At 35.2% G+C, this 72,089-nt stretch overlaps 2 protein-coding genes across 2 annotated transcripts; one reads left to right on the plus strand and one right to left on the minus strand.

Annotated features, from left to right (window-relative positions):
- Window positions 1–40,997: 40,997 nt before the first annotated feature.
- Window positions 40,998–43,185, minus strand: LOC112916033 (zona pellucida sperm-binding protein 2). The gene has a single exon (XM_025993505.2). The coding sequence runs from the start codon at window positions 43,183–43,185 to the stop codon at window positions 41,038–41,040; it is 2,148 nt and encodes a 715-aa protein (XP_025849290.2). The 3' UTR covers window positions 40,998–41,037.
- An 87-nt stretch (window positions 43,186–43,272) lies between these two features.
- LOC112916032 (small EDRK-rich factor 2-like) lies at window positions 43,273–43,637 on the plus strand. Its single transcript, XM_072733649.1, has one exon. The coding sequence runs from the start codon at window positions 43,368–43,370 to the stop codon at window positions 43,503–43,505; it is 138 nt and encodes a 45-aa protein (XP_072589750.1). The 5' UTR covers window positions 43,273–43,367; the 3' UTR covers window positions 43,506–43,637.
- Window positions 43,638–72,089: the final 28,452 nt, after the last annotated feature.

The following is a 72,089-nucleotide window of genomic DNA, read 5'->3' on the forward strand; positions in this document are numbered from 1 at the left end:
ATGAGGACACCTGAGTGGCTCAGTGGTCGAGCATCTGCCTTTGGCTCAGGTTGTGATCCTGGGGTCCTGGGATCGAGTCCCACATCAGGCTCCCCAGAGGAAGCCTGCTTCTCCCTCTGCCTATGTCTCTGCCTCTCTGTCTCTCATGAATAAATATCTTAAAAAAAAAGAAATACTACAACACACCCATCAGAATGTCCAAAAACCAAATCACTGACAATGTCAAGTGCTGATAGAGATGTAAAGCATCAGGAACACCTATTCATTGCTGGTTGGAATACAAAATGGGACAGCCACTTTAAAAGACAGCTCAGTGGTTTCTTTTAAAACCAAACATATGCTTACCATGAGATCCAGCAATAGTGCTCCTTGATATTTACCAAAAATATTTGAAAACATGCCCAGGCAGGGACCCACAGATGAATGTTTATAACTGCTAAAACTTAGCCTAAAACCAACATTCCTTCAGTAGGTGAATGGATAAATAAACTGTGGCATATTCAGACAATGGAATATTATTCAACAGTGAGAAAGAAATGAGTTATCAAGCCATGAAAAAACATGGAGGAGCAATAAATGCATATTAGTAAGTGAAAGAAACTTTTTTTTTTTTTTTGAGAGAGAGAGAGAGAGAGAATGGGGCATGAACAAAGAGACGGAGAGAGAATTTTAAGCAGACTCCAAACCCAGCATGGAGCCTGATGGGGAACTTGATTTCATGACTCTGAGATCATGACCAGAGTAGAAATCAAGAGTAAATACTAATACTATATGATACCAAGTATATGATATTCTAGATAATGCAAAATTATAGAGACTGTTGAAGGATCAGCGATTTCCAGAAGATTTTTAGGGCAGTGGTAATACTCTCTGTGATACTATAATTGATCGACATATGTCATTAAACATTTGTCCAAATCTACAGAATATACAACACCAAGAGTGAGCCATAATGTAAGCCATGGACTTTGGGTGATTATGATGTGTCATTGTTGGTTCATCAATTGTGACAAATGTGCCACTCTGATGAGGGCTGTTGATAATAGAGGAAGCCATGAATGTGTGGGAGCAGAGGGTAAACGGGACATCTCTTAAGCTTCCCCTCTATTTTGCTGTAAACCTAAAACTGCTCAGGAAAGCAAAGTCTTAATAAGATATAAATAAAACAAAACAAGTTAATTTAAAAAAAATCTGACCAAGGACTTTATCCAAAGTATTCCAATTTAAAAATTAACAATACCAAACAAGAAAACAATGCTGTTTAAAAACTACAAAATACCTGAGCAGACATTTCATCAAAAAAGATATACAGATGGCAATTAGGCATATGAAAAGTTAGTCAACATAATTTCTTATTAAGGTATTTTAAATTTAAACAATGATGAAATGCTACTACAAACCTATTAGAATGGCTAAAATCAAAAGAGTAGACAATACCAATTGCTAGCAAGAATGTCTAGCAGCAAGAATCCTTATTCTTTGCTGGTGGGAATACAAAATAGTATACCACTTAGAAGACATTGTAGCAGTTTCTTACAAAGCTAAACATCGTGTTACCATATAATTCAGCAATTGTATTCCTAAATATAACCTCAACTAATTTGAAAATGTATGTCCACACAAAAACATACTCACAAATATTTATAGCAACTTTATACTAAATATATAGTTTATATTTATAAACATGTATATACTAAATATACATACATAAGTACATATATTTAAATGATTTTTGTATATAAAACATAGTTGTAATATTTAAATATATGTAATTTTAGATGATTTTATTTCTAGTAGAAATGAGTTATTGATCCAAATCTGGTTTCATTTACTAAAATAAGAGTACTTGAAATATATAGTTTTTATTTTATTCTGCTTATTTCAGTTTGTTGTTTGAGACCCAGTTTGGGAGGATGACGAGTTCAGTAGTTTCATTTTTGAATAGTGAACTTTAGACCATCATGTGAAGATACCTAGTAGGGTATTGGGTACTTATATCTGTAAGTCAAGAGAGATGTCTGAACTGGTGGTACATATTTGGGTTTGAAGTTACATGAACTTGTTTTTGTGGGGCGAATGGCTGTATGTACTGAAATTGTATGACTTGGGAATCTTTCAACCTATGATTGACTGAGAAATATATTCTGGACACACCAAGTTAAGGAATATTGACTTCAATAAATCAGAGCTTCCTATTCTGACAAAAATCAACACTTCTATAAAGAAATAGATTGTGTTTACAACTACAAAATTCAATTGTCTAAATGAGTAACTTACTCAATAAACTCAGGTCCCTCCTCCCAACTTTGTTTGTATTATGGATTCTTAAATACATCTACTTTGCATTTCAAATGTTTTTAAAAGTATTTTCTATGTTACTAGCATCATGTGTGGCACCTGTCTCAAATTATATTAAATGCTGGTTATCTATGTATTTCTAAACTAATTTTTGCAACAAGACAATAAATAACTTGAATGAAAATCATCTATGTAATATTTTTTTCTTCCTTACAGAAGCTGATACGTATTTTTATCCTTGTAAAATACAAGAACTGTTTATATTGGTTTTAAATAGATACTTGTATGTTGGGGGGAAGTTTTGTCATTTATTTCATAGAAATTTAAACCTATATTGCTATTCCAATGCTCTATTCTATATTCTAACACTCTTTACAAAGAGATTTAAAAAAACCAACTAGGTCATGAAACCGTTAATGATGTTTATTTTAATAATATAGAATTTCCTAGTGGAAAAGGTAGAAAAAATTGACCTTTGAACTCCTCATTACATTTTCTTTCCATAAAGCCCATTAATTCTCATTCCCTTTAAGGTGTACATGATTTTCTGTGTAACTTGAAGGATATATAATTTCTTATATATTGATAAAGCGTCTATTTTCCATTTTTAGCAGATGTTCAAAATTACAATTAATCTTCAAGTGAGTATCTACCATACACATCACTATCCCTGTGGGACTCCAAATAAGTAATATCTTCAAATATAAATAATATTGAGTATTGAGCTGTAAATATTTTATTTTATTTTAATATTTTAAATAAAATATTTTTTTCATAGAAATTTAAAATAAAAGCCAAGGCAACAGCATTCTTTGAAATTCTTTGAAATGTATTTGGAATGTAACCAACATCAATAAAATTATAATTAACTACAAAAAAATATAAATTGGTTTATTTTGGAGACAGGTGAGACCTGATTATTAATTTATCAACTTGTTTAACATACACATCAGAATGTGTCCCTCCTATGTGCACCAGGGGCAAATCAGATAGTCAGTATCCTCAAGGAATTTGAAGACTATGAAAGAAAGAAAAACAAGAAATTTTTATGAATTATGACAGATACCATCAAAATATAGGTGCTACTGGAGTACAAAGAAAGGTGCATATTTCTGACTTTAATTGTATGTCTATATGTGTATTCATCACTTGGAGCAGAACATGGTAGGAGTGTTCATTGAAGGCTTATAGGAGAAAAATAAGCTGAGCTGTAAAGATGGCACATGAGATAACCAAGGAAAGAACGATGGACAGTTATTCCAGATAAAAGAATGAAAACTGGAAAGATCAGAGCCAGAAAGTGTATAAAATCATCAGAAAACTGCAGGCAGTTGAATTTCTTATTTCTAAATAAACTAACTGCAGTCATGGCCAATATACCAATGCTTACAGGATAGCTCTGTATAATGAATGTGAAATAGAACTAATATAAAAAGGTATTCAAAAAAACAAAACAAGGTATTCAATCTGCCTTTACTTTAGGTCAACACTCCTGGATCAAATGTATCAAAAATGCTGGCCATATTTGCTATTACAACTGGTTTATATCACATTTAAAGTTTCAATTACAATGAATAATAAATTGCTTAAAAGCTTGAAATAAGACATCTATTAATTTGGTTCAAATACAGATGTCAGAGTTTTGAATATCGGCATTTTTATGCAGCATTTTATAGACTATATTGACACAGAGAAAAGTTTAGATTGTGATTGATAGTAGATAGATAGATTATACAAAGATGATAGATAATAAAAAGAAAGAATTTTCACATAATTTTTATGAAGTCCTAAAACTGAAACCTGTAAGAAAATTTATAAAATAAATATAGGAATATATATTTATTCATGATAATAAGGTTACTGCATTGAAATGACAGTAGCTTATCAGGATTGAGGAATGAGTTAAGTATCTTAATTTAGGAGTAGTTATTTTGGGTAGGAGGTATTTTAGAACCTCTTGGTTTTGAATGGAAAGTTTATATTTTTTGATCACCAGGCATATGCCAGGCACACTGTTTTGTATTGTGTACTTAAATATCTTTCAGAACCTAAGAAGGCATAGAGGAGGAGAAAAGAACCTGAGGAAATCTAAATAAGCTTAATCTGTTAGATCTTTAAAAGCAGTTGGGGGACCCCTAGGTGGCTCAGTCAGTTGAGTGTCCGACTAGAGTTTCTCAGCAGGAGTCATGATCTCAGGGTCATGAGGTCAGGCCCTGTGTCCTTGGGCTCCACACTCAAAACAGATTCTGCTGTTTATTATCTCTCTCCCTCTCCCTCGACCCCTCCCCCTGCCTTTAAAATAACTATAAACAAATCTTTAAAAAGAGAAAAATATAAAAGCAGTTGGGAAAAATGAAGCATGTAGTCCAAAGCATGCACGGTGGGTTTTAACAAATATCCCTATCAGGTACATTCTCATAAAATGGTAGAAATTTATAATGTAAATGTTCTTGTTGGTCTAGTTTACATATGAAAACTCAGAGCTAAGAACAGTACATATAATGTATATTAATGCAATAAAAATAGAGTCAATGTAAATGACAACATTTAAAGTCATGTGGCTATACATGATTTTGTTCAGGGCATTTTTTCCCTTCTCACACCTGAAATCTAAAGAATAGCCTGAGAAAATAGGGAGCAATGCCCTTTCCTTCACCACACAGCTGAAGGACAAGGCAAGGTGTTAAAACTTGTGCAATTAGGTACGGTAAAAATCAGTTTTCCTGTCCCAACAGAGAATGACACCTCAGGCAATGAATACCAAATCATAGCCCCCAAAAAGCTGTACACCAATATGATGGTAATAGATAAAATATACAGGGAAAGCACTTTAAACTAAGTCCAGAACTTATGTATATGTTAGATATTAGTATTATTAATATTAACATTAGTATCATTAGCATTGTCTTTATTATCAGTACTGTAAAGTATCAGTGATACTCATTCCTGGCCACCAATACTTCTGCTTATTGTAGCAGCTAGTTCAAAACTTCTACTTGGTGTTGGGACTGACAAAACTGTTTTGCACTTGATTGATGAAGGATTTGAGAAGAACTGGACCTAAAGAGTTGGATGGGGATGATCCCAGATTGGAATTGGTATTGGCTACAGTTGTTTGGGCCCCAAGTGGTGATTTATAGCCGTTAGACTAGAATGCTATTTTAGAAGCAGGTACTCTGCATTATCTTTGTATTTTTTGACCAGAGAGAATAATCATGATTTTTCTTCATTTTTCCCTTTCTTTATCTCTCTTAGTTTATACTATATCTATATCTATCTATATCTATACCATCTTTATCTATCTAGAACTCTTACTTTGTCAGATTTGTAAAGCTGTATAGTGTTCTGCAATTGGATAAATTGATCTTTTTGCTCACTATGAAATTAAATTTTCAAAAAGTAATTAATTCATACTGTATTAAGATCAATGTGTTTTTTTCTTTAAAAAGCGTAAACTTAAATGTAATGTATTTCTAATTAAGAATTAAACTGCTTATGCTAGATTAGTAAAACAGAAGCAATAAATGATCCCTTATTTATTTATTTTTAAGACAACAAAGTTGCACAAAATTAATATATGATTAGTCATTGATGAATGATTACACTTATTAGGGATGGAATTTAAATTTTCTTGACTTCATGTTACATTTGGGTAGACCTCAGCTTGACTACAACTAAATTACAAGATATTCAGAAATGCTGGTTTGTGTGTGTGTGTGTGCACGTGCATGGTGGTGGTGGTGGTGGTGGTGGTGGTGTCACAATAACAGATTGGACACCATTGTCATTTATGTGGCAGAGGCAAACTCTCCAGCAATGTTTAAACCAGTCTTGAGCAATATTTAAATTGTTCTTCCCATAATGCTAAATAGCACTACTGTTTTTTGAAATGCTGAGCTAGGGATGCCTGGGTGGCTCAGGGGTTGAGCACCTGCCTTCGGCCCAGGGCATGATCCTGGAGTCCCAGGATCCAGTCCCGTATCGGACCTCATGCATGGAGCCTGATTCTCTCTCTGCCTGTGTCTCTGCCTCTCTCTGTGTATGTCTGTCATGAATAAATAAATAGAATCTTTTTTAAAAAAATGCTGAGCTTGGGATCCCTGGGTGGTGCAGCGGTTTAGTGCCTGCCTTTGGCCCAGGGCGCGATCCTGGAGACCCAGGATCGAATCCCACATCGGGCTCCCGGTGCGTGGAGCCTGCTTCTCCCTCTGCCTGTCTCTGCCTCTCTCTCTCTCTCTCTCTCTGTGACTATCATAAATAAATAAAAATTTTTTAAAAATGCTGAGCTACTGATATTCCTGACCTCTCCCCCAAGTGCTAATTAGCAAATGCCGAAGGGAATAGCTTTCTTCAGCTTACATGTTGGACTGATTTTGGAGCTACCTCATATGCAGCATACAATTATTCTTTTATTCTTCAAGTAGTGAACCTTTTAGATGGCAAAGGCCCATGGTTATCCAGTTATAATATGGACTGGGTGTGTAAATCTAATTCAGGATTGTGGTTTTAGCAAGGCAAGGTGGCAGCATATCTAAGTCAAATCCTCAATCCAGCTTTTATCAAATGAAGCATGTATTTCAGTCTTTACATGGTTGACCCCACTACTTTTCAACTGGATACAGTTGTGAGGGAAAGGATGACAAATTTTAGCTGTTTAACTGCCAAAGGTCAATAAAGGTTCTGGTTTTTAGCAAGGCCTATGCAAAACCAAAAGCCTCGTGAGTTAATACAAAAAATCATGTAACTATACACTGCTTTCTTTAAAAATCATAAAGCATTACTGATTTATTTATCCAAAAGCATTGCTCTTAGGATTAAAGAGAGTCTTTGACCTCTGGATTTTTTCTAAAAAGGAACATTACCAAATCAAAATTAAATATTGCAGACATAAAAATAAACTAATTTATATATTCAGGTAAAATAATCTAGTTTGGGATCATCCTTTACTTCTTTCATATTTTTTTCACATCTGAATATGTTTTGAAGCTTCTCAAGTGCTTTCACCAGTTTGTCTATACTTGTGAAATTCATACATGTCAAAGAGAAAAAGGGAGAACAGAATTGACTTCATAAGTGATTAGAAAGAATGCCTCCATTTTCATGTGATATACTCTAACAAAACTCTCTGAATTATTTTTTAATATTTTATTTATTTATGTATTTATTTATGAAAAACACAGAGAGGCAGAGACATAGGCAAAGGGAGAAGCAGGCTCCTTGAGGGAAGCCCCATGCAGGACTTAATTCTATGACCCCTGGATCAGGGTCTGAGCTGAAGGCAGCTGCTCAACTGCTGAGCCACCCAGGTGCCCCAAAACTCCCTATATTTTTAACTGCTTTTTACATACAGTTTTTTTTTCTCATAGCCATTATATACATACAACAGAAGTAATTTATGAAAGGAAACATTTATGATTTACAACATTCATACTATATATGGACCTGATTAGTTGAAAGTTATAAAGTTAAGCAACTGTTTTTTAAAGGGGAAACTAGCATACTTCTATTTTTCATAAGTCCCTTTCCTTTGCTATTATTTTCCCTGTGACCTAAAGTTATTCTTATTTATAAATGAAAGCTTCAGTAAAATGCCTCCTGGGTCATAGATTCCTTCTTGGCTAGTGATTTTCTGCCACAAAAAGCACAGAGTGGTCACTACCAATTTAAGTCATTGAACTAACGTGTCTATTGAACCTGTAGCCAGAAAATTCAGTCTCTGCCTGAAGACCCACTCATCTGTTCAATGCAGCACTGAAAAGTGGAGAGCACAGTCCATAGTTTTAGCACAGCTCAAGACTAGATCTACAAATTTACCATACATTTTTTTCACCCTAATTTTAAAGAACTAAAATCAAATGTGCCTTATATTACAGTTCTTATGCTATATGCTTATCCTGAAAGAAAAAAAGTGTTAGCTGATGGGTACTTCTACCATGCTAGGAAAATAATAGAGACAGCAATGGCATGCTATTTTCTGATTATTTTATTTTAATTCAGCAGATGTTTGTTTGGCAACATAATAGGAAATAGTAGATCCAGAGATAAATTAAAAAAAAAACATTTATGCCCTCCATAAGTTGCGATCTATTGGTATAGACACAAATGCAAATAAATTAAATAAATAAATAAATAAATAAATATATAAATAGCTATATGATGTAATAATAACATTATTTGAGCAGACACTTTCAGTGCCTTACTGGTAGCCTTGGACCTGATCGCTTCAGAGAGGTCACTTTTTGCCCATGTCTTTCTCTGATGACAAATTATCAGTTTACCAGAAGTTCATGGAATTATAAGCCCTGGAAATGGTAGAAGTTGATGTAAAAATGCCCTACTCGACTTTCTTAAACTGGCCACTATGTGTGATTAAGCTCCTGTTATCCACAGGGTTAACTTGCTTGATAACACATTTTATTGGTTGTCTTCCTTACTATATCTCATTTTTCCGTTCTCCTAAGTGTTTACTGGCATCAGTCAAGAAAACTACTTGCATTTAGAATTGTCTCAGGCTCTGCTTGTGAAGGAAGCTGCACTAAAATAATTGTCTAAGTGTTAAGGAACCATTGCATTTTAAAGTAACCATAGACCTGGGGGACCAGGGTGGCTCATTTGGTTAAGGGTCTCACTCTTGATTTTGGCTCAGGTCATGTTCTCGGGAGTTGTGAGATCCAGTCCCTCATCAGGTTCCTCCCTGGGTGTGGAGCCTGCGTAAGATTCTCTCTCTTTCTGTCTCCCTTTTCCTTCTCCAGATCCCCATCCAGGGCACTCACATTCTCTCTCTCTCTCTCTCTTTCTCTCTCTCTCTCTCTCTAAAAAAAAAAAAAAAAAAGGATATTTCACGGGACTCTGAGATACAAGGAGAGAATAAGTGGCATTGGCTAAATCATGATGGGCAAAATAATTTACAATATGATGGGGCATTGATGAGGATTTAAATCACAGAAATTATTTTAATGCACAATTCATAAAAGAAACAGTAAGAGGAGAGATTGGGCACACACACATACAAAGAAATAAGAGATTATTGCAAGATAAGTCAAAGGATTTCTTTTTCTATAGGAGGAGTAAAAGTTTAGCCCTTAATAGCCTCCTGTGAAAGGACCTAGAGTGCTGTCCTCTTGAAAAAATAAAGTGTGCGGCTGTTGGAGATGTCGGAGGAGTAGGGTCCCCAAGTCACCTGTCCTCGCAAACTTACCTAGATAAGTTTCAACCCATCCCAAACACCAGGGAGGGCGCTCGCAGGGAGCTCGGGCAGGACCGCAGGAGGGCAGCGGAGCCCCCAGGTTCCCCGGATCACTAGCAGGAGGGCGCCCCACACGCCGCAAGCGAGCTCGGGGAAGGGCTGGAGCTGCGCCAGGGGGCCTCGGGGAGAAGCCGGGGGGTGGGGGGGGGGGCGGGCGGGGGCTCCGGGCGGAGGGGGCTGCACCTGCTGCCTTCGGGAGCTGCGGCCCCGGGAGCGGGAGTCCAGTGGCGCAGGCCCCGGAGCCCAGGGCGCGGGGGACACAGCCCGGGACCCTGCTCCCCCGGGACAGGCGGGGAGGGCCCAGGACAGACGGTCCTGCCCCGGGCCCCCGAGCTGTGCAGGTCAGCGCCCCCCCCCAGGAGCATCCAGGCCCCTGCGGACTGGGAGCTGTGGTGGTTACTGGGGAGCTGACTCCAGGGCTGGGGGGCGCCCCCACCAGTGGTGGTGTCCCTCCTGGTGTCACCCTGTGCCTGGGAGGGGCGGGCCGCCAGGGAACAGGGGCCTCGCCGGGTACACAGCTACCTGGAGTGGGGGGGGGCATCTCCCCAGGTGCACACACCTGAGAGTCAGCACAACAGGCCCCTCCCCCAGAAGACCCGCTGGAAAGACCAGGAGGAGCAAATTCTTGGCAGAGCAGCGCTAGAAAGCTCCAGGGAAAGTAGAGGGATTTACAGTATATAGAACCAGAGGATACCCCTCCTTGTGTTCGTTTTGTCTTTTGTTTTTTGTTCTTTATTTTGTTTTTTCCCCCTTTTCTCTCTTTTTTTTTCCTTCCTTTTTCCAGTACAACTTGTTTTTAGCCACTCTGCACTGAGCAAAATAACTAGAAAGAACTCACCAAAAAGAAAGAATTAGAAATAGTACTCACTCCCACAGAGTTACAGAATTTAGATTACAATTTGAAGTCAGAAAACCAATTCAGAAGCACAATTATAAAGCTACTTGTGGCTCTGGAAAAAAGCATAAAGGATTCAGGAGACTTCATGACTGCAGAATTTAGATCTAATCAGCTGAAATTAAAAATCAATTAAATGAGATGCAATCCAAACTGGAGGTCCTAACAATGAGGGTTAATGAAGTAGAAGAAAGAGTGAGTGACATAGAAGACAAGGTGATGGCAAGGAAGGAATCTGAGGAAAAAGAGAAAAACAATTAAAAGATCATGAGGAAAGGTTAAAGAAATAAATGATAGCCTCAAAGGAAAAATCTACATATAATTGGGGTTCCAGAGGGTGCTGAGAGGGACAGAGGACCAGAAAGCACATTTGAACAAATCATAGCTTAGAGCTACCCTAATTTGGGGAGGGAAACAGGCACTCAGATCCAGGAAATAAAGAGCCCCCACACACACACCAAATAAATAAAAACCGTTAATACCTCAACATTTAATAGTGAAACTTGCAAATTTCAAAGATAAAGAGAAAATCCTTAAAACAGCAAGAGACAAGAGATCTCTAATTAATATGGGGAAAACTATTAGATTAACAGCAGACGTCTCCACAGAGACCTGTCAGTCAGACTAGAAAGGGCTGGCAGGATATATTCAGGGTCCTAAGTGAGAAGAACATGCAGCCAAGAATACTCTATCCAGCAAGCCTTTCATTCAGAATAGAAAGAGAGATAAAGAGCTTCCAAGATAGGCAGAAACTGAAAGAATATGTGACCACCAAACCAGCTCTACAAGAAATATTAAGGGGGACCCTGTAAAAGAAAGAGGACGCCCAAAAAAATAATCCACAAAAACAGGTACTGAATAGGTATTATGATGACACCAAATTCATATCTTTCAATAGTAACTCTGAACCTGTATGGGCTAAATGATCCCATCAAAAGGCGCAGGGTTTCAGACTGGATAAAAAAGCAAGACCCATCTATTTGCTGTCTACAAGAGACTCATTTGAGACCTAAGGATACCTCAAGCCTGAAAATGAAAGGTTGGAAAACCATTTACCATTTAAATCATCCTTAAAAGAAAGCTCGGGTATCAGACTCTAAGAACAATAGATGTTGCTTTTTCCCATGGGGGGGGGGGGTGGAGAAAAAGAAAGCTGGGGTAGCAATCCTCATATCAGATAAATTAAAGTTTATCCCAAAGACTAGTAAGAGATGAAGAGGTACACTATATCATACTTAGAGGACCTACCAATCATGAATATTTATGTCCCTAATGTGGGAGCTGCCAAGTGTATCAATCAATTAATAACCAAAGTAAAGAAACTTAGATAATAATACACTAATAGTAGGAAACTTTAAAATGGCACTTTCTGCAAATGACAGATATTCTAAGCACAATATCTCAAAAAAAAAAAAAAAAAAGAGAGAGAGAGAGAGAGAGAGCTTTAAATGATACACTGGACCAGATCGATTTCACAGATACTTACAGAACTTTACATCCAAAAACAACTGAATACACATTCTTCTCAAGTGCACATGGAACTTTCTCCAGAATAGACCACATACTGGGTCACAAATCAGGTCTCAGCTGATACCAAAAGATTGAAATTGTCCTCTGCATAGTTTTAGACCATCATGCTTTGAAAGTAGAACTCAATCACAGAAGAAATTTGGAAGAGATTCAAACACGTGGAGGTTAAAGAGCATCATGCTAAAAGATGAATATATCAACCAGTAAATTAGAGAAGAATTAAAAAGATACATGGAAACTAATGGAAATGAAGATACAACTCTTCAAAATCTTTGGGATACAGCAAAAGCAGTCCTAAGAGGGAAATACATCATAATAAAAGCATCCCTCAAAAATTGGAAATACTCAAATACACAAGCTAGCCTTGCACCTAACAGAATTGGAGAAAACAACAAATAAAAACTATACCAAGCAGAAGAAAAGAGTTAAAGATTCGAACAGAACTCAATGAAATAGAGACCAGAAGAACTGTAGAACAGATCAAGAAAACGAGGAGTTGGTTCTTTGAAAGATTTAATAAGATAGATAAGCCATTAGCCTGCCTTATTCAAAAGAAAAAAAGACTCAAATTAATAAAATCATGAATGAAAAAGGAGAGATCATAACCAATACTAAGGAAACACAAATGATTTTAAAAACATATTATGAGCAGCTATATGCCAATAAATTAGGCAATCTAGAAGAAATGGATGCATTTCTGGAAAACCACAAACTACCAAAACTGGAACAGGAAGAAACAGAAAACCTGAACAGGCCAATAACCAGGGAGGAAATTGAAGCTGTCATCAAAAAGCTCCCAAGACAGAAAAGTCCAGGGCCAGATGGCTTCCCAGGGGAATTCTATCAAACCTTTAAAGAAGAAACAATACTTATTCTAATGTAGCAGCTCCAAAAGATAGAAAGGAGCTGAATACTTCCAAACTTGTTTTATGAGGCCAGCATCACCTTAATTCCAAAACCAGGCAAAGACCCCACCAAAAAGGAGAATTATAGACCAATATCCCTGATGAACACAGATGCAAAAATTCTCAACAAGATATTAGCCAATAGGATCCAACAGTACATTAAGAAGATTATTCACTGTGACCAAGTGGGATTTATCGCCAGGATGCAAGGCTCGTAAAGCAATCAACGTGATAGATCACATCAACAAGAGAAAAACAAGAACCATATGATCCTTTCAATAGATGCAGAGAAAGCATTTGACAAGATACAGCATCCATTCTTGATCAAAACTCTTCAGAGTGTAGAGGTAGAGGGAACATTCCTCAGCACTTTAAAAGCCATCTTACGAAAAGCCCACTGCAAATATTCTCAATGGGGAAACACTGGGAGCCATTTCTCTAAGATCAGGAAGAAGACAGGGATGTCCATTCTCACCACTGCTAAAATCCTAGCCTTAGCACTCAGATGACAAAAAGAAATAAAAGGCATTCAAATTGGTAAAGAAGAAGTCAAAATCTCCCTCTTTGCAGATGACTCGATACTGTACATAGAAACCCCAAAAGACTCTACCCCGAGATTGCTAGAACTCATACATCAATTTGGCAGTGTGGCAGGATACAAAAATCAATGCCCCAATCAGTTGCATTTCTATACACTAACAATGAGACTGAAGAAAGAGAAATTAAGGAGTCAATCCCAATTATAATTGCACCCAAAAGCATAAGATACCGGGGAATAAACCTAACCAAAGAGGTAAAGGATCTATACCCTAAAAACTGCAGAGCACTTCTGAAAGAAATTGAGGAAGACACAAAGAGATGGAAAAATATTCCACGCTCATGGATTGGAACAATTTATATTGTGAAAATGTCAATGCTACCAGGGACAATTTAAGCATTTAATGCAATCCCTATCAAAATACCATGGGATTTCTTCAGAGAGTTGGTATAAATCATCTTAAATTTTGTGTGGAATCAGAAAAGACCCCAAATAGCCAGAGGAATATTGAAAAAGAAAACCAGAGCCCGAGCCATCATAATGCCGTATTTCAAGTTGTACTACAAAGCTATGATCATCAAGACAGTGTGGTACTGGCACAATAACAGACACATAGATCAATGGGACAGAATACAGAACCCAGAAATTGGCCCTCAACTCTATGGTCAACTAATATTCAACAGTCGGGTAAGACTATCCACTGGAAAATGGACTCTCTTCAATAAATGATGCTGGGAAAATTGGACAGCCATGTGCAGAAGAATGAAACTAGACCATTATCTTACACCATACACAAAGATAAACTCAAAATGGATGAAAGATCTAAATGTGAGACAAGAATCCACCAAAATCCTAGTGGAGAACCCAGGCAAGACACTTTCTGAACTTGACCACAGCAACTTCTTGCGAGATACATCTATGAAGGCAAGGGAAACAAAAGCAAAAATGAATTATTGGGACTTCATCAATATAAAAATCTTCTGCACGTCAAAAGAAACAGTCAACAAAACTAAAAGACAACCTACAGAATGGGAGAAGGTATTTGTAAATGACCTATCAGATAAAGGGCTAGTTTCCAAGATATATAAAGAACTTATTAAACTCAACAGCAAAGAAACAAACAATCCAATCATGAAATGGACAAAAGACATGAACAGAAATCTCACAGAGGAAGACATACACATGGCCAAAAAGCACATGAGAAAAAGCTCCACATCACTTGCCATCAGGGAAATACAAATCAAAACCACAATGAGATACCACCTCATACCAGTGAGAATGGGGAAAATTAACAAGGAAGGACCCACAAAAGTTGGTGAGGATGTGGAGAAAGGGGAACCCTCCTGCACTGTTGGTGGGAATGGGAGCTGCTGCAGCCACTCTGGAAAACTGTGTGGAGGTTCCTCAAAGTGTTAAAAATAGAACTGCCCTAGGACCCAGCAATTGCAATGCTGGGGATTTACCCCAAATATACAGATGCAGTGAAAAACCGAGACACCTGCACCCCAATGTTTATAGCAGCAATGTCCACAATAGCCTAACTGTGGAAGGAGCCTGGGTGTCCATTAAAAGATGAATGGATAAAGAAGATGTGGTTTATGTATACAATGGATATTACTCAGCCATTAGAAATGACAAATACCTACGATTTGCTTCACCATGAATAGATGTGGAGGGTATTATCCTGAGTGAAGTAAGTCCATCAGAGAAGGATAAACATATGGTTTCATTCATTCAGGGAATATAAAAATTAATAAAATAAATAAATAAATAAAAAGAAAGGAATTAAAGGGAAAAGGAGCGAAAATGAGTGGGAAAAATCAGAGACAGTGACATAACATGAGAGACTCCTAACTCTGGGAATCGAACAAGGAGTAGTGGAAGGGGGGGTGGCGGGGGGTTGGGATGACTGGGTGACAGGCACTGAGGGGGTACTTGATGGGATGAGCATTGGGTGTTATACTATATGCTGGTAAATTAAACTCCAATAAAAATTATACAAAAAAAATAAAGTGTGTATTGCACCTATTACGTATCAGATATATGAAATATACTCTGGAAAACAGACTGATTCTTCAAGCCCAGCCCACCCAACCCTTAAGATACTTGCATTTTAAAGAAGAGAAAATATTTGCACAAATAAATGTTCTGAAATGTGAAAAGTTTTTTATACTATGAATAAAGCAAGATACCTGATAATATGTAGAGCCTATACTTTGATGAATTCTGTAAGGTGTTTTAGTTCTATGTAAGAATGATGTCCCTTTATCAGGTTAGTTGTAAATGTTAAGGAAGCAAATATATTTCAAATTCTTGGCATAGTGTTAAAGTACAAAGTAAGAACTCAGTAAATTGCAATTATTATTGTTTAATTTATTATAATGCTTGCTTTTATTTTTTAAATTAAATTTTATTTTTTGTAGGTTGGACTTTTAAATTTTTAAAATTTTAGTGTGTACTTAACATACAGTGTTATATTAGTTTCAGGTGTACAATATAGTGATTCAACAATTCTATAGATTCTTCACTGTTCATCACAAGTGAACTCTTAATCCCCTTGACCTGTTATATCCCTACTCCCCACCTCAGTTTATTCTCTATAATTAAGAGACTAATTTTTGTTTTGTTGGACTTTTTTCCTTTTGTTTTGTTTCTTAAATTGCATGTATGACTGAAATTGTATGGTATTTTTTATTCTCTTGATGACTTATTTCACTCAGCATAATGGTCTCTAGATTCATCCATGTTGTTGCAAATGGGAAGATATTATTCTTTTTTATGCCTAAGTAATATTACATTGTGTATATATACAGCACATCTTCTTTATCCACTCATCTATCTATGGATGCTTGGGCTGCTTCTATAATTTGGCTATGGTAAATAATGCTGCAATAAACACAGGGATGCATATATCTTTACAAATTAATGTTTTCATATTCCTTATATAAATATCTAATAGTGGATCATACGGTAATTCTATTTTTAGTCCACCCCCGCCCCTTGGAGAAACTCCTAGTGTCTTCTATAATGGCTGTACCAATTTGCATTCCCACTCATAGTGCACTAAGTTTCCTTTTTCTCCATACCCATTTCAATTCTTGTTCTTTATTATCTTCTCAATTATACCCATTCTGACTAAGGCATGAGGTGATATCTCATCTCATTATGGTGTTGATTCACATTTCCTTGATGATGAGTGATGTTGAGCTTCTTTTCATGTGTCTGTTGGCCATCAGTGTATCATCTTTGAGGAAATGTCTGTTTCTGTCTTCTGACCATTTTTAATTGGAGTAATTGTCATTTCGTTTTGGTTTTGTTTTTTCTTTTTTTTTTTTTTTTTTTTTTTGGTGTTGAGTTGTATAAGCTCTTTGTTCATTTTGGATATTAACCCTTTATCAGATTTGTCATTTACAAATATCTTCTCCAATTCAGTAGGTTGTCTTTTAGTTTTGTTGATGGTTTCTTTTGCTGTGTAACTACTTTTTATTCTGATGTAATGTTGATATTTATTTTTGCTTTTGTTTCCCTAGCCTCAAGAGATATATCTAGAAAAATGTTATGTCCAATGTTAAAGAAATTACTGCCTATATTCTCTTCTAGGATTTTTGTGGTTTCAGATCTCACATTTAGGTCCTTAATCTACTTTGAGCTTATTTTTGTGTAAAGTAGAAAAAAGTGGGGGATCCCTGGGTGGCGCAGCGGTTTGGCGCCTGCCTTTGGCCCAGGGCGCGATCCTGGAGACCCGGGATCGAATCCCACTTCGGGCTCCCGGTGCATGGAGCCTGCTTCTCCCTCTACCTGTGTCTCTGCTTCTCTCTATCTCTCGCTGACTATCATAAACAAATTAAAAAAAAAAAAAAGAAAAGAAAAGAAAACAAAAACCAGCAGCCTATAAATAAAGTCATCAATACATCTTAACTTGAATACTTTCAGAATAAAAAGACCGTAACACATTGTACACTAAATAGTGGGAAATGCATAGCAGCAAAATCAGCAAAAAACTTTAAAAAAAAATGAAAAAAGTGGTCCAGTTTAATTGTTTTGCATGTAGCTGTTCAATTTTCTCAACACCACTTGTTGAAGAGGGTATCTTTTTTTCCCATTGCATATTCTTGCCATCTCTGTGAAAGATTAATTGACCATATAATCATGGGTTTATTTCTGGGCTCTCTATTGATCTTTGTATGTTTTATTTATCTATGTATCCAATACCATACTGTTTTGATTATTACAACTTTGTAGTTTACCTTGAAATCTAGGATTGTGATACCTTCAGTTTTGTTCTTCTTCATGATTGCTTTAGCTATTCAGGGTCCTCTGTGGTTCCATACAAATTTTAAGTTTATTTGTTCTAGTTCTATGAAAATGCCGTTAGCATTTTGATGAAGATTGCATTAAATCTGTAGATTGCTTTGGATGGTATGGACATTTTAACAATATTTGTTCATCCAATTCATGAGCATGGAATAGCTTTCCATTTGTAGGTATTGTCTTATTTCTTTCATCAGTATTTTATAGTTTTAAGAATACAGTCTTTCCCCACCTTGGTTAAGTTTATTAGATATTTTATTATTTTGGGTGCAATCGTAAATGGGAAATTTTTCTTAATTTCTCTTTCTGCTACATTATTGGTGTATGGAAATGCAATGGATTTTTGTGTTTTGATTTTGTATCCTATGCTCTTACTGAGTTCATTGATCAGTTCTATTAGGTTTTGGTGAAGTCTTTGGGGTTTTCTATATGGTGTATCATATCATCTGCAAATATTGAATTTTTAATTTTTTTTCTTTACCAACTTGGATGCCTTTTATTTCTATTTCATGTCTGAATCTTGTGACTAGGATTTCCAGTATTATGTTGAATAAAATAGGTGAGGGTGTACATTCTTGTCTTGTTCCTGCTCTCAGAGGAAAAGTGCTCAGTTTTTCACCATTCAATTTGATGTTAACTGGTTTTTCATATATAACCTTTATTATGTTGAGGTATACTCCCTCTAAACATACTATGTTGAAGGTTTTTGTAATGAATGAATATTGTGCTTTGTTGAATGCTTTTTCTGCATCTATTGAAATGATCATATGGTTTTTATATTTATTTGTTTGTTTGTTTGTTTGATGGTTTTAAAGAGAGTGCATAAGCAGCAGGAAAGCAGGGAGAAAGATAAGCAGAATCTGTGCTGAATGCAGAACCAGAGTCAGGGCTTGATCTCACAACCTTGAGATCATGACCCTGAGATTGTGACTTGAGCCAAAATCAAGATTCAAATACTTAATTGACTGAGACACCCAGGCATCCATATCCTTTTTTTTTTTTTTTTTTTTGCTGATATGATGTATACATTGATTGATTACAAATATTGAACCACCTTTGTATCCCAGGAACAAATCCTACTTGATTGTGGTGAATGATTTTTTAAATACATTGTTGGATTCAGTTTGATAATATTTTATTGAGGATATTTGCATATATGTTCATCAGATTGGCCTATAGGTCTTTTTTATTGTAATGTCTTTATCTGATTTTGGTATCAGAGTAATGCCTCATAGAATGCCTCAGAATGAATTTCAATGTTTTCCTTCCTTTTCTGTTTTTTGGAGTAGTTTGAGGAAAACAGATGTTAACTCTCCTTCAAATGTTTGGTAGAATTCACCTCTCTGGTCTTGGACTTTTGTTTGTTTGGGAGTTTTTGATTACTGATTCAATTTCATTGCTAGTAATCAATCTGTTCAGAGTCTCTGCTTCTTCCAGATTCAGTTTTGGAAGATTATATATTATAATTTGTTGGCATATAATTGTTCATAATATTACCTTATAATCCTTTGTATTTCTGTGGTGTTGGTTGTTATTTCTCCACTTTCATTTCTGATTTTGTTTATTTGAGTCCTCTCTCTCTCTTTTGAGGAGTCTGGCTAAAGATTTATATTTTGTTGATCTTTTCAAATAACAAGCTTCTAGTTTCTTTGATCTGTTCTATTCTTTTTTGTTTGTTAGTTTCTATTTCATTTCTACTTTAATCTTTATTATTTCCTTCTTTCTACTGGTCTTGGTTTGATCATCTTTTTCTAGCTCCTTTAGGTATAATGTTGTGTTTTTATTTTTTAAAAAAATTGATACCTATCCAATAGAATTATCATGAACAGCTAAGAGTTAATAACTTTAAAGTGTGTAGAGAAATATCTGGTACTTAATCATTGCTTTTTAAGTGTTAGTGATTTTTATCAATTTACTTTTATACTCTTTCCCCTCAGATTTCTCATCACAATTGTAAATACTCAAAATAAGATTTTTGTTTTCCATATAATATGCCTATTTACTAGAAGTAATCAAACATACTCTATGGTTTCATGAGACTAGTGCTTATACCTGTCAACTTATCTTTTTTGTCTATTTGATGGTCTTTCCCCTTTCCTTATAGGCTTTCTTAAATTTCCTTTCTATCGTATACAAAGAAGACCCAAACAAACAAAGAAAAAAAGAACAAAGAAAAACATAAAAAAAGAACAAAGAAAAATATAATGAACATTAAATAAAGAAGATTAAAGGTGCTAAATTTTAAATGTAAAAAAATATGTATTAAGTCCTTTGAAGACTTTGGAATACTGGAAATTTGTTCTCAAAGCTATCAATATGGGAAACTGTTATGTGGGTTCTCATAAAGCACTTTATAAGCAAGTGTTTAAAAACAGATTGAAATAAGGAGTGCTGTTGGTATTTACATATTTTGGAATTCATTAACCAGAACACTAAATATGCCACACTGATAAAGGTCATCTACAGTCAGAGTGTATTGGCATGTACACACTGATATCCTTTGACACAAGTATAATAATACTAAAATAGAAAAATAATAATTATTATTTTGAGTGACCATTATATGCCAGAAAGCAATTCTAAGAACTTGATATATATTATAGTATTTGATTCTTTCAAATGGATTGTATTATGAAATGTATCATGCGTTTCAGTAACAACATATTATTACTATTATTGTTATTATTAACATCCGTAGGAATAAACTGTTTAGGGACTTTAGCTAAGAGGCATTGGTACACTGGAGAAAGATCTCCTTCAGTGTAGAGGTTGCACATAGCTTAACCTGGCTAATTCAATCAACATTTCACTAAAACACTTTAATTTGTGAGGCTTTCTGTGCTAGGAATTAAATGGGGATGCAGTATAATTTTCATGGCTCTTTCTCTTGAGGAGTTCATAAGATAGCCAATGTTACACAATGATTAAGATCACATTGTCAAACACTGGTTTGCTAAATGGGAGTGTCAAGTTATTTAACCCCTCAAAGCCCCATAAACTGTAAAATCAGGACATATAATTCAATACAAGGGGTTATATTGAGAATTCAATGACATTGTATAAATCTCAAAGGAAAGTTCCTGAAATGTAAAATGCTAGGTCTTTTTTTTTTTAAAGATCTGTTTATTTATTTATGATAGACCTAGAGAGAGAGGGGCAGAGGAGGAGGCAGAAGCAGGCTCTATGCTGGGAGCCCGACACGGGACTCCAGGATCATGCCCTGGACCAAAGGCAGGTGCTAAACTGCTGAGCCACTCAGGGATCCCAAATCCTAGGTCTTTAAGAAAGAGTAAGAATTGGAGCACCCAGGTGGCTCAGTTGGTTAAGTGTCTGCCTTTAGATCAAGTCATGAGCCTAGAGTCATGGGATCAAGCCCCATGTCAGACTCCCTGCTCAGCGGGCAGTCTGCCTCTCCTGCAACCCCTCACCTCACTCTTGTGCTTTCTCTCACTCTCTCTCTCTCTCTCTCAAACAAATAAATAAAATCTTAAAAGAAAAAAAATAGTAAGAATGAACTAGGCAATGGAAGGTGGGAAAAAAGGAAGACATTCCAGGAGATTAAACAAGTGTTGAATTGTGGAAGTATGTATATTCATGGAAAATGGAAATGTGTCTTGCATGGCTGTAAGGTAAGGTTGTATGCAGAAGATGGCCCAAAAGAGGCTGCTGGGGCTAGAATTTGAAGGCTCTGGATGCTATGTTAATGCATTAGGTGATGAGAAAATATCAAATCCTCAGGGCAGTCAAATGACTTGCCGATGTTTATATCTTAGGAAAAGAGTCATGCAAAAATTGTAATAGGGGGAAAAAAGTATAATGACAACCATATACTGGCATATACTGGAGAAAGGGAGACTGGTGGTCAGGAAAATTGAGAAGAAGGCTGAACTCTTAGGAATTGTAGGATTGAGGAAAGTGCCCAGATGTGAAAGTTATTTAGGACATAGCAGCCAGAGGATCTGCTAATCTTTTTTGAGAAGAGGGGTTAGAGTGGGAAGAGTCAGGGGAGACTCTGTGTTCTTAAATGTATATTTACTGATTAACTAGTGACATCACTGGCAGGAGACAGTAAAACAATAAAAGACAATAAAGAAGGGTATTTGAAGTAAAAAATAGTGTGGTCTTAAGTATTTCAAATTTGGGTGCCTAGAGAATATACATATATATACTATAATGTTTAGTGAAAATAGAGATGGAAACATAAATATGTAAGTTTTGAGCATGTATGTAATATTTGAGACTATGGGAGAAAGTGAATAAACCCAGCAAGAATATAGAGTGGAAGAAAAGAGTCAAAAATAGAACATTAGTCAATATCAACATTTTGGGGACAGAGAAAAATAATCCATACTGAAAAGGTTCTGAGAGCCAGGAAGTAGAGAAGCCAATGGAGAGGAGAATTTGAACAAAGAAAAAGTGGTCAATAATCACAAACAACACAAAAATTATCATATAAGATGAACAAAGAAAATAGAATATTGAATTATTCTACATTTAGGTGCCAAACATGTATCCTGATTAAGGAGGACAATGTTTATGAAATTTTTCACTGTAATGGAATTAGGAGCCTCCAGAGTTCATAATTTATGAGCAATACTCTTGCATTATTCTCATTCTCGTACATTTCATTTCCAAATGAAAAACTGCCTTCCAAATGAAAGTATGAATAAATATACAAGTGTTTTGATGCTCAAGGCAATGCTACATTCTAGAATTATGCACAATACTTCTGAATTCTGGTCATTTACTAAATTATCAAAAAAAATCAAACTGATAACACACAAAATATAATTTGAAATTGGTTAATGATATTTCTAAGGCCCAAAAGAAAATGTATCCAAACACTTTAATACTTTGTTGATGACCCATACCCTGCAGAAAAACAATAAGAGTTCAAAATTGCTTCTGTGATGAAAAAAAAAAACAAATTAGCACACAAATCTACCATATTAAAACCTTGGTGTTTAAAATTAGCTAATAAAAATGAAGGTAGCAATGGGAAATACAATATTGCATATGTATATGTGCACATATGTATAATGTAAAAGGAAGTGGTAAGTCATACATAGCAAAATGAAATCTGGTTGAACTATTAAATATGGGCTGGGGGCAGACATCATCAGACTTCCCAGTACCTATTCAACTTCTGCTATGTTGGACGAAGAACAAGTTGTACGGAAGGTAGCCAGCCCTGCCCCTCTGTTTTTCCTGCACCCTTTCACTTTCCCCAACACCCAACTGACTACCCAAAATTAGTTTAACAGTATTAAAAATTCTGCCCGCTGTCTTCTGGTGATTTGTGTTTGTGATTCTTCTTGTGACTGTGTTCTTATAATATTGTATTGAATATTTTCTCCTTCCTTCTTCTTCTCTTTCCCTCTCTCTCTCCTTTCTCTTCCCTTCTTCTCCATCCTGCTCCCTCCTATTTTCTCCTTCTCTCCCTCTCCTTTCCCTTCTTTCCTCTAGAACATCAGAGTCCAGGAGTCCACATGACCTCCCATCCATGAACTCCCTTACTCTGCTTATGCCTGAGGGCAAACCTTTGAATTACTTGTGATCACTGGATTTGCTGTGGTGTGTTTAGATGTGGATATCCTTAAAGAGTAGAGAGAGGCAAACCTAGGACTTGCCTAATCAAAAAGTAACAAATATCAATATTAAATATATTTTAAATAATTATACAGTTCCTTGTCTTGTATATATTAGAAATCTTCTGAAGCACTATTGTTTTGAAACATAGAAGTCTTTTATGTTTTCTTTTTTTCTTAGGTTAAGTTCTTATTTTTTTTTAATATTTTTTCAGCTAACATGGATGGACTCAAGTGTGTAGATAGAGTAATCATCTGGTACCTTTCATTTTTCAAGTCCATGTTATCAAGGATTAGACTTGTTTCTTTTTTTTTTTTTTAATCTTAGGAGGTTTCCATAACAAACAACTTGAAAGTCAATGTGAAACTAAGAGATAGCAAATAACTATATATTTCCCAGAAATTGAATCTGAGAGGTCCATATTCCATGGGCAGGTTTAAGGGAAGAATTTTGGATGATTTGGAAGCTATCATCTGCTTAGAAAAGATGACACTTAATAAAATTGTGTGTTCATGATATTTTATGGACTGTCACTTCTGCCTGAATAATCAACCACATATATAATGTTTCACAAGAAATGAATCTCATAGCCATTTGGAAGATAAAAAAATCAAAGGATGAGAAAAAATTCAATGACCTAATGAAACATATAAATAAATAAACACCTAGTGAAAATCCTCAGGTAGAAGAACACATTCAGTTCTAAAGAATATATTTATTTATACTAGCATAAATTCACCTATCAATTTATTTATTCTTTTTTTAAAATTTTTATTTATGATAGTCACAGAGAGAGAGAGAGAGAGAGGCAGAGACACAGGCAGAGGGAGAAGCAGGCTCCATGCAACGGGAGCCCGACGTGGGATTCGATCCCGGGTCTCCAGGATCACGCCCTGGGCCAAAGGCAGGCACTAAACCACTGTGCCACCCAGGGATCCCCTCAATATATTTATTCTTATGTCATCACAAACCAGATAAAATATAGCTGGGAATGTAAATAGCATACATCTGTTTCTCCAGGATCTGTGCAAAGGAAATTAATATGTTGAACCACTAGGAAAGCTATGATGGACATCAAAAAGAAAAATTACAGAGATATTTTTTCCAAAAGTAAACAATTAATCTAGTATGATTTCTGAAACCCGAAGAGAAAGGACAAACAGTCTTGTAATCATGTAGCATATTGCATTTGTATTCACCACTTTGGAAGGTCTTAGATTTGAATAGCTCACTTTCATGCAACTAAAATATTGACATTGACTGATTCCAGTCTGTGGATGTCCCCTTTTAGGCTCTGGAAAATCCTGAAAATGGGTAAATTTGGATACCTCTCCTTTAGGACCCCAGGGAAGAAGAGATAATATAAGCAGATGGCTGAATAAAAGTGCCTTAAAGAAGATCTTGGGAAATTTGTCTTCTGGGCAAACTCAGGCAACATCTGAACAGGAACAGCAATAAAAATTGCCTATGAACAATAGGAAGGTTGAAAGGTGTAGTGAAATAAACTACCCAATGATACAGAGGCACAGATATGAATAATCTGGGCAGGCATAGTGTCCCAAAGGGAATCTTTGTAGGTAATCTTTAAATAAATGGAGGATTTTAGGTAGAGTACCAAAGATTCATTTATCCATTCAGCATTATTTTACTTTTTTGTCTGCTTGTGCTGTAAGCGATTTAGACAGAGTAGAGAAAAAAGATCACTTACCACACCTCAGTGGTATTAAGCAATAACTAATCAAATAATTAATTTATTTTAGTTTTTCTAAAGAAAATGAAGGAAAAGGAGAGGGCTGATAGAAAGAACCAACCTAAAGTACTGAGCTACTTGCATTGCGGTGACAGGGTGGAAAAAACAAGGAGATGGATTTCTTTCTAATTCTAGGAGAGTCAGCTTACCATATGTAGTAGATGATACCTACATTTCCAAAGTCAAATAGAGTGTATAAGACTAGCAGCCATTTGAAAACTATAAAGAAATTGTGAGCATTATAGACAAGTTGTGTTAAGTCTGCTTAAGAGGAAAACAAGATAAAGGAGTTATTTCTCATTCCTATAGCTCAGTGAGCATTTTTAGGCATAGAGAGCCGTATCCATACAACATTTACAGAGAAATGTTAATCTCTTTTATTTATAGAGGACTTTGTGATTTAGATAATATGACCTATTTATTTGAGGGGAAGTTACTTACATAATTTAGATATCCTAGTTTGAGAAAATGCACCATCTTATTAGGGTTTCAAGTTACTAATTTGAAGGCTATGCTTATATGATATGTTTCTTTCTAGTACTGAAAGAAATGATTTAAAATGCAGGCAACTTTCTGTTTCTCTGCCTTGCAATTTTTCATAATATAAGATAATAGAAAGACATTAAATTGCCAGAACAATTATAAGACATTATATATATATATATATATATATATATATATATATATATATACACTCCCTCTCTCAAATCTATCAGCTCCCTTTCTGCAGAATTATAAAATTCAGAGTAAATAGGAAGAAAAGAGGTAAAATATTCTCCTGCCAGAAAAATGTGTCATTCTCTATTAAGTTATTGACTTATAATAGATAAATTCTTATTTCAGATATGCAACAGAAGGTTTGGAGGAGATGTCCCTCCAACCTCCTGAATTCCCAGCAAAAATAAACAATCAAACAATGCCTTTCAATATATATATATATATATATATATATATATATAGTACTTTTCTGATGAAGTCATAAAAACTGTATGTCTCCATGTTACCACCTGTATTTATTTCTATGAAAATATATCTTCTGCTCTATAAACACTTCCCAATTGGCCCCAGATCTTTAATGTTTAGATTCTTTTTCTTTTTCATGACTCATAGCAATTTCTATGGGTCTTTCACATGTTTGCATGTCTTTTAAGTGAGGATCTATTGCCCTTTCTTCTGGATGCTTTCCAAGAACGTTTATATATTGGATTGCCTTCAAAGACAGAGATAGTATCTACTTCAGAGGCAAAGGACAGGCATTATTACAAGCTCAGGTTTCCTGTCTTAAAATGTAACCTACTATGTGTTTAGGTATCACTTGGTCTTTTGACATCACTGAGTAGGGGATTGAAACTTCGGGAATCAATTAAAAAATACTGTTACTCGGGATCCCTGGGTGGCGCAGCGGTTTAGCGCCTGCCTTTGGCCCAGGGCGCGATCCTGGAGACCCGGGATCGAATCCCACATCGGGCTCCCGGTGCATGGAGCCTGCTTCTCCCTCTGCCTGTGTCTCTGCTTCTCTCTCTCTCTCTGTGTGACTATCATAAATAAATTAAAAAAAAATACTGTTACTCTGCCTGCTACTATCGCCCTTTATCTCTGAGCTAGTAGTTTTGAGTTGTCTACCAGCATCCATGGAAATGAGTCAGTATAAATTTTTAACTTGTAAACGAGGTGTAATGGCAGAACGCTTAATATTCTTGAAACGTATTCCTGGAAAAGTAGCTAAGGTTAAAATTATCTTTAATATTAAAGAGAAAAATTATATAACTTAGTAGCTGTTACATTGGGAGCTTGAGTTAATTAATCATGAGTATCTGAGTGCAAATAAAAATTAATTAAATATCTACTATAGGTCAAATGGAATACTCTTGTTATTTTTTATCAGAAGTATTGACCTATTATCCTTTATGCTCAGGTACCACAGATTTGTTGAGAAACAATGCTCTATAAGTTTCTGGTGCTTCTGAATATCTTACAATCAGAGATACTGACAGGTTTTCTTTATTTCTGACTTATCTTTTCAAATGTATTCAAATAGTAAAGCATTTTGTATAATACAGATAGTGTTTCCTGCTAAAGCAGAAGACATGTTTGTTTGCTCTCCAGTTTAATAAAAATAATGCCACCCATTGAGGCATTTTGCCTACAGCCATTATAAAAATCTAGAGTTCCTTATCTGTGACACAAACCCACTGTTTGTACATCTAACTGGGCCACTCCGCATCACCACCTGTCTTGAAGGGTAAGAGAAAGAAGTATAAACATGAAGCACATGTTACTTGCTGTGATGTGAGTAAAAAAGTCCTTTGACCCAAAAGACCCATGTTTTCTGTCAACATCTGTGAAACTGGCAGGATTACCTATTAGCTTGCCTGTGGGGCTAACTCTTAAAGTTCCACAGTTCTTGAAAGTTTTACGTACATTCTCACAGTTCTTAAAAGTTCTATGATTGAATCCATAATCAAGTTCTCAACTAAATAATTTTCTTACTAAGTTAGAATACTAATTGAAAGAAAATCATTCATTTCTAAGATAACTCTTATAGTTCATAATTAGCATCATATTCTCTACCTAATAACAGTTTAAGGCATAAAATCTAAATGTGATTCAAATAGGGAAAATTTATTTTTAAAAAAATCAGTTAAGTGTCTCTAAGATTAAGGATTAGGTAGGTTTATCTATTTGCCTTGTCTGATGAATTTAAATTCAACAGCCAGGATGAGCTGAAAACAATATAAGGATATAGGCTGTTCAATTTTAGTTACTGTAGTCTATTCCTCATATTTCTTTCTGCTTAAGAAGAAATTAATTATCCCTTCAATTGTTGAAGAGTTTTTGTTGTCAAACTAGCTATGGTTGATAGCAATTTCTCAACTGTATTTCCCCTAAATGCAATACTAACTCACTTCAAAGTAAGATAAACATTATTTTTTCCATAAGATTTACAATCATAAAAAATGTAAGGAATATATTACAATAAAGGAAAAATGTGTGGTAATCTCAGAACAACATTAAAAGGCAATGGCTTTCTAAAATTACATATTATAAGGAATATATACCACAAATACTCAATTACATGAACTTATTTTATGGAAAAAATACAAGCTTAGACTATGCTTCTGTTTAGAGTAACATTTTATGTTTTTCAGTTTTATTGCCATTGTGCCTAATAAATAATATTTCTTCAATATTGATGGAATCTTAAGTAGTCATCCAATTATAATTTAATTTAATTATAACTTAAACTCTTTCGATAGTGTATTTAAACTGTTTTGAAAATCTATTATAAATCTTCTTGAATATAATACTTAATGAAATGATCTTCACACACCACAAGAAAGATGTCATCAGTAAACAATAAAATAATGAAAAGAGTTTGACCTAATGTCAGACATGTTGAAAAATTGTTGCCAGTGAAAGAATTAGAGGATTTTGGAAAAAAAGTGCTGATGCTTCTAACATAACCCTCTATGAACCACACTGACGAGTTGCAAAATACAAAAAAATAAAAAAAATTCTGTAAATTCTCACTGAAGTCTTTTGGCATGATGTGGAGAGAAACATACAGAGTGGGTATGTTTTCCTTGTGATACGAAGTTGGAAGGAATTAGAGATTAGTGGAAAAAGCTATAGAAATAGTGAAAAAAGCTATAGAAATAGGTGAAAAGAAAGAACTTGGCTCTTACAGAACATGAATAATATATAAACATATATATTAATTAGAGAGAAGTAAGAGATGAGAGATAGATGATAGAAATAGATGATAAACAGATAGATAGATAGATAGATAGATAGATAGATAGATACATAGATGATAGAAAGAATCTATCTGTGTGTGTATAAAGGGACATCTAGAATGATAATCACTTGATATTTCCCAGTGGTGGGATTTTATTGGTTTTCAATTCTTCTTTATACATATCTATATTACTTCAATTATTTATATTGAGTAGGAATATCTTCACAAAAATAAATTATAATATTTCAAGAGAAAATAATTTACTATGTTAATTTTAACTATATTTTATTGTTATGTTTAATATTGCCTAAAGCAAGATTTGATTTCATACTTGAAAGATATTTTCTTAAATATCTGAAAACTGTTCCAATTTTACACAGTCAAATGGTACATAACATGTCAGAAATACTAGACCATTTAGCCACTTTCCATTTTAATCTTCATATTATAGATAGAAGTCAAGTGTGATACAAAAGGTATTGTATGTTTTTAAATATTCAAATGTAGCCTTTTGTCACTGATAACCTGATTTACACATGTTGAAAGTCAAAGTGCTGTTTGCTCAAGGATTCTAATATTGTTCTTAATTACATATAATGAGTACATTTCATAGTAATTAAATCTCAAAAAAACTTATTAAATCCCTAAAAAATATATACTATGTTTCACTTAACATTTTATCTGTAATTATTAAGTAGTAAAATTCAAAACACAAAAAAGCACTGTCATTCAAGATCCAATGTAATCCTATTATTAAAATGAGGGGATAAATTTAAAAGCGATTATACCATCACCTATAAATCCATATCTCAATTCATTAAATTACTTCCTGCAGGTCACTGACTTTCATTATACAACAAAAAAAAATTGAGTAGACTTTTTTTTATCATTTGTTATTTAACTCACAGCTTGAGATGTTTAAAGTCATTAAGAATAGTCAAGTGCATTGTATGAATTTTAATAAAATCGCCACAACTCATCCTTCCTTTGATGGTTGCTCCAGTACTGGAGTGTCATTCGTGCAAATAATAGAATGAAATGAAGAGACTAAATATTTATATTCAAAAGAAAGAAATTGTTAAGTCTTTTTTTTTTCATTTGGAGTGACTAATTTTGGAAATTACAAAGCTGTCTTTACTTGAACATACATGAAAAGTTGGGAAATCTCTTAGATATTAGCCAACTCTTTTCCATGCCCCAAAGGTACTCCCTGATAAAATGCCCTGTCTGCTGCTAGGATGAATATACGTCTGTCAATTACTGTTTGTCACATAACAAACCAGATGAAAGCTTATGGCTTAAAAGTGACTAATGCATTTAGCTCATTATTTGGGCTGGATTCAGCCGGGCAGTTCTGACCTCAGCAGCCTCCTTCATGCAATTGTAAGTCAGTTGTCTCTTGGATGGTATCATACAGATATTTTTGGTGACAGTGGCATTTGACCACACATGGTAGTATTAATTAGGGTTCTAAGGAAGAGAGAGGAAAGCCACAGACTCTAACCTCAGAACCATCACCCTGTCTCTTCTGGTGTGTTCTATTAGCAAAAGCAAGTCAAAACACTAATGCTAATTAAAAGGTTGAAGAGGGGCACCTGGGTGGCTCAGTCATTGAGGTTCTGCCTTTGACTCAGATCTTGATCCCGGGGTAATGGGTTTGAGTACTGCATCAGACTTCCCATTGGGAGCCTGACTCTACTTCTGCCTATGTCTCTGCCTCTGTCTGTGTCCCCAAGAATAAATAAAAATAAAATATTTTTTAGAAATAAAAGGTTGAAAAAACAGATTTAACCTCTTTAGAGAAAGAAATGAAAAGCACCCCCCTTAACTTTATGGAGGTATAAATGATATACAAAATGCTGAGCATATTTAATGTATACAATCTGATGAATTTGGACATACTGCATCCATCCAATTTACTATCATCACAAACAAGATTATAAACATATCCATCGCCTCCAAAAATTTGTTGCTTTTGTTATTGTGGCTATGAAAACAATTAACATGACACCTACAATCAACAAATTTTTAGGTGCACAACACTATATTAACTATAGGCATGTACCATGTATGTATTGTACAGCAGATATCTAGAATTTATTTATCTTGTATAAATAACTTTATACCCCCTGGATAATGACTCTCTACTTCCTCCCTTCCCATCCTCTAGCAACCACCATTCTATTTTCTGCTTCTATAAGTTTAACTACTTTACATACCTCATATAAGTGGAATTATTATTATGTTTGTCCTTCTGTGACTAACATTTCACTTAGCATAGTGTCTTCCAGGTCCTTTCATGTTCTTGCAAATGGTAGAATTTCTTTTTTTTTTAAAGATTTTATTTTTATTCATGACAGAGAGAGAGAGAGAGGCAGAGACACAGGCAGAGGGAGAAGCAGGCTCCATGCAGGGAGCCTGACACGGGACTCGATCCCAGGTCTCCAGGATCACACCCCAGGCTGAAGGTGGCACTAAACCGCTGGGCCACCAGGGCTGTCCTAGAATTTCTTTTTAAGGCTTAATAATATTCACTGTATGTATATACTACATATTCTTTGTCTGTTTGCCTTTGATAGAAATTTCAGTTGTTTCTATACTTTGGCTATTGTGAATCACATTGATATGAGCACGAGAGCTTTTGAGGCTCTGATTTCAATTGTTTTGAATATATACCTATACAAAAAAATTGTAACCATTTTTTTCTTTCCAAATCAATCCAATGATGGTACATAAGATGGGAAATTATTATAGTGAGATTTCGCCTTATAATTACTTTGTGTTCACATAATTGTAATTACTTACATTTATCAATTTGATGTCACATATGTTTATCTACAAGGGAGAAATTATTAATGTTTCCATGGCAGTTTCAGTGTTTTATAAAAAATTTTAACACTTTTGTGCTCGTATTTTTTTTCTCTGTGTGTGTGTGTGTGTGTGTTTGCGGTGTGTGTGTGTGCATGTTGGTGTTGGTAAAGGAGAAAATGAAATGTAGAGAATAGGAAAATCACATTCTAGACACTAAGTATATCATTAAAGACTTATATGTCATTGGTATTTTAGGGGAAAACTTGCACCATAGTGGCTTCACATTGTTCACATAGGCCACACAAGAGAAGTCTGAACAACAGCTTTTCTGGCCCTTGGAGGAACACCTTGTCATCCTTCTGGAACATCCTCCTATAGAGGGCTTATGAGAAGCTGCTCTGAGGCCTATTTCTACTCATCTCCTTATATTCCCTGGGAGGCTGTCATGACTCAGTTGCTTAGCATCTCCCAGGTCAGGTTCTTTTTTTTTTTTTCATCTCCTAGGTTCTAATGAGGTCTGAGGCTTTCTGCTCAGACCCTTAGGGTATATCTGCAGTCTATAAACACTTCCTAAAATGTCTTAAACTTGCATTATATTATCACCAAGGGCATTGTATTTCAGTTCCACCCTTTCAGAGTGTGAACAATAAACAGTGAGTTGTCTCCTTTTGCTACTCCTCCTTTTGTTGAATATGTAAATAAACTGAGTCTAAAAGTGACTTGCTGTATTTTACTGGCTAAATTTGCCTGTCAGGAGTTGGCCAGGCCTGTTGCTGTGTGCTTGACAGGGACATATTTAGAAATATGGCTGCAGCCATACTCACTTGGCTTCCCTCTTCTTACTTTTGCTGTACTTTCTACATCAGAAAACTCTGAAAACTACAGTATTTCTCCCTAACCACGTTAGATAGCACACTATATTGAACTTCCAAGAAAGTAATTGGCTTGGTTTCCAGAGCCCTGAGTCTTGACAGGGACGAATCCCACAGGGATCGTTTGAAACCACAGGATCAACACTATCTTACCCAGCTTTTCAAAAAAAAATTTTTCCCATCAACTATGAATCAATATCATAATAAGAAAGTTAAACCTCAATGTTATTCTCCTGGATGTGATGTGATCTCTGCATCCTTCTCAGTGGCAAGGAGAAATCTTTTGTTTTGTGGTAACAGTAGTCATCTGAGTCTGAGGCTGCTGGGTGCTAGCCAGAAAACTTAGTTGCCATTCTTGAAGTCTTGGGTGTAAACAGTGCTGAATTTGAAATCTGAGAGCCTCTAATGTGTGGACACAGATCATTCCCCATCTGGCACTCACTATGAGGGTAAAAGGTAGCCTCTGTCAATCGTGTGGTGATAAGCTTCTTTTGTTTTCCAAGCATTTTGAAATTGGGTGTTACTTTTAAAATGTTCCAATTTTATCTTTTTTTAAAGATTTTATCTATTTATTCATGAGAGAGAGAGGGAGGAAGAAATAGGCTCCATGCAGGGAGCCCAATGTGGGACTCGATCTCAGGACTCCAGGATCACGCCCTGGGCCAAAGACAGGCACTAAACCACTGAGCCACCAAGGGATCCCCAAAATGTTCCAATTTTAAAATGAGATTTTGATGGGAATAAATGCATTTCCATGAAATGCTGTTGGTTTACACACCCTCCATGGAATTAGCATCATGGTTATTATGGCAAAGTCTAAATCAAGGATATGTATTCTTAGTAACCTTTTAAAAATACATCCATTCTCTAAATACCACTTGGTTTGTTTTCCTTCATTTGATTTTTTTAATATATCTTTAGTATTTAAAAAATGGTCATAGGTGTACAGCGTGCTTGAACAGGCTGGACTGTTTTGAGAAAAAATTTATTGACAATTTCATATTTATTTTTGAAGTAAATTTCTTACTATTCTACCTTGCTATATCTAGCATATAGATACTTGAAAATATCCAGACCTTTCATTGCATCAAAAAAGCCCACAAATATTTGATAGAACATTAATATTCTTTACTAATGTAAGAACTCAGGGTGTAACATAAGTTGACTTATTTTCCAGAATAAAATATGTTCACTTTCTAAGAATTGTGAAGAATATCGTGTTTCTTATATATTTATATTTAACATACTGTGCCTAAAGATCACAAGCTGATGTATTAAATTATTTTAAATGACAAATTAGGATATGATTAACCACAGTGAGCAGAAAAGTGCAGTTGAATATTCATATACAGAAATTGTCTTCAAATCTGTCAGCTTTGTTTTCCTTTCAGAAAAAGCAGTGATTTTTGACAGGTGTGAATTGCAGCAATGATACAATTTCTCTCAGAACATTTAAATTGATTTTTAAACAAAAGTGATCCATCTTTATTTTTAAATGAATGCATTTTTGTATTCTAGGCTAGCACTGAGATTTTATCCCAGGGAATAATTTTGTGAAAAGAAAATGTGTCATTTGATAATTTAAATGCATATAGTCAAATTCTAATGAGTAAATGCAATGCCATGCATGTGGAGACATTTTTCAAGAATAATGAGCACTTACCCATTACATCTGAAGTATCTAGGCATTTCTAAACAGTTTTGTGATTGTAGATGGTTTTTAATCTTAAAAGGAAGTATGAACCCTTCTAAATATAACTGTAAACAGTTTTTATAAATGTTTACTTCTATACTTTTTTACTATTTTAAGGATATTTTCCCTCCTTCTATATTTCCATTTTAAATGCCAAATTCACTCCTTAGAATTTATACTGAAGACATATGAAGGGGCTCAGATTTCCAATTGCCTATTGAATTGTCTCAAGGCTAATTAAATACTTCAAAAAATATAAGAAAATAAAGAGACTACAGTTTGGATATTTTTATGATTTATGTTTACTTTATATTTTTTACATTGTTAAGAGCACTCTTTAAGCTCTTAGGACATAATGTGATATGCTGCTGCCACTTTATTTACATTTCCATGTGGTTTTGCTGTAACACACTTTTATACTGTTAGTTTTTTGACAATTGTATCTAAAATCTAATATTTATCCATATTACCAATAAACTATGAGTATTTTTGGGGGGGGAGAAATTCTTCTTTGTGATTCTATAAACCTAGAAGTTAACATAAGAAATGAATATTATTTATTAAAGGTACAGAGCTGATGGAAAAATATGCTCAAAACATTGAATCTGAGTATTTCTTCACAAACCTTTGAAATATGGCACGACAAAGAAGCTTATGAATGATTTTGGATGTCAAACACATCCTCAACTATTCTATCAGGGCCCTCATAACCAAACTATTTAACTTCTTGGCATAATTCTTAGAGTTCAACAGAGAAAAATTAGAACTGGAAGGAAAAAAAATTACTTAACTCAAAAATATAATTCAGATCTGCAGTGAATCATTATTCTTAATCTAGGGAATCAACCATGAGTTAGAAAGAAGCTGTTCTTTCCACAAATCTGAAAAAATAAAATGTACATAAGATAAAAGGTCTCAAATTGAGCACTGCACAGATCTGGGGTATTATATCTTACACTATGACTTTTCAAACAATTGTTTATTTAAACAGATTAGGAATTTCAGAAAATAAAGTAAAGTAAGGTGAAATAAAATCAGGAATTGATGACTTCTCATTTCCATTTGGCCTTATGCTCAGTTCATAAGCCAACAAATTTGTGGCCAACTTTACTTTAGCATTAAGATTCTAACAATGTCTTAGATTCCATTCTGTTATCTATGTTTAAAGTCCCACTTGAAATCCAAGTCAGAAAATGATTGGAATCCAATGTCATACTCTGTAATTATCATAACCTAGACAAAATTTGAAGAGTCAAAAAGACCTTTTTAAAAATAATTCAATCTAAGAACAAACACAGAAAAAAAACTAAGGAATGGAATAACATTTAGCTATTTAGAGAAATAATTATTTAAAACTCAGACATTATTCTGTATATTAGAATATATAGAAATATGAACTAATTAAATACCTATGCATGAAAGAGTAAATCTCTGAACAGCTATCATGACATAGTTGAATATTTATTAGCTCTTTGGAATAGAATTCCCTAACTTAGATATAAGTAAAGTAACAGTAATAGTTAACATGTAAATATTAGTTTATGTGATAGAAGCTACATCTTTTACATAATATATTACTTCATTTTATTCTCAAATGAACCCTATAAGGCAAATATTACTGTTATCTCCATAAATATAAAGAAATTAAAGCATAGAAATATTAAATAAATTACTTAAGAGCCAGGATTTCAACTCAGGAAGTCTACATCATAAAGTAGGTAATGGAAAGAATGGGCCATATTAAATCAATAATATTTGTGCACACACACACAAGTTGTGCAAATATAAAATCAATTTATATTGGTGCACCTGGGTGGCTCAGTAGGTTAAGCAACTGCCTTCAGCTATGGTCATGATCTGTGGGTCTTGGGATCAAGGCCCCCCTCAGTGGGGAAGGAGTCTATTACTCCCCCTCCCTCTGCTGATCCCTGATGTTTACACATTCTATCAAATAAATGTTAAAAAAATTTTAAAGAAAATTATTAACATATGTATTGTATAGTAATTCAAACATTCGACTGTCACCAATATAGTTGACTTGTTACTTGGATCATCTTTCCCGTTAAAAAAATTGACCTAGGACATTGTATTTTAAATAAAAATTAAAATTAAAAGTTAAAAGTAGTGCACTATTGGAGCATCTGGTTCTTCTTAGTCAGAAGAGCATGTAGCTGTTGATCTTAGGGTTGTGAGTTTGAGCCCCACATTCGGTGTAGAGATTACTAAAAAGAATAATAAACAAAAATAATAATGTTTTAAAAATAACAAAAAATAAAAATAAATAAAAGTAATACACTATAATCTCAGTAAATCACAGCAAACTAAGATGATAAATGGAGACCTAAATGAGCTTCCAACATTACAGCATCTGACAAATTAAGTAAATGTTAGCAAAAACTGTATAGCCTTGTGGGACTTAGAGTACAGAGGACAAGTTCTAGCACATGTCTCAAGTGGGAGATATTACTAAGAGATGGACACAAAGAACTGCACACTCTGTGGAAATATGAATTACAAAGAGAAAGAAAGAGAAAACTTGCTTAGTTGAAAACTTTGGTGCTGAAAAAAAGGGAAAGGAAGAAGGAAAGAAAAAAGGAAGGAAGGAAGTCAGTCTAGCACTCATGTGACTTGTAGTGTAAATTCTTTTTTTTTAAATGTTTTATTCATTCATGAGAGATACAGAGAAAGAGGCAGAGACATAGGCAGAGAGAGAAGCAGGCTCCCCTTGGGGATCCTGATGCAAGACTCAATCCCAGGACCCCAGGAACACCACCTGATCACACAGGTGCCCCTGTAGCTTAAATTCTTATGCCTCAGTAATTTGTAAATTCTTAAACCCAGTTAAAAATGACTCCCAAATGACTACAGATTCAAGCAGTTAGCTATTAAGCACAAAATCACTTAAGAAGAACACATTTTTTAGGACCCAAAAGATTATGATGGATAAGTTTCTAAAGAAAATGAGAAGTTCAACTAAATATTTAAAGAAACAAGCTATATAATAGATGAAAGGTAGTAGAAACAACTGAAAATTCTTCAAATATTAGAATTCTAATACAGAGATAAAAATACGTATACCCAAGAAATATAGATTTGAAAAGATGAGTAAAGATAAACAGATTATTAAAAAGTCAAAGACTGAAATAGAATATAAAACAAGAAAATAAATGTTTCATTTAACTTTTAATAGTATATTGGGCACCACTAGATATAGAATTAGTGAAGTGTAAGATAAGTCTAGAAAAGTGATGACATATGGTGTAGAGATACAACAAAACAAGAGAGGAAAGGGAAAAAACAGTTTATATGTGAAAAGGTAGCTGACTTCTCATAAAGAAGAGGAGAAGTCAGGAGACAGAAAAATGATACATCTAATCAATTAAGAAAATAAAATGGCTGCTAAATCAGAATCTTTGATCTAGTAAATGTGCTGATCTAGAAAGAGGACACTGTAAAGACATTTACAAACCAAACAAGAAACAATTTATCACCAGCAGATTGTCGTTAAAGGAAATTTTAATGAAAGTGTTTAAGGCAGGGGATCCCTGGGTGGCGCAGTGGTTTGGCACCTGCCTTTGGCCCAGGGCGCGATCCTGGAGACCCGGGATCGAATCCCACATCAGGCTCCCGGTGCATGGAGCCTGCTTCTCCCTCTGCCTGTGTCTCTGCCTCTCTCTCTTTCTCTCTGTATGACTATCATAAATAAATAAAATTTAAAAAAAATTAAAAAAAAAAAAAGAAAGTGTTTAAGGCAGTAAAAAAAATGAAGATCAAATGAGTAAATATTTGGATGTATCTATATAAACTAGATAATATAAAAAATAAGGTCCTTTATTTAGGGTTTTAAAAGGTATGTAAAATACCAAAAATGATGACAAGTATGAGGATAATTTATGGAATTAAATTATTCTAAGGTGTTAATGTTGGTCAGGAATAGTTAGGGTAGTATATTATATTTTGCTAAGTTTCATGACTAGAGGTGTATGGTTGGTATAGGAGAGGGCTGGAAAGGCAAGCAGATGACAAAGAAAAAATTTGTAGTATTCTTGGGATCAACATTGTGTTTTTGGATTTTACGTTTAAATCAATAAGAAGCCACTTAGCAAGCTTCTGTGTGGAAAATAAGTTGGGGAGAATGACAGCAAATGCAGAAAGAATGGAAATTGATCCCTTATATGGGAGAAATGATGAAGAAAAATAAATAACTACTAGATAAAAATGACAAGATTGGTTGATTGATTGGTTGTATAAGAAAGGTGAAAACAAGAATGACTTGGGCTTTATCATATTAAAAGTAAATATGTAGCTTCCAGTTTGGCTCCTGTATAGTTAGAGCTTGAAGTCATCATTCTTGTACTACAAGTAAACAGGTGGACAAACGGGAATCAATGACTTTTCTTGGACCTCTCGGGGAACTGAAGTCAATGGCAAAACCATCACCTAGGAATTTGGAAAGAGAGGCAAATATAGTGAATCACGGTCAAAATGTGCATACCAGGAGCAGAGGCCACCAGAACTACAAACTAGTCAAGACACTGTAACAATACCTACAGAGGAACAAGGATAAGAATTACATTGATTTCTGTTCAGAAATCAAATAAACAGGAAGCAAGTGAAGTAAAATATCTAAAACATTGAAAGACAAGGCATCAAACTAAAATTCTATATCCATCAGAATTGACTTTCAAAACTGAAGTGTAAATAAAATAATTTCTCACACAAACCAAAAATAAGAGATTCATCATTAGTAGACCTATACTCTATGAAACAATAAAAAACAACAAAAAAAAAAGTTAACAAAGAAGGAAAATGATACAGTTTGGAAATTCAGATTTACATAAAGAAAGAAAGATCATCAAAGAAGGAGTAAATTAAGATATTTTATTTTACTTATTATAATTAATCTAGTAGCTAATTGCTCAAAATAATAACAACAATGATGTATTTGATGGTTATACTCTATTGATTAATAAAACAAATAACAGCAATGTTATAAAGGGGTGAGTGGAAGAATTGGTAATTACACTCTATTATAAGGTACCTATACTACCCGTGAAGAAGTCTCACGTGAGATTAAAAAATGTTTTTAAATGAATAGGAAAATGCAACTTATCAAAAATCTGTGTAATGCAGCAAAAGCAGTATTTATTGGACTTATTGAATTTAATAAATATAAATGAAGAAATTTCTAAAATAAATAATCCAAACTTCCAACTTAGGAACCTAGTAAAAGAAGAGCAACTTGAGTTTAAGATGAGCAGGAAAAAAAAGTGCCATAAATGTACTAACTTTTATGGAAAGGGTGAGTTGAATGACTACCAAAACTCACAGGAGGAGAAATAGATCTTCTGAATAAACCTGTAACTATTAAAGAAATTGAAACAATAGTTACTCGCCTTCTTAAAATGGAATCACCAAGCTGAGATGGTTTCATTGGTAAATTCTACCAAACATTCAGGGAAGAAATAACAGTTCTTTATAGTCTCTTCCAGAGAATAGAAGCAGAAGGAAATCTCCCTAATTCATTCAATAGTATCAAAAATACCCTCATACTAACACCAGGTAAGACATTGTAAGAAAAGAAAACTGGAGACTAATATCTCTTATGAATTTAGATGCAAATATCTCCAGCTATAAAAAGAAATTAAATCCAAGTAGGCATAAAATAGTTGTGCACTGTGACCAGTTGATATTTATTCCAGGTATACAAGGGCAACTTAACATTTGAAAATCAATCAAAGTGATCTACTGTACCAATGGGCTAAAAAAAAAAAAAAAAATCAGAACGATAGATGGAAAAAAAGTCTTGGAAAAGAATCCACACTCATTCACAATTAACACAGCTAGAAATAGGGAGAACTGCTTTAACTTGATAAACGTATCTATAAAAATTCTACAGCTAACATCATACTTAATGGTGAGAAATTGGATGCTTTTTCCCTAAGACCAGGAACAACAAACACAAAGGTGTTCCCTCTTACTACTCCTACTCAACATTGTACTGGAAGCAATTACTAGTGCCATAAGACACAAAGGTATGCATTTCAGAAAGGAAGAAATAAGACTGCCTTTGACTGTCTACATGGAAAAATCCCAAGGAATCAATAAAAACAAAAAATAAAAGCAAAAACAAAAGCCTCCAAAACCAAAAATGAAAGTCCTGGAATAAAGATATAATAGAACTAGGTTGCAGGATACAAGGTTAATAAATAAAAGTTAATTGCTTTCCCATATACCAACAATGAACAGTTGGAATTTGAAGTTAAACATGTGGCACCATGTAGAATAGTGCCAAATATCTAAACACTTATAAATGTATAAATGTATAACAAATGTGCATATAAGTATTATATAATTCATATAATATTTATGTGTGGAAAAATATAAAACTCTAGCAAGGAGTCAAAGAGGAACTGAATAAATGGAGAGATATTCATGGATTGGAAGACATAATATTGATAATGTGTCAGTTTTTTTCCTATTTGATCTCACCACAATAAAAATAAGAATTCCAGCAGGCTATTTTGTGGGTATCAGTAAGTGATTCTAAAGTTTATAGGGAAGGACAAAAGACCTGAAATAACCAGGACAATTATGAAGCAGAACAAAATTGGAGAACTTTAAAACTTATAAAGCTACAGTAATCAAGACAGTATGGACTGGTGAAGGAATAGACATACAAATCAATGCAGCAGAATAGAGAACTGAGAAATAGGCTCACACATATACTCAACCAATCTTTGACAAAGGAGCAAAGGTGAATCGATGGAGAAGTGATGATATTTTTAACAAATGGTCCTAGAACAATGCCTGGGTGGCATTTTTTTTTTTACTTTAACAAACACTTTATTTGAAAATCCTTAGTGATTTAACACCATGGTTCTTTTCTTACGCAGGTAGATGATGAGACCTAGAGCAGCCACAAGGCCTGCTAAGGCAGCCACAGCCACTACAGTTTTAAAAGCAACATATCCAGCAGCCCTGTGCCCTTTTGAGTCCACACCATCTCTGAGTGAAGAGCTGTCTGCCAACAGGAGGATGGGTCCCGGGAGACTTACTCTCATCTTCTCTTCTTCAGTACTGTCTGTGGCTCGCCTGTGCCTGGATGATATAGGGCAAGTCACAGAACACAGAGGGGAGTCAGGAGACAGTCGACTGCAGATTAATGCGGTGCAGTGGAAGTAGACCAGGCTAGAAAGCACTTGGGCCTCTGATATAAAGGCAAAGGTCTTCACATCAAACCTCTGATAGTGAGTAGGGTAGGTCACAGAGGAGCCAACTGGATGGAAGGTGGTTCTGTAGTTGTCCAGATTGTATTCACAGCCATCCATGACAATATTCCACTGGGGGAGTGAGGCTGGGTCCATGGTGGGTGTTGCCCAGCAATCATCTAAGACCAGCTTGATGTTGGGGTCAGCCCTATTTAGGACTTTCACTTCCAGGTAAATTGGTTGGCGGAGGTATCTCACCACAGGATATTCCTTATCCCCATAGGGTCGCAAATAGGATTTATCTGGGTAGGTTTGCAGGATTAAGGCAAGTGGACCAGGCCTCACTGAGGCCACGGGAGGAGGAAGACTTTGGACATTGGTATTTATCAGCAGGTCATCTCTGCTGTAATGGCACTTCACAGTCATTCTGAATTCACTATCTCTGGAAATTGTGCTTGGAGGGAGATCTGTCCAGAGAGCATGTATTTCATTTTCATAGATGACTGTGTCACCTTTGAACTTAAGTCTTGTTCCACATCCATTTAGGGGGATGTGAAACAGTGTCAACCCTTGTGATGGAGCCTTGAAAGTAGGTTGGCAGGAGGAGTCTCCCACTCTGAGGGTATCCAAGTTTAGAGCTGGTTTTGTTTGGTGGCTGTAGACCTTGACATCCATAAACCCATCCTGGGTACACAGGTCACCTGTAACTATAGTAACTGGTGGCTCACAAACAAACTCAGGATAAACCACTGTGGAAACCGTGTCCCGTTCAAAGGCAAAGGTCAGCTTGAGTGATGCTAAGTAGAACTGATAGGGTAGGCATTTTTCAGAGGAGTTCATTTTGAGAAGAGATTTGCTGAAGTGTAATCTCAAGCCGTTTAATTCTTCTTTATCAATCCCATGGTTGTGCAGCTGGCTTACAGCAAAGTTCCTGTTTTCAAATCTCACAGACTGTAGCTTCCCAGGAAACTCTGGTATGGTGAGGGTCATGTGTGTGGCATTACAGGTCACGGGATCTGACATACAAAGTACTCGTGTTGTTAAGATGATCTTCTGCCCAGGAGATGTGTGTATAAGCTTCAGAGGCACTGTGTAGAGGTGACTGTTACCTTGCATGTAGTGAGTGACTCCAGTGGCATTGAATGACACTTGGACACTGAGCCTGTGGCTATCAAACAGGAAATTATATCCTTGTATCAAGGCCTCCCGAAGAGTCAGGTTTTGAGCTTTTGCATCATCAACCTCCATCATCCATTTCCCACCACTGGGATTCGTATTTTCATCAGCCATGCCAGGAATAATGTTAAAGGTAAAAGACATGGAATCTTTTGTGCAGATTGTGGATCCTGCATGCTCACGGGTTTCTTCTGTTTGCATAACTGGACAGCTGATCTGATACATGAAAGCCTTATGTCTTGAAGCAGCATTGTTGTCCGTGAGTCTGATGGCCATCTGATGCTGGCCAAGTACTCTCCTGCTACAGGTCTCATATGGGGCCTTCAGGGTGAGCTTTTCTGGGTCCAGGATAGAAGTACAGTTCAACAATTCAAAACTAAATGGATCCACCACAGATGCATGCCATTTTTTGGTGCCAAGATCACTTGGAAATTCCATTGTCATTCTATTTTCATGGCAAATGACAGTACCTGGGAAGATGGGATTCACCAACTGCATAACACCTACTGAGTTCACTGAAGTCACAAGGATGAAGAATAAAGAAAGTGACCTGTAGGTGCTCCAATCTGCACTAAACCAGTTTGAGGGACTCCCACCATCTCCTTTCTGTTTGCATGCCATGGCCAAACGTGGCCTGGCACCAAATCAGCCAGGTGGGTGGGTAGACACCCACCTAGACGCTTGGAGAGGGGAGCGGGGCCTGCAACGTGGGACAGAACGAGGGGACGCAACGGAGGCAGGCGGGAGCCGCTGCGGTCGCCGTGACCCGCGGTAACCAGCGCGAGCTCGCCCGCCAGAAGAATATGAAAAAGCAGAGCGACTCGGTTAAGGGAAAGCGCCGAGACGACGGGCTTTCTGCTGCCGCCCGCAAGCAGAGCGACTCGGAGATCATGCAGCAGAAGCAGAAAAAGGCAAACGAGAAGAAGGAGGAGCCCAAGTAGCTTTGTGGCTTCGTGTCCAAGCCTCTTGCCCTTCGCCTGTGTGCCTGGAGCCAGTCCCACCACGCTCGCGTTTCCTCCTGTAGTGCTCACAGGTCCCAGCACCGATGGCATTCCCTTTGCCCTGAGTCTGCAGCGGGTCCCTTTTGTGCTTCCTTCCCCTCAGGTAGCCCCTCTCCCCCTGGGCCACGCCTGGGGGTGAGGGGGTTACCACTTCCCAGTGTTTTTTATTCCTGTGGGGCTCACCCCAAAGTATTAAAAGTAGCTTTGTAATTTCAAAAAAAAAAAAAAAGAAAGAAAAAAAAAGAAAGGATCCCTGGGTGGCGCAGCGGTTTGGCGCCTGCCTTTGGCCCAGGGCGCGATCCTGGAGACCCGGGATCGAATCCCACATCGGGCTCCCGGTGCATGGAGCCTGCTTCTCCCTCTGCCTATGTCTCTGCCTCTCTCTCTCTCTCTCTGTGTGACTATCATAAATAAATGCAAAGTCTGAACAAACACATCACCAGTGGTGATATACAGATGACAACTAAATAAATGAAGTTATGATCAACATATTTTGTCAATAGGAAATAGCAAATTAAAACAATGAAATACTACTACACACCTGTTAGAGTAGCTGAAATCCAAAAATCTGACTCTGCCAAATACTGGTGAGGATGTGAGGCAACGGGGACAATAAATGAAATCATTCATTGCTTGTGGGAATGTGACATGTCCCAGTCACTTTGAAAAACATTCTGGCAGCCTTTTTTCAAAGCCAAACTTAGCGTAACCATGTGATCCAATAATCATGCTCATATTTATCTATTTAATTTGAAAACCTATGTTCATACAAAAATCAGAATACAAATACTTACAGAACTTTTATCTATAATTTACAAAAACTGAAAACTGGAAAACCTGGGTGGCTCAGCAGTAAGCGTCTGCTTTTGGCTCAGCCATGGTCCCGGAGTCCCAGGATCAATTCCCACATTGGGCTTCCTGCATGGAGCTTGCTTCTCCCTTTGCCTATGTCTCTCTCTCTCTCTCTCTCTTTCTCTTTCTCTCTCTCTGTCTTTCATGAGTAAATAAATAAGTGAAATCTTAAAAAAAACTCTGAAAACAACCAGGAAGTCCTTCAATGACTGAATTAATAAGCTCTGTTATATGCCTATAATGAAATGTTATTGGGCAATAAAATGTATCTATCAAAGTGTGAAAAAGCATACAGGAAACTTCAATGCATATTAATAAGTGAGAGAAGCCAGTATTAAAATGTCGCCTATCATATAATTATGATATATGACGTTCTGGGGAACACAAAGATATAAATACAGTAAAATGATCAGTGGTGAGCAATATGAACAACTCATGTTTAGGTTAATATAGACACAATGGTTACATATAGAAGTATTTATAGATGTGAGTACAAATACATTAGTATTAACATGTATATTTTTGCTCTGTTAGCTGAGAGCCTAAAGCAAATGATGTCCTACTATCCATTAGTATGCCTAGTGTCCTCAACTTGGTTTCTAATACCATGTTCTAATCAAAGAAAGCTGGATCCTTGGAGAAATAGCAGTTTTTAAGACTGAGACACGTATGAAAGGGGAAATATACAAGATGAGTTTGGAGCATCTGGTAGTGTTGAAAAGTAAGAAAAGTCATAATTTTTTAAATACATTCATTGAACTCTTCCAAAACAGCACAAAATCCAACTGAAAGAGTTCCCAATGGTAGAAAAACAGAAGAGGAATATTTGAGCAATAAGATAAAACAATTTTTAAGTGGTAGTGGATTATAATCTAAAATATAAAATAAACATCTATGAGTTCAACCTGATATATAAATAATTGGATAAGTTAATATGTAGAGAAAAGAGACAAATTTCCCATGCAGAATAATTCCACATAATGTATGTAGTTACTAAACCCTAAAAGAGGGGCACATAATTTTCCATTCTTTTGGTGTGGACTGTACATAGTGACTTTTTTCCAAGGTGTACAGTAATGAAAGAGGGAAATACTATTAACTTTACTAGGGTGAAACCTGATGAACACTGCCTGTGTAGATGACCAGGGCCAACTTCAACATTCATAAATCATGTTGATAATATACACACCTGATGTGATGCAGTGAAAATGACATTCACCTTTGCATTCTACTTCCAGTAAATGATAACCCCAGTTTTAGCATGAGAAAAACATGCCAATAGTAGGACATTCTACAAATACCTGACTAGTATTTCTCAAAACTCACAACGTCATCAAAAACAAAGGAAGTGCATCATGGTACCTGCCATAGACCATGTTGCCTGAAGAGACAGAGCCATGACAACCAAATATATGTTATCTAGGATGGGACCCTGACTTTTTAAAATTACATTAGGTACAAAGTAAGAAAATTAAAGAAAACATGGATTCAGTTCATAATAAAATAACAATTTTGATCATTAATTGTAACAAATGCATTATACCAGTATAAGATGTCAATAACAGTAGAAACTGTGAGTCCCAGATACATGAAAGTGTCTGTGCTATCCCCTCAGTTCTGCAAATTAAAAAAAAAAGACCAATAAGGTACAGTCTAATAAAAATAATGAAAGCAGATATAGTCTGTGAGGATCAGATGAGAGTAAGTAGGAAAAAGAGCTTGGAATATTACAAAGCCCCATATAAAGGCATATAATTCCCTGTTTTAAGATAGTAATTTTCAGGGATGCCTGGGTGGCTCAGCAGTTGAGCATCTGCCTTTTGCTCAGGGGATGATCCTGGTCCAGGGATCGAGTCCTGTATTGGGCTCCCTGAAAGGAACCTGATTCTCCTTCTGTCTATCTCTCTGCCTGTCTCTGTGTGTCTCTCATAAATAAAATATATTTTTTTAAAAAGATAGTAATTTTCACTTGCTTATGATTTAACATGTGTGTTAAAATGGGGTTTCTTGAAATTTGCTCCCTGCATTAGTGGAGTTATAACTAAATTAGATTTAATTGTTTAAAGAAGGGAGAATATGTATCCTAGAATTCTCCCACAGTATCCATATTGGTCCAAAATTATTTGACCGTTATAATTGCAAACATAATTATTTGAAACTTACTTGGGAAAAGGAGGTTTATCTTTTAAAATAAGCTAATTAGGGCAGCCCGGATGGCTCAGCAGGTTAGTGCTGCCTTCAGCCCAGGGCATGATACTGGAAACCTGGGATCGAGTCTCACGTTGGGCTCCCTGCATGGAGCCTGCTTCTCCCTCTGCCTGTGTCTCTGACTCTCTCTCTCTCTCTCTTTCTCTGTGTGTGTCTCTCATGAATAAATAAATACAATCTTTTTAAAAAATAAAGGAGAAATAGTCAAAATGTCTTTAAAAAATAAAATAAAAAATAAAAATAAGCTAATTAGCTAATTAGCTAAAAGACTGCTTTTATAATTTCTTGCCCACAAGCAAAATGTTAGTTTAATAAAATTGAAATAGACTTGGCATGTACTCTTGCTAATTTTCCTTTCCAACAGTGCTTTTAATCAATAATATAATGTTCAGAATTCAAAGCTACTTTTTAAAATAAATTTTTAGAATACAGTAGGCTTAATTGCAATATATTTGATGAGTTTTGATTTATGTATAATAAAAAACTTAAAATATGAAGAGTTGGGGGTTGTATCCTTTCTAAATCAGGTGCATTGTCTGAATTTTATACTGCCTTCAGTGAAAATCAGCTACTCATCAACAAATCAAGGAATTCCTTTTAGGTGGCTCTCTAGATTTCTCTAAAATAACCTGACAAAAGTTTATATTGAAAGAGGGAATATTCTTTCTTTATAAATTTCTGACCTAAAAAGTATGAATACACCAACAGAAAATTATTGAAGTATTTAATATTTATAGCTCTTGACACTAATTGTATGTGGTATACTTTATTAAAGAGCAATTGTTATATTTTACATCTCTACCAAAATCTTGCAAAGGCAATGATGGTTCCAATGCAAATCTCATTGAATAAAATAGCCTTTACTGATGTCTAAGGATAGAAAAGCATGTTTCAATAATTTGATTACTATGCCTAGTGACCTAGAATACTGTTTGATTTCAGATATTGTTAAGACTAGTATACTTACTAAAGAGAGCAAGGGGAAGAAAACAATCATTACCCGAATAGCTGCTGTGTATAAGCAAAGAGGCTTGGGAACTTTTCCACAGGGGATCTTACTGAATAATACCATAGGAAGAGGAAGTATTATTTTTGTCATTTTAAACATGAGTGAACTGAAGTTCAGAATGTATAAGTGACATAATATGGAAAATCGTTCAGTCAGTAGCATGTAACGATGGCATCTAAGTTTTGGAATACCTAAACTAAAATCCATCTACTTCCCACTATATGGCAAGTCATTTTCACTGGCTGTATTTCTACATGTGACCAATCCCACAGTCCCCAAAAAGGGGGGAAAAAAGAGTAGGCCAACTTCCTATAAAAAGTAAAGAAAGAAAAAGATCATTGAAAGAGAGAGTTAGACATGCATCTGAGTTATTCTACCCCAAACCAAGGAACACCAGGCTCCACCAGAAGCTGGAAAATGGAAAAATTGAACTGCCATAAAGTTTGGCAACTTATAATTCTGGACCTACTTGGCAGAAAACTGCATGGGCAATTAAAATCGATTTGTGGGGTTCATAGATGCACTCTGAACCCTGGATTAATAACTATTTTAAAAATATATAAATAGCATAGAAAAATGAGCTTTTTTCATGAGACATTTAGCTGTTTATAGGTCTACACATGAGAATGTGAAACTAAATAGTTTAGGGTAGTTTCTCCAGTCCCTTGTATGAAAGTCAGTAAGAATACTATAAAAGAGACTGAATCACTCTTATGTTCTGCTAAGAAATAGTAGGAAGAGAGCTGTTTATAAAAAAGACTTATAAAGCAGAAATTTTGAGAGGCACCTCAGTGGCACAGTTGCTTAAGTGCCCCACTCTTGATTTTGGCTCAGGTCATGATCTCATGGTCGGTAGATTGAGCCTCATACAGGGCATCATGCTGGGCATGAAGCCTGCTTAAGATTCCCTCTCTACCTTTCCCTCAGCCCCTCTCACCCAGCCCTCTACTCCTGTGCATGTCAAATGTGCACTCTTTAAAACAAACAAACAGACAAAAAAACAAAAAACACCAGCAAAAACTTTTAGGATGTTCATTTTGAAGTTTCTTTTTTTTTCTTTTTGTCTGGATGTGATATAATGGTCATATTTTATAGATCTATCATGGTCAATCATTTAAAATAAATTCTTCCTACTTAAAAAAAAGCAAAGAAAAAAGAAAGAAGAAATTTAGAACATTTTGACAGCTATCATTAGTAACAGCATTTTCATAAAAATTATGCATATTTCTCAAAGAAAATTCAAGGAAACAATAATATATGTGGTAATAAATTACTAGAATGATAATCACAATGTACAAAATATGAATCAGAGATATTTTCAGGAAGTACATATACTTTGGGTCATCAGGGGGGACTGTATCACTTTTTTTTCAACAGATGATTGAGGTGTAGTCTTTAGGGAGTACTTTAAAACAAACATAAATTCAGTATTATTTTTCTGGAGAAAAGAAATCTGGGGGGATGTCTCCAAACATCAGTCATTAGTACTATGTCTGAAAGAGATAACCAACAGTATCTTTTTTTTTTCTTGTTCTGATACATCCTTGTGGAAACAAGTGACTGTGCTTTATACAGGATTGAAATCCAATTACCTGAACACTTTCTCTGTGTGTAACAATTTTGTCCATTCTCTTTTTCCATTTATTCCCTGTTTTGATCCTCACTGTTATCCCACAATTGACCTTTCTAAATCAACAGGCAAACTATTTACTCACAGAGCCAGCATATAACAGCAGTTTTACTAATATTTATCTTGGCGTCAAAGTCTGGCAGATGTCAAAACATTAGAAAGGTAAAAACTCAGAGAGTTAATCCTTCCTCTTGGTAATAGAATTAAATTTACAATTAACCTTAATTTGGCTACATGAGATGAACTTATGAGTCATGCTTTAGAAATATGAATGTTAAATTCAGTGGTATCAGTATTTTATTTTGGCATTGTATCAGGAAAATGTGCACCTTTATAGAATAAAATTTATCAAAGTGAGCAAAACTGATAAAGAATTTACTGTCCAAAGCATTAACTGCATTTTCTAAACTGCTTTGGTTACTGATAAGGAGAGCCTAGTGCTCACTTCGGCAGTGTATATACTAAAATTGATAAGTAGAGCCTGACAGACCACAGGTGTCAAACTTAGTAACACTAATTGTGACTCCCTTGTGCCCCCAGGAAGTTCAGTTAAATCAATTTGCCAGGAATATGCCAGCCTTTTCCCTCAGGGGAAATATACCCACAGCCATTTTCTTTTCTATTGACATTGAGTTCAGTTCCTTAACAGGAGCCAGGTGGAGGATGTTTCATCCCACTGCCACATGGCTTAAATATCTCATATTCATGCGTGCTAATATCAGGAACCCAACTATCTTCCTCTGTGGACCTGACTAAAATATCTGAAATAGCATTTCAGTCTCTTTCTGAATCATCATTGGGACTTTTTGGTGGGCATTCTCATGACCCACTTTAACTTCTTCCTCTAATGTCCACACATATTTCCATAACTTAGTGCCACTATAAGAGGTTTTTGTTTGGTTTTGTTTTTTAATTAGTATCATCCAGAGTCTCATAACTACCACATAGTATGGCAACTGGTTACACACCAAGATTCAGTGAGTATATAAATACTCCCTGGAAAGTAGGAGCCTAATTTCATTTACATATAAGTGAGCATCTCTCAACTCTGCCAATTCTTCAACTTGTCTTTATTCAGATTTATCTTTTGCCAGGAATACTGCTGGCTGTATTCCATGCAGCTATGTAGTCCTCAATTCAGAACAACTTGCTTTATCTCTTAAAAAGATGTAGGGCTCAGACTACAGAGTGATGGGGCAGAGAGTTCTTGAAGAGATGTATTACTGGCCTGATAATTGGAGAAACAACTTGCTCATATATACAGTAGACTATGAAGTTCCCTCTCAAGATAGCTTGAGAATTATGTCCTTCAATGGTAGAAGTAGTTTGGAAGTTATCAACTGCCTTTCAGATGGGCTATATAAGCAGCTGTCTCAGAAACACAAGTCCAAAACCAAATAGCTGGTTCTAAGAAGTCCTATTAAAATTTTGCCACATTCTTCAGTCTTTATTTATTCTTATTGTATATTTGATGTTTCATCTTAATAGTTGAATCATAAGGTCCAAATGAGATACTTGTGCTACACTCTATTTTTTTTGTTCTTTTTAATCAATTGTTTCTTCTCAGAATACCCTCAAATTCAATTTTTTCGATGACATAGTAAGTAGGACCTATAGCAATTCTTAAATAAGTAATATGATTTTGTCAAAACTCAAATAGTTCTGCTATTCTCTGGACTTTTTCTATATTGCAAGGGTCTGTTAGAGGTAATTTATTTTTCATGATTTGATTCTCTCTCTGTTTGCTCCATCTATATAATTCCCAGGAATGTACAAATTGGAATGAGATTTGGATGTTGGCTTGATTTTGTAAATCAGCTCTATTTGTTATGTGTGTCTCTAGAGTCCTTTAATCCTCCTGAACTTCTTCCTCTGATGATATAATATCATAATATCAATAGTGCACTAACATGATCTTGATTATTATTAATGTTTTCAGATTTGCTTTGTCCAGTATGAAGACCACCTGCCACAAGTGGCTATCTAAATTTAAATCAATAAACACTTAAGAAAGAATCTGATACTCCATCCTGTTAACCACATTTCCAATATTCAGTAGCCTCATGTGGTTAGGTTGGACAGTGTCCACCATAATAAAAAGTTATATTAGACAGCAATACAGTGAGTTATTAAAAATGTAATTTTTAAAATGTTCCTTGACAGTTTGCAAATAAATACATATAGCAGATTCCATTCCATGAGGATGCAAATTGAGCCTGGCTGGACTCTGAAATTGGAATGGAAAAGATGTCATTATCCAGGTTTATAATGTTATACTATCCCTGTTGGCCTTTTGTACTTTCTGTATTGTGTTTGTTTGTTTGATCACATCAAGAATTGCTGACACAAACAGAAGAACCACAGCTTACGACTGTACAGTCTAGTTTTAACCTCCAAGAACCATTAAATGTACTTATGTACTGGCCAGACAGTACTTTTCAACAAGACATTATCTGGAATCAGTATTCTGACCACAATTTGTTTGATCAGATCAGTGAACTCTTGATGACTTCACAGAATTCTGTATTGCCAAACAGTACCGAGAAAGCCCAGGACAATTTCAGTGGCTCCCATTCAGCATGTGAAACCATGTGAAAGTTGGAATCAAGCAATATCTGCATAAAAAGGGCAAAGCCACAAGCCCCATTCGCAAATAATATCCATCTTAACTATGCATTCAAGTCTAAGTGACACAACCACTAAATAAAACCTTCAGTCACACGTTCCAATTTATAAGTCCACCCCTACATTTTTCTTCTCATCTACAGAGCATCCCACCCTCATAGTATCAGAGCCTGGCCTTTCAGGTCACCATCCCTGTGACCTTTAGGGTTTACTGTACTTTGACCACTTATATCATGTAATCCTAAAACTGCCCGCCACTCCTAAATCATTCATCCAAACTATTGCAATAAGGCTAAGAATCCCAGGCATTGAATGGGAAACCTTTCAAACTTTACTTTTCAGATGTGATGGCTTTAGCTGAGGGATAATTTCAACCAATTGTTCAAATACTTATTTTGTCCAAATTGCAGCTATCACACCTGAATCTTAAGTTCCTCCAGACAAGGACAGAGAATGGCAGAGAGTAAATTTGCCATTTTTCTTTTAACAGGTAAAGCTGGGATGAGAGAAACACTCTTGTGCTTCAAACAGTGATCATGTGTTTTAGAATTCCTTAGTAGAAACAGAACCAAATAAATTTCCTCTTATTTTCCCAAACAGTTTCTCAAAAGTCATCTAAAGAGCTCTACCTTGTTTCCCACTTTTCATTTCTTGTGACTGTGTGCCCTTTTTTTTATAAGATAATTGTTCTTTTGATGATCATGCAACCCTATGCACTCTAGGCAAATAGGTAACTATTTCTTTTTTTTTTTTAAGATTTTATTTATTTATCCATGAGAGACACAGAGAGATGCAGAGAGAGAGGCAGAGACACAAGCAGAGGGAGAAGCAGGCTCCATGCAGGGAGCCCGACATGTGACTCAATCTCAGGTCTCCAGGATCACACCCTGGGCTGAAGGCAGTGCTAAACCACTGAGCCACCAGGCTGCCCTAGGTAACTATTTCTAAATATATTCTTATCTTCCCAAAAGCAGAATTATGTAAGATGAACAAGATTATATTACCCATACCCCCCTTCTCCCATCACATCATCATCAGTGTCAATGTCGTTAAGTCACCATCATCATGAAGACAGAGTAATGCCTCCTGCACTCATAGCCTTCCAACTGCTTGGGAAAGAGTATTTCATTTTTGAGTTGGGTTTGGGCTAAAACAAGTTTTCCTCTCAGGTTAGGTTTACTAGACTCTCCAATTAACTTACTGAAGCTGATTAGCTTTCATTCCATCTTGAAGGATCTAATCACAAATGTTCAAAGGCACTTGGAAATCAGTTATCCTCAGTAGCAGTACTGATTGACACTGAGGGATACAAACAGATGGCTGTGAATTCTTTGGTGGGGACAATTTGGAAAGGCCATCCTAACTATAGAGTTCCTTAGGCCTCAGTTAAAATTGCATTAGAGACCATTAGGTAAAATTCTGCCTGTTTCTTTATTGGTATGTACTTCCATGGGTAACTCTCTGCCATTGATGTACTAAGTGCAACTTTTCACTAAAGTTTTCCCAAGGAACCCAATCTAAGTCTCCGAATGAATTGGTGATCCATGGTGAATTTGAGCATCACTGTGGATACTTTAGTTGGACTATTTTTTGAAAAATTTCTGATGTTAATAATTTTTGGTTCTTCTTGTTATCTTCTTGGATTTCTTAGTGAAGATATTCTCATTATGCTGCCTGGATGGTAAAGAATTAGCTTCCAGTTTCCTAAAGACACATAGAGGGAGTTAGGCAACTATAGGATTCAGCACCCTGAACCTTTACACTTATTGAACTTTCTTGATTTGGGTACTGTTATCGTGTTCTCAACTCTGGCTGGTCATCCGGTAGTCTCTCCTTTTCCCTCCAAAGTACAAACCTCTTACTTTCTGATAAGTGAGGAAGAACAGGGCAGCCCGGGTGGCTCAGCAGTTTAGTGCCGCCTTTAGCCCAGGCCCTGATCCTGGAGACCCGGGATTGAGTCCCATGCCAGGCTCCCTGCATGGAGCCTGCTTCTCTCTCTGCCTCTCGCGCTCTCTCTCTCTCTCTCTCTCGCTCTCTCTCTGTGTCTCGAATGAATGAATGAATAAAACCTTAAAAAAAAAAGTGAGGAAGAGCAATTAACCAATAAAATTGGTTTGGAAGGAATTCTTAAGGATGGAATTGCTTCTTAAGCAGGTTTCAATCAATCCTTACCTCACAACATTCTTTCATCTCTGGTCATAGCATTTTCTTGAGTGTTTTTGGTGATCTGTCTTAGACATTAGGTTATTTTTCATCTAACCCATAGTCTACTTAGGAATTGGCATTTTGGGGGCTGCTAATCCTGTTACTACTCACTCATAAGATTGCAAAACTTTCCAAAGTATTTTCATCATAGATGAACATCATTTCCTGTTTTTCTTTCTCTCTGTTATATGATTGGTTGTTGAAACTGAGAATTTGAAAATCGATATTCAAGGAGAAAAATTTATAAAAAAATACGAATAGAACATCAATATGAAGAAACCTGTAGGATTGAGGAACTAATTTATCTATTACATTAACTGGTTGCCCAAAAATCTAGGAAAATTAGTCCAAGGCTGAAAATCTCCCTCAGTAATTTATTCTGAGATCTCAGGTTTATGTAAGTCCTAATGCCTTTATTTGAAAGATGAGATTGTATCTATACTTCAAGACTTTATGTTCCTTATAAAAATTAAAATAATACATGTATGTAATGCTTTAAAAATGTAAATTAGCATTTCAGGGCAGCCTGGGTGGCTCAGCAGTTTAGCACCACCTTTGGCCCAGGGTGTGATCCTGGAGACCCAGGATCGAGTCCCATGTCGGGCTCCCTGCATGGAGCCTGCTTTTCCCTCTGCCTGTGTCTCTGCCTCTCTCTATCTCTCATGAATAAATAAATAAAATCTTTTAAAAAATGTAAATTAGCATTTCAAATGAAATGTATTTGCACATATTAAATATTTTCAAAGTGTTTTTGTGGCATGTCTTTTCTTAAAGACATCAAGTACTTGAAATTAAATATATTCCTGTTCGCATTCAGGCAAACTTGGAGATGGATATGGAAAATATGTAATATATATAATTAAATCAATAAACAAAGCTAATAAATGCTTTGACTGCATGTACTCTCTACAATAAAATGATAAGAAAAAATGCTCTAAATTCATTTAGAATCTATTACTTTCTTGAAAAAAATACATCTGTAAATTTTCCAAGTTACATAATTCCTTTTTTTTTTAATTTAAGGCTTTTAAAAATTCTTATACTCCATTTAATATTAAAACTGAGAGGTGATCAATGTCATATCAAGGTATCTAACGAAGTTTTGTCTTTCAGTACTTATCTTTTTTGTATCATAATTCAAGGTCATAGTGAACATTGTAATTGCATTGCCTTTTCTTTCATTATCCCTAACAAGTTGAAAGTAAAAGCCATTTTAAAATTCACAAAGTAGGGTCACCTGGGTGATTCAGTCAGTTAAGCATCTGACTCTTTATTTGGTTCAAGTAATGATCTCAGGATCTTGAGGTTGAGCTCTGCCTTGGGCTCTGCACTCAGTGGGGAGTCTGCTTGAGATCTTCTCTCCCTTTCTCTCTACCCCTTCCCCTTCTCTCTAAAATAAATAAATAAGTTTTTTAAAAAATGAAATGGAATTCACAAAGCAATACTTAACTAAATCTTTTAAAGGTATTTTAGTTGTTGTGTTCACTTTTTCATGATTAGATAACACTAAAATCAATGAGTTATCTTAGTTTTTGTTAAGAAACTTTCACAATTAACATCAATGCCTTTAAATATGGAATGCCTATGACAAATTATAATATCCATAGTTAATTTTCATTCAAACTCTCTCTACAGAGATAGAGTATAAAAGTATAAGAGTATAAGTGTATATACACGTGCACACACACACACACTTTAATCCATTAATCTTTAATGTAGAACCAAGTTATCTGTTTGGAAAAATAATTATCTCCTCCTCCCTTAACAATGCACCCTTATTCCTTTTCTGACATGTATTAGATGGTTCATGAGTAAGGAAATAAAACATGATCCTTATAAGCTCATTAGTTTTGATGCTTAATTTTGAAACATGCATTGTATTTTGTTCAGTTTTCTTCTACATTCTCAAGATAGCATTTTCTTTCATAATATTTTATTTTCTTCAATAATGCCAACTAGAGATCTCTTTAGCTCTATTTGGTCCTTTAAAAACACAACAGACTACTGCCTTGCTTGAAAAGCATTAAATGTCTCCAAAGGCACTTAAAATTAATGCCATACTCATCCATAACCAATGTCTCAAAACTCAAAGAATGTGTCCCTATGCCTCAGACACTAATTTCTAATCACGCCAAGCTTCCTTCAGTTTTTTGAACACACTTAGCTTGTGCCAAACTATGCCTTCTATCTATAATACTCAATCTCAATCTTCTGGGACAATTTCTTTCACTCCACCATATGATCAGCTCCTTTTCATCTTTCAGGACTCAGCACGGAGTTCACTTTTATCAGTAGGGCCTTAAAAGTTAGCATATTATAAAGTAGATCCTCTGTGTTGCTTTGTCCATATCATCCTCTTTATTGCCTTCATAATATTAACCACAGTTTCAAGCTCATTTCTAGTTTGCATTTATGGCATTCTCATTTAGATTATAAATTTCATGAAATATGGTATCAGGGAAATTTAGCCAAACATTCATCACCTAGCTTAACCTCTAAATTATAATGGACACTTAATAGTTATATATCAAATGTGCAAGTGAACATTATATAAATGTTATATGTGATATTAATTCATTGTATATTGTAGTTAAATCCAGGAGTAATCACCTATATAAAGAGGTTACTTTAGATAATGTCATAAATAGTCTGACTCTTTTGTTGATATTTGATTATTGACAGCCTTTAAGCCTCATTCTCCCTCCTTTTCCTTTTATCTCACATCTGGATAAACTGATTTTAAAAAGCCTATGTGTGTTCCTGCCTTTGGCACTGGTGGGCCTTGTGTGAAAACATTCATACTGTTCCCATCCTCAAACTACCATAATAACTCACAGCCAGTGTTCTTTCCTTGGTCCCTTAAGCCATTTTTGAATCTGCCTTGGTTCTCCAAGAAAGCCTTGTTATGTGAGTAACAAACCTTTTCACACTCCCTTGCTGTTTATATGACACCATCAGCCTTGACATCATAACCAAATTTTTGATGGAGGTCCATCCTGCTTTTTCAAGGTAGTCTATGGTAGTAAAGGGGTCCCATGTGTTCTTAATTCATCATGCACTTAGTGTCTTGATAATATTTGTCATGGAATTACTAGTCCCCTAGCAAAAAATTCTAAGAGCTCTATTAAGTAGTTAGTACCTTAATAAGTATGAATATTTATATCCTAATAATTTAGTAGCTTTTCTGAAAAAATATACATAAGTCAAAGTAGTTTGCAAAGCAGTATCCAACAGCTGTTGTGTTTCCCTTAAATCTAAAACATCTGAAAGTGCCTTTGTAAGCTCATTGGGGAACCCCAGTGCACCCATTCAATGTGGTGTTAGCAAATGAATGGGATGCTGTCCATCCACCTGATTTTGGCCCAGCTGAGTTTGTCATTTCTATGCATATGACCAACATTATATTTCAAGCTTTGAGCCTTGTTTTGGCTTTGCTTTTATACCTCAAGATTTTCTCCTAAGCCATGGAATGCCACTTAGACCACATATGGCTACAATCTAGACAATCAGGAAGTCAGTGCCTATGGATGTAAACCTCAACCAGGGAAAATGAAGATTGAAGAAATATCTTGGACTCTCCATCCTTTGGTGATATGAGTCTGAGGCACATTCTACATGGTTCCTGGGATTGTACCCAATGGAAATGAGTCCTAGTTGTCCAAAGCAAACATCAGTTTAATAAAATATCCTTTAATTTTTTTTTCTTTTTTCCTATTTTATTTCCCTACTCCTTCACAATTATGCTCCCTGTAATAACCTTCCAAATTAGTTACCACCAACACACAAGTTCTTTTCTCAGGAAAGTTTCTAAATCTTCTAGATGAAACAAAAGAACATAATTTTGGTGATGTCATCTAGCTCCTTCCAAACTACCATACACATGTAAGAAATCATATGGAACTTAATTTAAGGCTCTAGATTAATAGTACTCAAGCTCTTCCATTTGTATACTAGATATATCTTGGACAAGTATAATACGGAGATAAAATAAAGAATGTGTTATTCGGTTTTTGTTCCTGTTTTTGGAACAGAGTCTCTCAAACCCTTGTAAATTCCAGAGTGAAGAGGGTAAAGAAATACCCTGTTATTCATTAAAAGCCACTTTCATCCACACCTTAGTTTATGTTTAATGAAGTAATTCTTGATGGACTCCTAGATAGTTTCAGGATGTGGCATGGTTGTCTGAGGAACCAACCAGCTGTAACCTTCAGCCCCATCTAAAACCCATAAGGAGGGGAGAAGGGCCAAGGTTTGAGTCATTCACCAATGGCCTCTGAAATAATGGGTAGTCTTGTTGGACTAAACCCCTAACCTGTGAACTACATTAACCCCTGGTAGGTAGTGCCAAAATTGAATTAAATTGTGGGACACCCAGATGGTGTCTACAAGGAATTAAAGAACTGCTTAGTATGCAAAACTCACATATATGGTATCAGAAGTGTTGGGAGTAGAGAAAAAGTTTTTTCCTTTAACATGCATCATTCACTCTAATCTTTCAGGTATTATCACATTGAAAACTATAAAAAATAAGGCAGCTCATGAATCTGATCTAATAACAGCAAAGTTATCCCCATCCTTCCTTCAAATATGGAGATTCCAAGTGAAAAAGATTTGTGGTTAAAATTATGGAGCTTTTGTCTGGGAAAAATACTCTCAAGTCCATTGAAACAAAGTGGAAAAGTCAAGTGAAAAACATATTTAGCATATAAGGTCTATGGCAGCACAAACTTTGAGTACAATGTTTTTCTTTCTAAAAAATAATAAACTTTGGCATAAATTTATTCATAGATTGGCTAAGAGATTTGAAACAACTGTTCTGACGTTTTTAGATTTCATTTTAATTGTCCAGAATTTTTATGCAACTGGGGCAAAGGTTAGTCTTATTTTTTGCTTGATTTATCTAAATAATTATCTCAATTTTCCACTGCATTTTCTGCATGTCAATATAACCTTGGGCTATTTCTTTAAGGAGTTATTTGACATAGTGTGACTTTTCTTCCTGCTTTTTAAAATAAAATGTGCCACCTTTGGGCTTTCACAGTAATAAGTGAAGTGAAGCTTTAGGAATTAGGCAGTTAATATAACAAAGTTTGATAAATGTAATTAGTTAAGCTGGGTTACTGACAAATTTCCATTTTATTTTATTGCAATTCAGAGGAGTTGGCTTTAGCAATCTGAGTTTCACACATCAAGCTTTCTTGTAGACATTTTTCCTCTGTTATTACTCCTAGAGGTTACTATTTAAATGAAAACATACTAGTGGATATAATAATCAATGTTTTTTATCCATTTATTCATTTATTCTGTTTTAATTTGAAGATACATATGATGTTACATATGAATTATCCCTTAGAGTTTCAGAGTAGTTTCATGGTAGTAATTTATCTAATTCTATAATTTACCTATTTTGGTGGAGCAGACATTTATGGTGATGATTTTCCATCTCAGAATTGCTTCCTCACTTCTACACATAATGTTGTGTAGAAGGATTAATTTTCCCCAAATTTTAAGTCCTCACTGTTACATAATTGGGTGTCCAGACTCTTTACAATTTTACATTGGAGTGCCTTTATGTTACACAGAACATACTTTCCTATCCCATTCATGTTACTCTTGGCCATAGGATTTGATTTGGCCAGTGGAAAGTTAGACAGTGGATGAAAATAGATGTTTTATATGTGCTTGGGTGATTTGGTTGGGACTCTTATAATTCTGTCATCTTGTACTTTTGTCATCTCTATGAGAATAGCATATTATTGCCACTAGTCCCAGAATGAGATATGTAGGATAGGCCCTCCCAGGCTCATAGCCTGAAGCTAATTTCATTCTACCCACTAACACAAGAAAAATAAGTATTTGTTGTGGACACCACAAAGCTTGAGTGTTGTTTGCTATGCATCTTTAATGCAACAGAAAACTAACTAAATTTATAAGATTGGGACTTCGGTGGCAATGTATGTATTATGAAACTACCTTCTTTCTTTGATGATTGTTCTAGGTATGAAAATCCTGGTCCAAGCAAAGCTTAGCATAAAAAAAGAAACCAAGAAAGCAATTGATGATACTTAGGTATCATCACTTATAAAAGTTAGCATCCTGCCTGCTTACCATATAGCACCATACATATTCCATCAGGACAAAGCCAAGAACTCCACACAATCAAGGACACCCACATATGAAGAAAAAATTACAAAAGAATTAATTAACTAAAAAACCTAAGGACATCTGCTTTTGATAAGAAGGAGTAAAATTTTTCTTTTCCCCCACTAAATACAACTATAGATTTGGATATTATATGTAAAACCAACATAAGATGATTCTGAAAGGTAGAGGGAAGAAGGTAGAGTAACTAGAGACATCAAAACCCAAGGAATGGCATGATTATTATTTACTGTTTCTTTTGTTTTGTTTTTGCTTCCCAGACTTGGAATGGAAGAAGCTGCCACCTGAAAACATCAATGCATGCAGACAAAAAAAGAACAAAACAAAAAACAAAAACAAAAGAAAAAAACTCCTCCAAAAGTCTGCATCTTTAGCCAAAGATCCAGAAAAGGGACAGACTTACAAAACAAAAACTATTAGGGGAAAGAAAAAAAAAATAGCTTTACTCTAGCTACACAGCACAGAAAAAAAAAACATGGTCTTACTCCCAACTATGCTAGCAGAGTCCAAGTGGGAGGTGATATTTCCAGCATCATCATGCATGACAATGCTTCCCAACAACCCCAGGGAAGTGGTATGAGGGAAGGACTACTAGGGAGCCATGTCTTTCATCCCTACTCCCCCTTGATTGAATGGGGATTATGCAAGAAGCTTGGATTTCCAAACCAATTTGTCAGTAATGAGGCATCCCTTCTCCTTGCTGTTAATGTCAGAAAAAAACAAGGGGAGAAAGACAAATACCATATGATCTCACTCATCTGTGAAATTTAAAAAACAAAGCAAATAAGCAAAGGGGAAAAAAGAGAGAGAGGGAAACCAAAGAACAATCTCCTAAATATAGAGAATGCATTGATGGTTACCAGAAGAGACATGGGTGGGGAGATAGGTTAAATAGGTGATGGAGATTAATAGTGCACTTCTGATGAGCAGCAGGTGTTGAATAGAAGTGTTGAATCATTATATTGCGTACCTTAAACTAATATTACACTGCATGTTAACTAAGCGCAATTTATTTTTTTTAAATTAATTTTTATTGGTGTTCAATTTACCAACATACAGAAAAACACCCAGTGCTCATCCCGTCAAGTGTCCACCTCAGTGCCCGTCACCCATTCCCCTCCAACACCGGCCCTCCTCCCCTTCCACCACCCCTAGTTCGTTTCCCCGAGTTAAGAGTCTTTATGTTCTGTCTCCCTTCCTGGTATTTCCCAACATTTCTTTTCCCTTCCTTTATATTCCCTTTCACTATTATTCATATTCCCCAAATGAATGAGAACATACACTGTTTGTCCTTCTCCGATTGACTTATTTGACTCAGCATGATACCCTCCAGTTCCATCCACGTTGAAGCAAATGGTGGGTATTTGTCGTTTCTAATTGCTGAGTAATATTCCATTGTATACATAAACCACATCTTCTTTATCCATTCATCTTTCGATGGACACCGAGGCTCCTTCCACAGTTTGGCTATTGTGGCCATTGCTGATAGAAACATCAGGGTGCAGGTGTCCCGGCGTTTCATTGCATCTGAATCTTTGGGGTAAATCCCCAACAGTGCAATTGCTGGGTCGTAGGGCAGGTCTATTTTTAACTCTTTGAGGAACCTCCACACAGTTTTCCAGAGTGGCTGCACCAGTTCACATTCCCACCAACAGTGTAAGAGGCTTCCCTTTTCTCCGCATCCTCTCCAACATTTGTTGTTTCCTGCCTTGTTAATGTTCCCCATTCTCACTGGTGTGAGGTGGTATCTCATTGTGGTTTTGATTTGTATTTCCCTGATGGCAAGTGATGCGGAGCATTTTCTCACATGCATGTTGGCCATGTCCATGTCTTCCTCTGTGAGATTTCTCTTCATGTCTTTTGCCCATTTCATGATTGGATTGTTTGTTTCTTTGGCGTTGAGTTTAATAAGTTCTTTATAGATTTTGGAAACTAGCCCTTTATCTGATATGTCATTTGCAAATATCTTCTCCCATTCTGTAGGTTGTCTTTTAGTTTTGTTGACTGTATCCTTTGCTGTGCAAAAGCTTCTTATCTTGATGAAGTCCCAATAGTTCATTTTTGCTTTTGTTTCTTTTGCCTTTGTGGATGTATCTTGCAAGAAGTTACTGTGGCCGAGTTCAAAGAGGGTGTTGCCTGTGTTCTCTTCTATGATTTTGATGGACTCTTGTCTCACTAAGCGCAATTTAAATAAAAACTTTAAAAGGGGGCCAAGGAAGAGTAAAAACATTTACCTTTACCCATGAGCTATGAGGACACTTTCCTCCAAGGTGTTAATAGAATGTAGGAGTGATGCAGTACTAACATTTCCAACAAAGGGATATCATTAAAGGCCTAATGTGGAGCCAGGGACCAAAAAAAAAAAAAAAAAAAAGCATCCTTTTTTTGTGCATTGACAGAAGCTGGGAGAGATTCTGGACTTCAAATCCTCCTGGAGATAATCAGTCAGCACATACCCTTTCTCTGGGAGAACCATCAAAGGAAATCACCTAAAACAGAAGCTTTAAATAAGACCTACAATCTCATAATACCTCAAATATGTCCAGACTTTAATAAACAATTACTTATCATACAAAGAACCATAAAGATTTCAAACTGGATAAAAGAATACAATCAATAAAGGCAACGCTAAGATGATAAAACTGTTAGATTATCTGACAAAGAGTTTAAAGTGGCCATCATAATAATGTCATGATGAGGAAGGACAAAAAAGTTATCGAAATAAATGAAAAAAAAATTGTCTTGGCAAAGAAATAGTGTCTCAACAAAATAAAATAGCTGATAAAAAAAATAAACCTCAGTGGAAAAAAAAATAAAATAAAATAAAAAAAATAAACCTCAGTGGATAGACCCAACACTAGAAAGGAGGAGGCATAGCAAAGAATCTGTGAACTTGAAAATAGAACAGAAAGACTGAAAATAAAAGTGAACAGAGCCACAAAGATTAGTGGAACTATAATAAAAGTTCTAAGATTTGAGTCATTGGAGCCCCCGAGGAAGAAAAGCAGATGTGGCAAATTATTCAAAAAACTAATTACTGATAATTGATAAATTTAGCAAAACACTTAAACCTACAGATTCAAGAAGCTAAATAAATGTAAGAATAAATTCAAAGGAGTCCACATCAAGATACATCATAGTCAAACTTTTGAAAATTAAAGACAAAAAAAGTCTGGAAACCAGTGAGAAAGAAATGACACCTTACCTATAAGGGGAATATAATTCAAATGACAGGGGATTTCTCATTAAAACCCATGAAGGCCAGAAGAAGTGGCACAACATTTTTCAAGTGTCAACTCAGAATCCTATAGCAAGCAAAAATATCCTTCAGGATTAAGAGGAAATCAAGACATTCTCACAAGTTAAACTAAGAGTTTTTCCCCAGTGGACCTACTCTAGAAATTGGTTAAATAAAACTCTCTTAACAGGAAAGAAACAATAAAACGAGGAAAGTTGAAATTTTAGGAAATAAAAGAAAAACATTGTAAATAAATTTATAGTTAAATACAGTAAATATTCCTTCTCTTCTTGATTTGTTTGACTGTTGAAGCAAAAGTAATAGCATTTCTTTGTGTTGTTGCAAATGTATATAGGGGAAATACTAAAGATATTTGTATTATAAGTGGGAAAGTAAACTGACATAAAGGGACTGATATTTCTACACTTCCTTGAATTGGTAAAACAAAACCAGTAGACTGGATATATGTATACAGTATATAATGCAATCATTATAAAAGCTATACAAAGTGTCAAAAAGAAATTGCCCCAGGCACTGGTTAAAAATGACTAGGAAGGCTTTTTTCAAGACTATTGCAATAAGGAGAGAGACTGATGCAGTAATGGAGATAAACTGATTTTATTCATGTTGAAACAAAAAGTGAGAGAGCTTTTAAGTAATGATATAAACTAGTAGGAAAGTATGCAGGTTGTTAGGGACAGATACAGAAGAAAGGAATAGAACAGGCAATCAAGAAATATTCCCAAATACTCCTAACATACTTTTAGCAGAAGTATTAAAAAAAAACTCAATGGGAGCAACATGGTCTTTTCAACAAGTGGTGCTGGAGGAGTTAGATATCTGTAGATAAAAGAGTAAACTTAGACCTAAATCTCAAATTCTATACAAAAAATGGATAACAGACTTAATATAAATGTAAAATGTAGTATGAACACTATAAACATTTTAGAATGAAACACAGAAGCAAAACCACAGTATTTAGGACTTTTCATTCATATAATTATTTTAAATAGAGTCCACTCTAAAAAGTATCTCTTAACTTTCAAATTTGAAGATGCCTTTTTTTTTAGCCCAATGTGGGCATGAACCCATTACCCTGAGATCAAGACCAGAGCTGAGATCAAGAGTTGGATGCTTAGCTGACTGAACTACCAGGCACCCCTGAGGATGACTTTTGACTTTTATCTTTTCATCCTCAGTTCCCACATTCTTTAAATTTCACTTTTAGTAATCTCTGTTTTTCTTCTTATGCAAGTAAAATAAACAGAATTAAATTTGAAGAAAATATTGTCATAAACAACAATGTAAAACCAAATAGAAATAAAAGAGTGAAATATTATAATTAATAAAGTAGAGGTCTTAAAATAGTTATTGTTCACATTCTATTAGAGAAAAAAATAAAATATTATTATTTGAAAATATAATAGATATTATCAAAAAGACCCTTGAGAGAAAAAAAAGTGGAAAAGAAATAGAGCTCATAGAGGAGAGAAAAGGTATATTTTGTTGGTATAGATAATTCATATAAAATTTTAAATAATATGGAAATTTGAATAAGAGGGATGAGTGAAGCTATCCATTAATGAAATGGTAATATTGAAAATAATATCCAAATTTGCAAGTGGAAATTGCAGAGTAAGAAATTTGATCAATGTAGAAAATATACAGAGAAAATGTAACAGTAAGTTAAATTAATAATTAAAATGAAGATTAAAGAAATATAGACAGATATGTCAATTATTATTCAAAGTGTGGATAAACAAAACCTTTCTTTTAAAAAAGATTGTTAGGTAGGGTTAAGAGACCTAGAGACCTTTATTAAATTTATAAACAACAAGAACAATAACAATGACCATATTGATGAGGAAAGACAAGCTAAGAAGTAATAGGCAAATGCAAAAGAAGGTAGAAGTGGCATTATGAGTTTTGGACCAGATGGAATGTAAGGTTAATAGCAAATAATATAATTAAAATTATAAAGCCATGTGAAGCACACTTTACAAATAACATAAATCATCAAACTATAAGCAATATAGCAATATGTAAAGCAAAAACTACTAGAAATGCAAGGGAATTCTAATAAATAAAGATTTAATAAATAAATGTGAGATAATGAAGGATTACTTTTAAAAATTAAAAGCCAGGAACTACTTAATATGATAACATACCAAGCTTTACTGTACAAGAGATATAATATGTGTGTGCATATGTAAATGTATGGGTATCTTTGAAATATTTTTTAAAATTCAGACATGCATCAACTCTTGTAATTCAGTTCAATTAGAGATAACTTTTAAACACAATGATTGGGGTTGCATGAAATGTATTCATTCTTGTTATCTTACACATTTATTTTATTTTATTAGCATTATATGATCAAAGTTTCTTTAAAGCAGTAGAGAAATCTTTGTACCCTAGATCCAGGAAGGAATTGAATGATTTTTAGGGTTGCAGGTATGAAGCTATCAATGGGCTGAGTGTTCTTTCAAAAAATGTGTATTCAAATGTGTATTCTGAAATTTTTAAAGGTAATACAATTTTTTTTAAGGTAATACAATTTTTAAATAAAGTCTAATTTATCAAAAAACTAATAGTGACATTCTTAATTGGATTAATTGAAAAGAATTGAAATTCCTACCACTACAATGGCTAAACAGCAAACCTAGGGTATTATATAGAGTATGAGTAGAAGCACAAATCACTGAAAGATTCATTTACTTTGAAAAGATAAAAAGAATGAGGGGGAATAACACTTTTGGGATATAGTGTCCAATTGAGAGAAAAAAAAGCAATATTGCCAAGATTCCTATGTGAGGCTTAACTGTTCAAGGCATGATTAGTGAAAACAAAGCTTAAACTGAGGGGATAAAGGTGAGTTTAGAAAAGTGAAAGAAATCCCAGGAGGATGTGCCACAAACAATTGCTCAGAAATAGAAAGCAAAGCACCAAATAAACCGTAATGAGATTATAGGCTCGAAAAATAAGGGAAAAAAGATAAACTGGAAAGAGTTGAAAGCATCTGGAACAAAGAGCTTTATTCTCATAGATGAACCTGAAAAATGTGACATCTTTTTATTCATTATTAAAAAGCCAATGATTTGTAGGATATTTATTGAAATTTGAGATTCTCTGCATTATTCTTAGAATTGTCTTGTTTTCCACAAATGAGTCTAAATAAAATGGTGCTTACATTAGCATCTATCTAAGGATATTTTCCTTATTTCATATAAAAGAGAGGCCAATATAACTATTCAGCTGTATTTAATTAACAGTGAACTTTCCATATCCTCCAGTAAAATAAGAATAACAATATAAACAATGAAATAATGTAGAAACGTCTTAACTATAAGTTTAATAAGTCAATAAAACCTCACAGAGACAACCAGGCAGGTATAGCAAGTACAGACTTTGGATAGTATGAAGCTAGAAATAAATGAGCATCTGATTGACTATAATGATTCCAGTTGACTGTCAGTCCAAAAGCTCTCAAAGCCCAAAATTTATCAGTATTTCCCCTTTTCTGTAAATGATACAGAGTTATATGAAATACAATGTAATATACTTTAGTCAAAAAAAAACTATGCTTTAGTCATTAACTTTTAATCTCTTATGTATTAAACTGTCCACTGAATTTTTATTTCTATCTAAATTGGGTAAAGTTGACAAAGGAGGAAAAGGAGATAGATAAAACATTCTATCATTCTTTGGTTGATCAGTGTCTATTGTGATTCAATGTTTTGGCATTATTAATCGGTTAGTAATCAAATTTAGGATGAAGATGTGTGTAGATATGGCATTATCATGCATCCATGTCTTGGATCCATTGTTTGAATCAAATATCACTAAGCTATTTGATCACCAAATGGATAACTGGAACTAATTTTAAGGTTCACTTTATAGCTAAGTGTTCAGGCATCCTGCTTGAGATCTTATGCATTCAGAAGCTCAATTACATTGCACACAAAATCAGCATGGAGAAGAATGCTGATTGTCTTTACATTATTGCTTATTGTTATTTCAACTTTTTGCTTCTTTTCTCTAATAGATTTTACACACAACCATACCCTTTGCAAGATAACTTAGCTCTGTCTAGAGTAAAATAAGCATAACTCTTCTCTTATTGATATTAAATTCAGCTGTGTTATATGTTTTCAAAAATAGAGTGCTAAAGGATATGACACAGGCAGAGACTGTAATGTTTTTCATAGTTTGTCGTGGCTTCTTGTGCTTCTTTGTGCTATGAAAAGGGCATACTCATTTCTAGTCCCAGAATGTATGATTTGTTAACTAATACCTTAATAAAGCCCCCCACACACACCACAACCAGACTGTATGTATGAGAGAAAATACGTGTTTTTAGCCACTGAGTTATGAGTTAAATTACGCCTCAGAAATGTGACTAATATTCTAGCAATGTCTTTGAGGCTGTTTTTGGATGAGACTAACATTAACATTTGAATCAGCAGACTGAGTGAAGAAGATTGCCCTCCTTCATGTGAGTGACCCTCATCCAGTCAGTTGAAATACTGAATAGACAAAAAGGCTGTTCCTCTTGAGAATAAGGAAAATTTATTCTTCCTGACTGCTTCAGCTAGTCCTATTTGGCTTCCCCAAACTGAACTAAAAGAAACATCAGTTCTTCCTGGGTCACGAGCTGCTTGTTTTTGGACTGTAACTCTTTCAGTTCTCAGGCCTTTGGACTTGGACAGGAACTATACATATTAACTCTTCTGGGTCTCCAGCTGGCCAGGTGCAGATTTTGGGATTTCTCAACCTTCATAACAATGTGAACCGAATTCTTACAATAAAGCTCATTCTATGGGTAAATCTGCTTTAGTGAGGGTTCTCTAGAGAAACAAGCAATATGATATATACATATGTATGTGTGTGTGTGTATACCATCTCTTCATATAAATGAAGAGATTTGTTATAGGAATTAATTGTTATGCAATTGTGGAGGCTAAGGAGTCCCACAATATGCCATCTGCAAGCTGCAGAAACATGAAAACTGGTGGTGTAAATTCAGTTTGAATCAAGAGCCAATCTTATAAGTTCCTTTTTGAGTCCAAAGGTCTGAAAGTAGGGTAAGAGGCCCAATAATACAATTCCTGGTTCAAGTCCAAATGCCCAAGAATCCAGATGTATTGATGTTCAAAGGCATTGGATGATGCTTACCTGCATTCATGAGGGTGTTCTTTATTCAGGCTAAGGATTCAAATACGTATCTTTTCCAGAAACATTCTCATAGATACAACTAGAAAAAATACCAGCTACTTGGCCACCCCTTAGCCCAATTAGGTCGGAATATTGAATTATCTATCATCTATCTATCTATCTATCTATCTATCTATCTATCTATCTATTTATATTTTATCTATCCATGTCCTGTTGTTTCTATTCTCTGGAGGACCCTGATTAATATAGAGACTTTACTAATTTATAAGCTGTAGAAAACAGTTTGGCTGGATGATCAGGAACTTGGAAGGAAATTTATGGAAGAGGTATGTGGATAGACACTTCTGAATAGTCAAAAACAAAGATATTTGTGTTGTATAAGTGTTCACCAAAAAGTAATCTCAGAAGAGTAATATTTTAGAAGTCAGATTAATAGGATGACATATTCCTTGGATACCAGTCAGCCTCTTTCCCAAGCCTCACTTATAATTGCTCAATGATTTCAGGAATAAAGTAGCCATGATGACAAGGATCAAGGTTTTGCATGGGCCCAGCAACATAAATTTCCACTTCTCAGGGATGACCTGACTAAAGCCACTGTTGAGTGCCAATCTGTCAACAGTAGAAACCAACAATAATTTCCTAATATGACATCATACTCCAGGGTAGTAAACCAGCTATCCAGTAGTAGGTTGATTACATTGGACCACTTCCACCATAAAAGGGCCAACTCTTTGTTCTTATCAAAATAGTCTAGGTATGGATTTGCTTTTTCTTCATAAAATCCTTTGCCAAAACTGCCATCTGTGGATTACAGAATGTCTTACTCATGGTTGTAGTATTCCACACATTAGTTCTGATCAAGGAACTCACTTCACAACAAATGAAGTATGGCAATGAACCCATGTTTAAAGTCACTGGACTCACCATGTTTCCCATCTTCCTGGAGCAGCTGGCTTGATAGAACAGCCTTTTGAAGACTCAGTTACAGTACTACCTAGGTTAGGTGGCAATATCTTGTGAGGAAGGGGCAATGTGCTTTAGGAGGCTGTATATAAGTCAGCATCCAACACATGGTGCTATTTGTTCCATAGCCAGGATTTATTGTTCTAGGAACCAAGAAGTGGAAATTGGAATGGCACCACCTACTATTATGCCAGTGATCCTTAGCAAAAATTTTGCTTCATGTCTCCATGACCATATTATGTTCTACTTGTCTAGAGGTCTTAGCTCCAAAGGAAGGAATGCTTCCATAAGGACATATAATAATGAATCCATCATACTGGAAGTTGAACCACTGAGCTGCTTTGGGTTCTTCATGCATTTTACTTCAATAGGCAAAAAAAAAAAATTGAATTTTGAGATAGTTACACACACGCAGTGAAAGTCATGTAAAGAGAAACAAATGTTGTAGTTATGCTAACACAAGCCAAGAAATATCTGCATCAACCAGAAGCCACAAGAGACCAGGAATAGATTTCTCAATAGAACATTGGTTTTTAAGCCACCTTATTTCTGGTAAATACTATAGAAGCCACAGGAAACTAATGTACTTATTAAAGTATATGATTGGAAAATATATATATATATATATATATATATATATGATTGGGTTAACTCCTTGATAATTTTGTTATATCAGAGGTTTAAAATGCTTAAAATGGTGCTCAAATATTTAAATCTAAAAATGTAGTTTAAATAATTAAAGGAATGCTACTAAGTTATGAAAGCATCCTTAGTAGTGATTATTACAACTAACCAAATTTTAAAATGTCTGAATCTTGAATTCAAATGAGCTGTCTTTGTTAAAACCTTGATTAATTGAAAACTTATTTTTAGTAATATCAGATTATCCTCTTTGTGGCCCTCTTAACAGCCTCAACTGCAAAAAAAAGAAAAATCTAATATTCACCTACAACAGTCTAGTGTTCTCTTTGCCCCAAATGAAAGCACATGATGCAAGATAAGCCAATTGCAGAGCTATCCCTCTAGATACAGTAATGTTGCAAACACTTAGGGATTTGACATAAGCCAAATTAAGCCAGATAAATCAGTCTAATACTGTATTTTCTAAATTAAAAAGAGGTATACACTCTTTTCCCTTGAATTAAGAGTTGTGAGGATGACTTGATACTCCTAATGAATGAGGGCAGTTATATTCAATTAATATAAGAGACCTAGAGGTAGTAAGTCAACTCGCAAACAGAATAGAGAAATGGAGAGTCACTGCAAGCAAATCTGGACTCTATTTGAATCACTCAATTCAGGCAACTCTGGAACCTGATTTTTTAAAATTATTAAATCCTGTTTATTAGTTAAATTTATTTTATTTGCTTGTGTTACTTGTAACCAAATTTCTTCATTAAACATCTGGGATGAACACTGGATTCGTGGTTAGCAGGAATTCTATGACATTTTTTCCCAATTTTTGTTGTTCCCATGTTGTTTTCCAGACTGCAAAATAGACTCTATAAGTCCTATTTGCTTCACACAAGAAGCATAACTGAAAGTTATTCCTTGAAACCACGAGAAAAAGGTATTCCAGTAACTAAACTAGACACATACATTAAATGTGTTTCTTTACCAGTTCCATGAGTTCTAACAGGCTGAAACCATAATCTGTATAAAATGAGGAATATAAATCCATTGTAAGGTAAAAAGAGAAATTACTAGTAAAAATTATCTATCCTAATTTAACTCTAGAATTATAAAATAATTTAATAGTTTTAAGAAAATCTCTTGGGTAGCCCGGTGGCTTAGCGGTTTAGCACCGCCTTCAGCCCGGGGTGTGATCCTGGAGACCCAGGATCGAATCCCGCATCAGGCTCCCTGCATGGAGCCTGCTTGTGTCTCTGCCTCTCTCTCTCTCTCATTTGCTGTGTCTCTAATAAATAAATAAAATCTTTAAGAAAAAAAAAGAAAAAAAAAGAAAATCTCTTATGTTTATGTGATTTCATATAACTGAACCTTCTCTCTAAAACATAGATAGTATGTTAAGCATGTCCATTTTATAAATTAAATTTTATCTTTACTTTTGTACTTAAATTTACACATTTTATATTCCATGACTACATTTGCTAGTGTTGTTTTAAAAAGTAAAATTAAGGGGTTGCCTTTGGGAAGCATAGCTACAAATTTAACAAGAATCATTGCCTTTAATTTTTTTCTGTCTAGATGCAAAAATCAGTTATTACTGTGGGCCTTGAAATGCTGCCATTATCTAAATTATTCCTGAGAAAAAAATGGCAGTTTGGGGATAATTCATCTTGAAACTGTTTATGCTCATTAGGCACAGTATATAGAAGTAATTAGTCACATTTTAATTTTTCATCATCTTCATTGTGGAAATCTCTGGTTGGTTTGTATACTGAACTTATGAATGAGATACTATTCCATTTGGCTCCTCTTTAAAATTTTGAA

The sequence above is a fragment of the Vulpes vulpes genome, chromosome 13, assembly GCF_048418805.1.
Source record: "Vulpes vulpes isolate BD-2025 chromosome 13, VulVul3, whole genome shotgun sequence".
Lineage (NCBI taxonomy): Eukaryota > Metazoa > Chordata > Mammalia > Carnivora > Canidae > Vulpes > Vulpes vulpes.

Coding starts and splice junctions, on each gene's coding strand:
- LOC112916033 (XM_025993505.2), bottom strand. CDS start 43,185: ATGGCATGCAAACAGAAAGGAGATGGTGGGAGTCCCTCAAACTGGTTT.
- LOC112916032 (XM_072733649.1), top strand. CDS start 43,368: ATGAAAAAGCAGAGCGACTCGGTTAAGGGAAAGCGCCGAGACGACGGG.